The 72,089-nt window shown below is 35.0% G+C and overlaps 4 non-coding genes across 4 annotated transcripts; 2 read left to right on the top strand and 2 right to left on the bottom strand.

Annotated features, from left to right (window-relative positions):
* Positions 1-14,317: 14,317 nt before the first annotated feature.
* TRNAS-GGA (transfer RNA serine (anticodon GGA)) lies at positions 14,318-14,389 on the bottom strand. The gene has a single exon. It is a non-coding gene; the product is annotated as a tRNA-Ser (tRNA).
* A 373-nt stretch (positions 14,390-14,762) lies between these two features.
* On the top strand, positions 14,763-14,834 carry TRNAS-GGA (transfer RNA serine (anticodon GGA)). The gene has a single exon. It is a non-coding gene; the product is annotated as a tRNA-Ser (tRNA).
* A 310-nt stretch (positions 14,835-15,144) lies between these two features.
* On the top strand, positions 15,145-15,216 carry TRNAS-GGA (transfer RNA serine (anticodon GGA)). Its single transcript has one exon. It is a non-coding gene; the product is annotated as a tRNA-Ser (tRNA).
* A 10,987-nt stretch (positions 15,217-26,203) lies between these two features.
* On the bottom strand, positions 26,204-26,276 carry TRNAT-CGU (transfer RNA threonine (anticodon CGU)). The gene has a single exon. It is a non-coding gene; the product is annotated as a tRNA-Thr (tRNA).
* Positions 26,277-72,089: the final 45,813 nt, after the last annotated feature.

The following is a 72,089-nucleotide window of genomic DNA, read 5'->3' as shown; positions in this document are numbered from 1 at the left end:
GATTTTCAAGTAACTAGGATGTTTTTGCGTGTAATAAGATAACATTTTCAACACTCATTGTTCAGTCTAGGAGAAAACATAATTTAAAATTGTATATAGATTCACTTAGTAGTTTTGGAATAATTAATATGTGAATTATTCTAAATAATAATGCTTAATCAATTTGATAGATACACTTTTCAAAAAAATGTAACTAATTCTAGAGACTTGAATCTTTGGAGGTCAAGTAATAATGCTTTTGGCTATAATTTTCTACCTCTTCTAGAATGCTCACTCACTTTTTACATTATTTAAATCAATTTCATTATTTATAATTAATTTACTTAAAAACAATTAGTTCTGGAGGACTTATAATGAAACTATGAAACACGAGCGCTGCTCATTCGGTCTCAAATTTTGTTAATACTACTGTATCTTCTTTTTTATATTGATTGTATTATTTTATTTCTATTTCTCTTGTTTGTAATTATATTCTTTATTCTTTATATTTAAATTTAAATAAATAAAATCAATAAAAACAAAGAACTTACAGCAGTAAAATTTTTGGAAATATTCAACATGTTTTTCCTCCATTACTACATCTTGAAGAATAATGAAAATTGGTATGTGTAAAACACTGACCTTCTGCTATATGAAAAAAAAAAAATATTTTTACGATTTAAAAAAATTATATATATATATGTATATTTTAATTCATAATGGTGGTAGTTCACTATGCAGTGATGAAGCGTTTCCCTTATAACTCATAAACTTGTTAACGTTTTCATGTTCTCTCTCCTTATTTTATTTCTGAAACTCATGTTTACAATATCATGCTCTTTCAACTACATTCCTTAATGAACAATATTTTTTTTTATTTTGTGTTAGAAGAAAATACTGATATTTGACCATTTTTATAATGAATTTATTTTTTATCAGACAATCTATCAAAGGTTGAGAAGTGATCTTGCATCATATTATACATATAATGTGCATAAATGCATACAAAACATTTCATCACAGAATGTTGGATAGTTTTTGAGTTATATGGGAAACGCTTCATACCTCTACAGTGAACTGAATTTTGGAGAAAAAAAAATGTAAATAATTTTTTTAAACGTAAAAATATTTTTTTTTCATATAACAGAAGGACAGTGTTTTACACATACTAATTTTCATTATTGTACAAGATACAGTAATGGAGGGGAAAAAATATTGAATATTTCCAAAATGTTACTGTTGTAAGCTGTACCTAATCCCTTAAAACAGCAATTATGGTAGTAAATTATTTCTAATACAATAAAGTATTTCTCCAAATTTCAGATTGACAGCTACAATAGTTTTTGAGAAAACTGCACCTAAAGTAAATGGGTACAAAATGTAGTCTTGTGAAAAAAGTCGATAAAGTTCACATTTACTGTTACTGTAGTTTGCAATGCATTTCTGGATTGTACTTAATCACCTTTCCAAAATTGTTCCACTGCACATAATGTATATATCAATCTGTTCAGAATTGAATAAGGAATAATATTAAGTAAAAATCTAAAAATCGATATTTTGGTCAATTTTAACATACGGGTTCCTTTATTGTCTTTATCAAATAAACTGTGTTTTAGATGTTTTCACTGTATCCTAATATACAGACATCAAGCTCTTCGGAAGTGTAGGCTCCATCATTAGTGATGGCAATGAAAGCTGAAATCTGTCTTTAAGTTCCGTTACTTCTTTGTCTTCCTCAGTGATTAAGTTCATTATTTCCTGCATGTTCACAATATGCTTACATTTCTTACAATATGAAAATATGACGATGATGGTAATAATAATAATAATAATAATAATAATAATAATAATAATAATAATAATAATAATAATAATAATGGTTTTGTTAAATGGCGTTCCTATATAGATTTTGTTTTTACAACTATTCAATTAACTGAAAAAATAAAGAATTACAGCCTTCTAAAAATCCGTTCTTTCTAATCTTCATTAAATTTAGATTATGTCATGACTGAATAACAGGATAATTTTGCTACTCTATATTATATTAGGTTGATACAAAAGTTCGTAGCGTTTTTGCTCTGACAAAGGTTTTCATTTGAAATGAATAGAAAATATAAATTAATCGTGAAGTCAGCGTTTGATCACCGAGTGAAGTAAACTGGTTAACTGTGCTATGGGGTATAGATGATAGCATACACACACGGCACGTTCGATACCAGTATAGTCAGAGCAGAAGAAAATAGGAAAAGAGTACCATAGCTACATAATTAGGTGTTCATTATTATTAGTTTGATTGAAACTGTCTTTTGCCGATCTGTACATAAATTAAAGCATTCAACATCATAATCAAACCACCTCGTTTCAACTGACTCAATTACTTGTTACTAAAGTTTCACATGATTTGGTGAACGAAGGTCATGGCAATACACACATCGATTTATCACATTTTATGTATGCACCAATAATTTCTTGTGACCTTGAAATAAGTTTCCCAAAGTACGAACGTTGCTTATTTGAAAGGAGAAGATTTTCGTTTGAAAATTTTAACATGTAGTCTACGTAGTCATTCATTGTAGGTTTAATAGTTATGTAGAGGACTCCTCAATATCACAGCCGTAAAATACATCGCTTTTTGAGTTCGAACAGACGTTATAGTTTTTTATTCTTGTGAAAGTGTTCCAATGTTTTGTGTCTAACAAAAATTATAGTTTACTATACAGACCTGTTTATTTTTAAAAATAATAAATAGTCATGCATGTTGTTCTTATAATATAGACAATTAATCATTACTTCCTAAAACAATGTTTTGCAGATGACTATACGAATTTATACATGCCCAATATCAGTAGTTGTGTCCTTGCTGTATCGTTCGTTGTACAAAACGGCGGAGAGCATAAATTTGTAGTTCAATGTAACAAAACACTGGGCTCTATTAATCAGGAATATGTTCCCTCATCTTCAGAAATGGCCGAAAAAATAAATATATCACTTGAGCTCCGAGCTTACTATTTGAGACAGAACACGCCCGGTTACAATCACAACTAATCACGACGACCCAGTGGAGGACAGTAAGAAAAGGAGTCAGTCTCTGCAGAGGTAATACGCAAAAACTAAATGACAAAGCGATAGTTGTTTCACCGTTCTTGTGCGGTAGTGAATGTTGCAAGGGTCGTACTGAAAGTCGATTTCAACAATGTAACATAAACGATTATATAATCATAATCTACAGACTTTACACTAGGTAATGATAATATTGTTACATCATTAACTTCTATCATGTGACCACAGGCAATGTTTGCAAAATGGTCGACAACTATGGTTCGTCTCGACAGGGGTACTGTCATTAAATTCCTTGTTAAAGAAGAAAAATCTGCTGCTGAAATTCACCTCAGATTTCAGCGTGCATACGAGATGTGTGCATGGATGTCAGCAGTGTTAGGAGATGGATGAAACATTTGGAAGATGGGAACACGAGCATCCAAGATGAGCCTCGTAGCTATCGCCCTCGATCTGCCTCCACAGATCGCAACAAGGAAAGAGTTGATGAGTTTTGGGATGCATTTTGGTTGAATTTCTTGAATCTGGACAGACCATAAATACTGTCCGCTATATTCAGACAGTCTTGAAGCTCCGTCGTGCATTGCGCGAGATACGCCCTGGAAAGAAGATCATCCTGCAACACGATAATGCGTGGCCTTACACTGATCGTGTCACTGTGGAGAAAATCAGAATATTTGAGTGGGAAACTCTTCCGCAATCTCCCTACAGTCCCGACTTGGCACTCTCCGACTACAATCTTTTCGGTTCTGTAAAGGAGCAGCTGCGAGGCCAACGCTACGAGACGCTGGAGGACATCCGGAAAGCAGTGCGTCAGTGTTTTAGGGAAGATGAAACGGACTTCTACAGCAAGGGAATTTTCAAACTTACAGAACGGCGGGGAAAATGTTTCAAAGAAATGGAGACTATGTTGAAAAGTGACAGAAAGGTCTGTAGATTAAGATGGTGTACCTGGTTTGTCTAAAAAATATAAATTAAGATTTATAACAATGGGTTGCTCATGATTTTTATTATGACCCTCGTAAATAGGAATTCCAACAAAATAAGATATCTGCAATGAGAGTTTCTAGGCCAGCAGTCAGATAATATAGAAGACTGGACAAAAAAACTGTCTTATATCAGGGATACGCTGGCACGTAAAATAAGTCACCCAGTTTCGGGAATAAAATTACAGTTCTTTTGATTGCAATGTTTTCTTTTTTTGTTTCAGTCTATTAATGGAGAGTATGTGTCTATGATGAAGGAAGTAATTAATGAAAGGCATGTCTGTAGCTGCTATCGATTCCGAGATATTACTGAGAGAGTGCTCAGCACTGCTAATTTTATACTCAACTTTGTCGCCCTCATGCCCGCAGCTAAAGAAGGTGGAGTCTTTGGCCGTGGTCACACAAGTTACACTGGTTCATGGCCTAACATTAGCATTCGGTTGTGGTTCATAATCTTGTTAGTAAGCATTTGAAATTCTGTCATTTTTGTTTCATTATCCGGGGACGGGTGTCCATACTTGGTATGGGGAAATAAATATTCTACGTCAAATAAATTAATAAATACATTAGCATGAAGTTAAGCATATACAATCTATGGTATGTGAAAATGTAAAAGAATATCAACAAGCATACATGAATCATATCCGAATAATGCCTTATTTTCAAATTTCGAATGAAATAATGAATGAATACTGTATAAAAGGAAAAAAAAATGAAGAAACCAAAGAAATGGCGAGCCAAATTCAATCATTCCTGAGATCGGAACAAGTCAGTAGAACTAAACCTTGTTGATGGTGACTGATGATGATGGTAATAATAATAATAATAATAATAATAATAATAATAATAATAATAATAATAATAATAATAATAATAATAATAATAATAATAATATACTCTGTCATGAAAAAAAAGAGTAAGCATTCAATGAAAAGTAAATATACCATACAACAGTACACACAGTGCACGCTGTGGAGTAGCGGTTAGCACGCCTGATCGTGAAATGAGTAGGCCCGAGTTCAAATCCCTTTTGAGACAAGTTACCAAGTCGACTTTTTTCCGGGGTTTTCCCTCAACCGATTAAGAGCAAATGCTGAGTAACTTTCGGCGCTGGACCCCGGACTCATTTCGCCAGCAATATCATCTTCATATCATTCAGACTCTAGATAGCCATAACAGTTGATAAAGCGTCGTAAAATAGCCCATAAAACAGTACATATAATTTTATCGTTTCTGAATAATTGTAATTTTAGAACGATATTAACTGATTAGGAGTACGAAATGCCAAGCGAAGCTTCATATAATTATTAAATGGCTATAAGATATGTCATACTAATTATTTTATATGGCAAAATTTCTCGTGCGTGACATACGCCTATTCTTAGAAAACGTAAGCATTCTGTGAACTTAAGAACCGTGACAAGTTTATTTAAAAAGAGAGATTATGGAGTAACGCGATGTGATTTCTATTGTGAGCATACGACAAGCGCTGAATTCCGAGGCATGTTAATTACAGAATTAAGATATTCATTACCTTGAATTGTTAGAGACTGCGCTTTCAAAGTTTCAGTTCCGAGAAGTGTTGCGTAAATGACAGACGAATGTAATTAGAATAATGATGTAACATCTGCTGGGTAACATTATGTATTCTGTATGTCTGGGTATACTGTAGTCGTCTGAACCGTTCTGATTCAGATTAATTATTGTGGCTTTATTATTTTTATACATTGTCGATGTTCTCTCGTCTCAGTCTCATTTGTTGTTTTATTGTATTTCTTCTTTTTCTCTTTATAAGCTTGTTTTTGTTTCCATGGCAACAACCCTTCCATTCTCCTACTCGCATCTTTCCACCATTGTTTTGCTGATGTACGTATTGTACCTTCTCCACTTCATAGAATGCCTTCCTTTGTTCTTTGCCCTTTCAGTGGCCACTCTACAATTTTCATCTTATAGGCCTACTCGTACCTCTCCGCTAACAATTTTCATACACGTCCGAAACCCAACAGTATTATTTCGCCTTTATTTCCTTTAGAGAAAATCCTTTCTCCATTTTATTTCATCCTATGATGTTTCAAACTATTGTACATACATACATACATACATACATACATACATACATACATACATACATACATTCATTCATTCATTCATTCATTCATTCATTCATTCATGTATTATATTCCATAGATCTTACATGAGCAATGAAGCTTTAAGATGTGGAACAAGTCAAAATTTTACAATATTACAATTACAATTTTTACAAATTTTTACAATTTTTACAGTTTTACAATTTAGTAATTTTCTAAAATTTTTACAATTTTCTGCAATTTTTTACAATATTTTGGCGAGATGTGTGAGATGAGGTGAGGTCCGAGGATTCGCCACACATACATACATACATACATACATACATACATACATACATACATACATACATACATACATAGGCCTATATGAAGTCGGTTGCATGGCATTGCAAAAACCGTGGCATAATTTATTATATTAGATTCTTTTTCAGGAATTAATTTACAAAAGCCTCAGGACGTATTGTTTCTCATCTGTTTTCCTATTTTATTGAAATATAATTAGCAGTATTTTGTTTTTTTTTTTCCTGCTATTTATCAATTTATCAGATTTATGTCATGTCACGATTACTTTTCAATTTCTGTTTCAGAAATTAGGCTAAGAAGAATGAATGTTTCATGAACAGGCAATGGTCATTTCACTTCTGTCATAGAATCAAAAATATTAATCGGCTTTTATTATTATTATTATTATTTTTATTATTATTATTATTATTCGTTTCCTCTTCTTGCCTTTTAGCTTCTTCTTGCTCTTAATTTACTTTCTTTCTTTGTTTCTTTCCTACTATTCTTTAAACTCACTTTCTTCTTATGCTTTCGCTTTTTATTCTTTTGTTTTCTCTTTCTTGTTCCTTTTTTCCATTTCTTGATATTATTTTGGCTAACATACGTATTTATATACCTCCCTCCGGGAATAAGGGTCTAAGTACATAGGGAAACAATATATCGTATACCCTTATTCCGGGGGTGGGTATTCATTCGTATTTTATGCTCCAATGTTTTTTTGCCATCGTATTTTCATTTTATCCAGTTTTAAGTGCTGTTATGACGAAAGAAATATAACTTAAAAGTAGTGCTGTTGATCGATCAAAATATTTAATCGGTTAACTATTTGAATTTAATCAATTAATCGGTAGATCAATCGAGTTCTGGTCGATTTGGAAAACAAATGTTTTAATATACTGTAATACACAATTATTATTGTTAAACTTAACTTGTGTTCGGTGATAAGCATAAGTATTAAATATTGTATATCTATACATATTGTATTGTTATATTACAAAACAACTACTTTAATTATTTACTAGCATATTTATTATGAGGCTTATAATTTATTGTGTCAATTTCTCCAGGAATTTTTGAGACAAATATAAATAACAAAAAGTATGAAGACTCACCTAGTTGATACTGCTTCATCCATGATTTTAAACATGTGAGTGCATTCACATGCTCCGAATTAAGTGCCGCTCTACGTTTAGTAACAATGTTTCCTGCATCACTAAACACGAAAAAACTTTTTTTTTCTGTCAAGCACTTCTCCACGATTGTTCAATTTAAATCCAAACGTTTCACCGAGTTTACCTCTCAAATTATCACATGACATAATGGAGTTTACACTTTTCACAAACCGCAGAAAACTGATTTTTTCCTTTATCAAAATAAACACAACCTTCATGTACAAACTCAGTACAGAAACTGCAACTGCAAAAGTACATCGGTCGAAACAGAAGACCGACCTCTATTGTAATCGAATTACCAGATTTTAGAAAGAGAAGAAGGTAGTTACGCTCTCACTTGCACACATTGTAGATATGGCTATTTTATAAGGGATGAGGGGGACGAATCCCAGAAAAGTATGTATTTCATATACTAGGAAGATGAGCTGACAACAAGGTGGAAGTTTTCTTGGAAAACCATAAAACTTAAAAGAGTCGCATTGTTTCAACTTTCAATAGAGGTAGACTAGGTAACTGTCCTTATATCTCCATCTCTTTCTGAAGTTTTTGTGCGAAGATTTTTCCTACGCTACCTGGTTTGCAGTTAGAAAATAATAGTACTATTGTGCTTTTAAGTAAGCAATTTCCGAGAGAGGAATATTGTCGAAATTTTTAGTATGAGTTTATATTAACAAGATAATAATTAATATCATCTACAACCGATTAATTTTAATCGACTCGATTATTCGATTAAATATTTTTGATCGATTAATTTTAAAACAGAAATTGATCGATTAATCGATTAGTTTAATCAATTAAATGCCATAACCCTACTTGAAAGATCTTAAAATCGCAGGTCGTTAGATTCATATTTATTTTTCCTTCATTCTCGCAATTACAAGGTTAGAAGGTACGAAAGGAAATATAAATCACAATGCGTATGCAAAATTAAATGTACGAACATACACAAATTTTCAAGCTCTTCACCAAAATAAGTAAAGGTATCATTTACGAATCGATCTTCGTAATATGTTACTAAAAGCGTAGCAGTCATTAACAAATTTTAAAACACAGCAAGCATTATATTTTCTATGGCAATTGACGCAAAGCCCACTGTCTATCTCGCAGTATAAACCAGCAGTCAGCATTTCAGATGTTTGCTCCATGTGATGAGCAGTTGAAAGAGTTCACTATAGCAACAAGGTGAAGGACAAAAATGTCTTTTAAGACTGAAGGCGGAAAATTTTTCGGCGGCTTTTAAATGCGTTACAGAAGTGCAGAAGGATGACGTCGTTAAACTCGTGACTCAGAAGATGTAAATATTTTCAGTGCTGCAGAAAGCAGTTCTCTTTTCTTTAGCATAACAATAAAAAGTCGAACAGGTTTTGCAATGAATAGAGTAAATTTCCTTTCAGTTATAATATAATTGAGTAGCAACAGTACTTTAAATTAGGCAGTAGATTAGGCGCAGGGGCTTGTAAAATACACCTTAAAATTTCAGACCTAATAGAATCGACTTTGCCATCCATCATCGAATAATGTACACAGTTAACAAAGTTACCTCCCTTTCCACACGTTTTTAGCGGTATTTGGAATTCTTCAGAGATACTGAAACTGTTCTACTATATTTCTGATACGAGAACTAAGACCGGTGAAGTTCACGCACTATGTAGACATATGATAACGAAGCAGGAAATCTCAGCAAGGACATGACAGATAATTTTATTCGGAGTCCTCCTATTGACGAATAGATTTTTTTGTACGCCAACATTATACATACATACATACATACATACATACATACATACATACATACATACATGCACACATGCACACATACATACATACATACATACATACATACATACATACATACATACATACATACATACATACATACATACATACATACATACATACATTTGCTGATTGCTCTATTTCTGATCTTATCACTACTTCGCTGTGAATAGCTTCTCTAATTTCAGTCTTGGATTAAATGAAGAATAGTAATATGCGTTACAAGAGCGATATGTTGAAGTTCTCATGTTTGAGGAAAAGTTTCAAAAAGCTCAACTACGTTTCGCTTTTTCAATTTCCGAGATTTGAAATAAAACATACCGCTCGTGTATCGTACATTATTTTGTGCGAAGATCGTTTATTACCTACTTGAAAAGGAATTTCTAATTAGTTGCAATGAAATCTCCATCTTGGTTTCTGTTCAATGACGGCAAATTTGCAAAACAAAAATATCTATCTTCAACATTGTTGCTTTAAAATGTTTTCTGTGTTTACTATACTCCAGCAGGCCGTGATATACATCTGTCTTTTTCCCCCCCCCCCAGTCTATAGGCCTAAATGCGAACTTAAAACAAACGGTAAGGTTATATAATGATTTATTTTTCATTTTAACATTTTAACAATATTATTTGTATAACATATTGCAGTAATAACATCGGCAAGTTTAATTTTGCCGATCAAGGAGATGTTTAGAAATGGAAAATATCTTTGACATCTAATTCCTTAATGTTACTTGCATCACAAATGCAGTAACTTTAGTGGAGTTGTAGAGTTTACTTAATTTTTGAAAGTATTTAAAAACAATAATTAATAGTGCAATTTAGGTGAAATTGCAGTGGTAAGTTTCCAATTTATAATTATTACTATATTGAACGTCTCTAAAAATAATATGTTAAAAGCCTAAAGCAGTAAAATTAATATGTCACTTAAGCAGTAAGAAGAGGGAAATTGTTATGTGTGTTAGGTTGGGAATACTGAATGTGGAATTTTAGACTTTCCGCGGATTGGTTTTGTGCGGAAACAAGCACAATCTCGCACAAAGTACTTTTACTCCGTACCTATAATAGTTATACTCCTTGATATGCTTTGATCTCTCTCTGAAACTAAATGTACAACCGATGACACTGCTGTGACGTAACGTTGTAAGTCTCCACCTAAAAAAACGCAAAAATATCATGCCTGAAACGGGCAAAAGTCATGCTGTAGTAGGATTTGAAGCTCTGTACTCCATTCCTAACTAAATGATTACTCACCCTGTAGTTTCAAGTTCATCAGAAAGTTAAAAACAAGAGCTATGAAAAATCTAAGTGCTCCATTTACTGTGAATGGGTTTGAGGAGCCCGGATGGCTCCGAACAGACGCAGCGCATGTCTTGTCAGCTGCCTTGACAGTTCGTTTACGTTCCCAGTAAAGAAAGTCTTAAAGTTTGGAGTGTAAAGTATAATGTCTGGATGTAGGACAGCGGGAAGCAACGGCGGCCGGCGTGATCGATGGCTTGGTTATTTGTTAAATCAGGAATAAAATATAAATGCAGCACAGCGAGATTGCGCGCCGCCAGATGGTTCCTGTATCCCTCCGGACCCACTTAACCTCCCGGTTCAAGAGCACCTACTGCCCTTAAACTAAAACTGATGTGATTTTAAACTACGCAGTTTCTGCGCTGCAATAATAAAAAAAATGTAATAAATTTAAGCTTTTCGTTTTTTACCATTACTCACATCTACGATTGTAGAATTGCACATTTCCCCCGTATTCTTACGTTTTTAACTCCTTAAAATATATCTACCATAATTTGAGAGTTATCTACGTTTTTTCCAGTAACAATTATTTTCTATCTGTTAAGCCTATATGCAGAGAAAATTAATACCAGTACCCTTTAATTTTTCAAAATAGTGAATGTCAATGGAAACAAAATAACTACAGCAATGAATGTCAAATTTGTTTAATGAAAGTGGGCTATAGAAAACTTGAATTTTACAGCCAAATGCACAATAGAAAACAGAGGAGGACTTCGTACTAGGTTTATGACAATATTTTCAAACTTTTGGGTCAGAACTTTGACAAGCAGTTCAGTGGAATTGAGTTTGGACAAAAAATATCCAATATTGTGACATTGAGGTTGCTGTAGATTTCTGGCTTGCAGAATTACGTTAACTCTCATGAATGTATAAAGAATTTTGTGAATCAAAAGAACAATTTATTGTATGGTTACATGCAGAATGAAATCAGTATTGTTGGAAAGACCTTTACATTTTTCTGAATTACATGTAATAAAAGTTTCAAATAGACCTGTTGTAAAGATAATTAAGGCCCGGGGGTTTAGCCACAAGAACATTACAGCAAGTTATTGATGACGGGGTTATACGCTACCTGTATCTCGTAAACATGAGGGAGGGGGGGTTGAATCGCTTTCAGTCGCTCACGTAATACGTAAGTACTACCAAGGTCAAGGGCAAACCTAGTGAAATGACGTACACAGAGTCATAGAATAAATTTCATATTTAATCGTAAATTATACAAACCAAATATCTTTTCCAGTAATATAAACATAAATATACACAACATATGCATTAATATTAACAATGTGAACAGTAAATGAAAAGGTAGGCCTAATAAATTGATAGTGACCATATTATACATTATATGCATATGCTTTATTACAATGAATTATAATACACATTTTGAAGTTTTCAAATGAAAAAAGATCTTCTATTCTTCTTCAAACATGATCTGTATTGGAAAAAGAAAAACTTTTTTTCTACGTTGCATGACGTGATGGGGGCAAATTTAAGCTAAGAGGTGAAGCGGTCGGCCTGTCGTCATCGTCGTTGCCCACGACGCCTTTCCTTGCCCTCGGCTGCCAGCTCCGTCGTATGGAAAGTATCTCAAGGAGGCACGTCGATGTCAATAATTAACTATGTACACTGATTAATTTGGGCGCCAGCCTCCTCGAGATTACTCCGGTAGAGGATGAGGTCCCAGGTCAGCTGCAAAAACGGTCGGGACATGGGGTTTGGAAGACGTGCTCGTAGATTGAAATGACGTAGGCGCACACCAGAAGTTGTTGGTAAGAACTATGAGAACGTTTATTATTATTATTATTATTATTATTATTATTATTATTATTATTATTATTATTATTATTATTATTAAGTGTTCGTTTCAGATTAGCAGAAATGCGCGTCCAAGTGTATAATTTACTGCTCTCACTTCCTACAGGTTGGTAGACTAATTTCTGAGTTCACGTAATTATATATTTTGTATTATAAAACACCAGTAATATAACGGAGAGTTGATAACGTGATGACCATTTATTCGTAATGTAATAATAATGGTGAGAAAAGAATTCAGACTTATAATAATGATACAACACACGACTTCTTACTAAACCCACTAAAAAATTCTAAGTACGTAAATTGTTATCCTTCCGAGTTAGATTCGCCGAGAATATGTGGAGTGCGACCTCTCCGTACGCGTTGTATATGCCTTCTGTGTGTCTGCCAAATCTATCCTCTACTTTCAACCACCAAACTTACAATTTCGCCCTCCTATCTATATATCACGTGTCTCTATTAAGAATCCTGATTGGCCATGATTACACTTACGTCACTTAAGACGCGTTCTTCAAAAATTGTTCGTTAACTAGAACATCCCCTTACTTCCGGCGTCCTGACAATTCTCTGACATATACCAGATCATCTCTTTTGGAACCTGGCTTGGCGTCATCTTACTGACCACCCGCAGACAAAGTCCATACATTCCCTCATCAGTCAACTCCACGCCTGGACACATGTTTCCTGTCCGCGTAGCGTCGCTTCAGCCTTCCTGTCCACCTGTTACTTCCGTCTCACATTCTGAAACTTACTTACACGTCCGCGCTTCCTATCCATATAAGAATATTAACACGAAATACTAATCTAATGAAAATCTCCTTATCCTATACGAGGAACCGTCTCAGAGGAGGTATTAGTGTTTCCTTTATGTGGGTTAACGTTTTGGTTTCCTCTAGAACCTTCTTGTTAATCTCGAATGATATAAAGAGTAGAAAATCCTACATGTTTCTGGATGAAAGGTAAGCTATTGTGTGTGTCTGAATTGAAGTTAGACGTGGAAGGCATATTTTCTTCCCTCTCTCTGTTTATGTAATGCAACATGTTTTTATGCATCTTAGTTGCGCTATATTGTTCCATATAAAATTTATGATAGCTACCTCTTATTTTTGTTCCACACAACTTACAAACAATATTCCGACCATCAGAGGAAAAATACTCGCTGCCATAATCTGCCACAACTGTATCTGTTGTACCTGTTTTCGGACGTCCTCGCTTATGTATGATTTGATTTCACTCACAGCGTATTCCCTGCCTGCTTACCGTACCCAATGCCGCGTGACCTACAACAGACAGCGCAAGTTGTGTACTAACTCAGACAGCGTTCTATATCTTGTGCACCACTAACATGACGAATTCTTGGCTAAACTCCCAGGCCTTAGTAATTAGTTTTCTATTCAGGATACCAGGGTCGAAAGTTAGAATTTATAAAACAGTTATATTAACACCGGTTGTTCTGTATTGTTGTGAAACTTGAGAGAGGAACAGAGGTTATGGGTGTTCGAGAATAAGGTGATTAGGAAATATTTGGGGCTAAGAGGAATAGATTTATAGGAGAATGCTGTTGCAATGATACGTACAGTAAACATTAGACACTAACAAACAATAAAAATATGTAATAGATTCCAATCGGCTGTTACGGAGAGAGCATGTTATTGGTAATTCGAAAATCCACAAATGATTAATGTAAAATATCATTACCTATAAGCAATTGAAACGTAATTTCCTCATCCGGCGAATTTTTCTTTAATTGGTTATTTTACGACTTTTATTTATTTATTTTGATGTACCGAAGTACATATGATATTTCCATGCAGATATTCTGCTTTCTCAGATGATGAGAGAGAGATGGAACGGAGAAAAATTCTCTCCGGCGCCGGGATTTGAACCCGGGTTTTCAGCTCTCCGTGCTGATGCTTTAACCACTAAGCCACGCCGGATACAATCCCGACACCGTTGAGAATCGTCTCAGATTAAGCTCCATCTCTTGGGTTCCCTCTAGTGGCCGCCCTCTGCACTACGTCATAGATGTCTATGCACGCAGGACCGAAGTCCATACATGTGTAGAGGTGCACTCAGATGAGTGACTGGTTGGCCGGGGTCCGACGGTATGGGCGCCGTCTTTAAATCACAAAGTGATTTATTACGCATATCATATTTATTTTGATGTACCGAAGTACATATGATATTTCCATGCAGATATTCTGCTTTCTCAGATGATGAGAGAGAGATGGAACGGAGAAAAATTCTCTCCGGCGCCGGGATTTGAACCCGGATTAATCTGAGACGATTCTCAACGGTGTCGGGATTGTATCCGGCGTGGCTTAGTGGTTAAAGCATCAGCACGGAGAGCTGAAAACCCGGGTTCAAATCCCGGCGCCGGAGAGAATTTTTCTCCGTTCCATCTCTCTCTCATCATCTGAGAAAGCAGAATATCTGCATGGAAATATCATATGTACTTCGGTACATCAAAATAAATATGATATGCGTAATAAATCACTTTGTGATTTAAAGACGGCGCCCATACCGTCGGACCCCGGCCAACCAGTCACTCATCTGAGTGCACCTCTACACATGTATGGACTTCGGTCCTGCGTGCATAGACATCTATGACGTAGTGCAGAGGGCGGCCACTAGAGGGAACCCAAGAGATGGAGCTTAATCTGAGACTATTCTCAACGGTGTCGGGATTGTATCCGGCGTGGCTTAGTGGTTAAAGCATCAGCACGGAGAGCTGAAAACCCGGGTTCAAATCCCGGCGCCGGAGAGAATTTTTCTCCGTTCCATCTCTCTCTCATTATTTTACGACTGTTTTTCATGGCGTGTGAATGAGATGAAGGTGATAATGCCAGCGAAATGAACCCAGGGTCCAGCGCCTAAAGTTACACAGTATTTTCTCTTAATAGGTGAAGGGAAAACCCCGGGAAAAACCACAACCAGGTAACTTGTCCCAACCAGGATTTTAACAAGGGCCCGCTCGTTTCACGGTCAGATATACTAACCATTACTCCACAGCTGAGAACTATGCGAATTTCGGAACATAAATTATATATTTGTATATTATTTATTTCCTATTCATTCATTCATAGTGTTCTGCCCAAGTGTAGGTCTTTCACTGCAAATCCAGCATTCTCCAGTTTTTCCTATTTTCTGCCTTCCTCTTTGTCTCCTCATATAATCTACATATCTTAATTTCGTCTATCATCTGATATCTTTTTCTGCCCCGAACTCTTCTCCCGTTCACCATTCCTTCTAGTGCATTCTTCAGTAGGCAGTTTCTTCTCAACCAGTGACCCAACCAATTCCTTTTTCTCTTTCTGCTCAGTTTCAGCATCATTCTTTCTTCACCCACTCTTTCCAACACAATTTCATTTCTTATTCTGTTTGTCCACTTCACACGCTCCATTCTTTTCCATATCCACATTTCAAATGCGTCTATTCGTTTCTGTTTATTTCGTCGTAATGTCCATTTACTTTACTAGTCTCTTCCTTAGTTCTTTCTCCAGAGGTCCGCAGAAAATGCTCATTTTTCTATTAAAAGCTTCCTTTGCGATTGCTATCCTCCTTTTGACTTCCTGGCTGCTTATAGTACACCCCAAGTATTTGAGCTATCCACTAGCTCTACTGCCTCATTTAGAATTCGCAAGTTTACCTTCTCTACTTTTCTTCCTAGTTATATAGGCCTAATTGCTTATCTTCTTTATAAAAAATATTGAAAATATTTACGTAAGAAATTTCTGAGTTTCTACTCAATTATTTACATCGTATTGGTAAGTCGTACAATAGGAGAAAGTTAAACGAAACGAATTATTTAATTGATTAATTATAAAACGCTCTAGGCCTATATGTAGCTATTAAAATACAAAATGAAATAAATATATATATATGTATATATATATATATATATATATATATATATATATATATATATAGTTAAAAGTCGGACCTCGATATTGATGAAGTTGATGAAAGTGGTAATAATCATGGTGATCTGCATTTATATTTGTTTGGTGCGCGATAAAAAGGGCATAAGTCATAAATTGCAAGTTTTCAGGAGAGCCAAAGCAAAGTTTGAAATGAGGACAAATAGAATTATGATAGGCTGGAAACCTCACTCTCAACATCATTATGGAAAAGGATAGACATATATCCTTTATGTCATCTCAAGAACTACATTTTTTGTATTCACATGGAATTCATAACTCAAAACAACCAATTTCTGACTTACGCCGTTTTTACCGCGCATTGTAGATTTCCACACTCGGTAGTCTTAGTGCATCTAAAGTATAATACGATTATTTAGTTCTGACAGTCGCCGGAGATGTGCGCCTGGGTCAGGCGAATCCATATAGTTACGCCAAGGGGTGTTTGGGTTAGTCACTCACTTGCCTTCGGAGCGATCTGATGTCATTTGTGCGGTAGAGCGGTGTGTTTCCAGTACAGTTAAGCTGTAATGCATGCCTTTGCCGACCGCTCGCCCTTATCTCTACTCCGGAACTCTCCCCACTACTCCTATTACTTACCCTTTTTCGCGTCGCTGAGCTGTCAGGACTAAATAATCGGTCTGTACAGCTTGATTCAGGGATTTTGGGCCCTGCAAATGTAAGTAGATAGACTAAGAGCGAGTTACTCATCACTACTGGCGCGCTGTCTCACATAGGTCAGGCCGCGCAGTCATATAACACCTAACACTTCCTTCTTATCATGACGCGGTACACTTCGTCTCGAAACACAATATTCTTCCACACGTCCCGTTACTAACCACACGTCTGTAGACTAAACAATGTCATGATGACTTATATTTTCTTGACATGCGTGTCCCTCAGCTTCAAGCATAGATATTATTTTCATTCTTCCTCTTTTCTCTTCCCCTTCTGTGGACATTTGTGATTAAATATCTTTCTTATGACGCAGCACACAGCTCGCTCACTAGCCAAACAACCAAGGACAGGGGCCAATAACGCTGAATCGAGCTGTACATAATATGAAATCTATCTGAAAAGAAAACATCATTAGAAAGAGGCGCATTCTAGTTGAGATGGAAACATTATGTGACTTCCGACAAATAGGCTACGAGTACCGTAATTAGTTTCATTCGAAATGTGATCAAATGTTTATGATATCCCACGCACTTAGAAAGGATGCTGAGTTAATTGCTGAGTCTTGTATCTTCCAAGTCTGTGTATTTGTATTCTGATGCCCCTGCATTTAGATTCAAGACGTCATTCCATTACGTATAAATAAATCAGACGAGCCATCGAGTCTACACTACTCTTAATCTACACAAATACTTTCAATGCTACAGAATTAACAATTCAAGTTTATAGCACTCCAACTTAAAAATAAACACTGGATAATTCTGACCTTGTGTGGTAGAAGAGGTCACTACTTTTATATTTAACGCAACCGGATGTTTCGCTTTCAAGACAGTCCATCTCCCACGAAGAAAAATTTCGCATTATTTTTCAAGTGTGGTGATTTGCTTAGCGTTAAGAAAATCTATTACACTGCTTAAATTTCATTAGGCCTCTCTTAATTATGCGCTTACATAAACATAGTAAAGTACAGGCTTTTACCTCCGAATATAATAATAATGACAATAATAATAATAATAATAATATTATTATTATTATTATTATTATTATTATTATTGTTATTTATTAATTATTTAACTTATTTATTTATTTATTTATTTTTTATTCATTTATTCATTTATGTATTTATTTATTTGTTTGCTTATTTATTTATTCATCTACTTATTTATTCATTTCTTTATTCATTCATTTATTCATTCATTCATTTATTTATTTATTTTGCTGTACAACAGCCAGGGGCCAGTAACAGTTCAGCACATGACAGTTTCATAACAAGAACATTAATAATGATAGAAATTACAAAAAAAAAAAAATTGTATACAAATAATAAAATTATTAAAATAATGACAACTAAAAATAATTATAATTGAAAATGAAAGAATGGAATCATATAAATGAATATAATACAGGGACATCATTTTATTTTTACTAACATTTCTAATATTAACCTGGCTATACTTTGTTGAGAACCGAAAACACAGTTTGCTACCCCTTCCACGACTGGAGTTCGATGATACTGGCGTAATATACAAACAAAGCACTTTACTAGGTATAGGAGGGAAGAAAAGTAGTTCATCCATTTACGTAAACTAGGAAATATCACGCTTTTGAGTTTGATAATTTCCATTAGGTTTTTGTTTAATCAAAATAGAGTACAGTATTAACAATAAGTATTTTTACTCACGAACTGAGCTGACCATGTGGACATATTTATTATGCAATGTATAGTAATTTTCTATCATATTGGTTGAGTGGAAGAGAAGGCCGAATGGCCTTAACTCTGCCAGTTAAAATAAACCATTATTATTATTATTATTATTATTATTATTATTATTATTATTATTATTATTATTATTATTATTATTATTATACAATCTACAGCACATTAGCGTACACTAGAGAAAATGAAGTTAAATTTACAAATAATCATAATATGGATATTTAAACACATTTTTTTTTTAAATGGTGGCCGTTCATTTCAATACAGGCTTCAGTTCTTTTGTGCATATTATCGCACTATAGACTATTGTACCTAATTCCAATTACCAGTTTCGTCCTTCGTACCAGTAACTCATGTTGAAATAATTCTGTACCTACTCTATAAAAGAGTACCTTACGTATTGTAAATTCAATCTTCACTTCTGTCCGATCCGAAAAGATAAAATTACTCAGACATTCAATCTACTGTCCGTCCAAGTGGTCATGTCGCAGGGTCGTAGAAATGGGGGGGGGGAAATCACGTGACAGTTAATTACTTAACTAGGCCCTTTTATTTAAGTTATTTTAAGCAGTTTTATGGGTATAATATTACGTAGACGTCGAATTTATAACAAAAATTGATGTTCTTAGAAAAGAGTTAAGACAGCCCAGCCACTAGCCTTTACAAAGAGGCGAATAGAAGCAGGTGGGGGAAACCGGGATGCGACGTAGGCAAATGGATGACAGTACCTATGCGAAAATGATTCAATATTGAAAGCCCTTTCGTCACTGGAAAACGTGAACATATTTTTGGAACGTACTGTTTACTATGACCGTATGGCTACTATGACTGTATATGCGGTCTTGGATCTGTGTGGAGGACGGTTGAACTTCATTAGTAGAAGGGGTGGGAGCGAAGTACATCCAAAAACTCAGGTACAATAAAAATTGAAGTAAAAATAAAATGATGTCCCTGTACAAATGATATAAAAGGTAACGAGAATAATATTATAATGCATATGTAAACAAAAGACATAAATTAATAACTGATATAAAACTCCAAAAAGTATATATTAGGCCTACGCATTAAATGGATCCAAGTTCAGTCTATGCAAATTAGCATATTTTATACATCTGCAGATCGGGGAGAGAGATTTAGAATTTCTATTGTAAAAAAAAAAAATATGAAATCTTAAACCCTTAGCAGGAATACGAAGACTGACATCGCTTATGAAGAATTCACGGTCAATATCACCCTTAAATCACTTTACAAAAGAAAATAATCAAGATCTTGACGTCTGGCAAATAAACTACAGCAACTAAAATATTTGCAGTTAAACTCATATTTATAATCATCAGAATTAAGTAAAAATCTATAAGAACACAATAATAATAATAATAATAATAATAATAATAACAACAACAACAACAACAATAATAATATTTTTATCAATACTTACTTTACTATGGCTTTTAAGGAACCCGGAGGTTCATTGCCTCCCTCACATAAGACCGCCATCGGTCCTTATCTGAGCAATCATATCCCACCTCCATTAAATCCATTTTAATATTATCCTCCCATCTATGTCTCGGCCTCCCAAAAGGTCTTTTTCCCTCCGGCCAACTAACTAACACACTATATGCATTTCTGGATTCGCTCATACGTGCTACGTGCCCTTTCCATCTCTAACGTCTGGATTTAATGTTCCTAATTATGTCAGGTGAAGAATATAATGCGTGCAGTTCTGCGTTGTGTAACTTTCTCCATCAGTATTGATATAAACTTAAAATGTATACAAAAGATACATTACAATCAAATATGAATTATTAATTCCTTCATAGTTTTTTGCCCATTACAAACCCAGCAAAGTACTTTACCTTGCTTTGGATAAAAGGAAAATTCGCGCACTTTATAAACTCTTTATGTAACAGTTGTAAGACTTCCGCGTTTCCTTGAGAATTTTCATAAGAAAGAGCTCTAAGAACTTGTTTTTGTTACTGTAAAAATAAGTGATCATAGATTTGAATATAATGTTTTGGCTGATGTGCATAAAGCTTATACAAAAATAATATATTTTCTGTATTATAATTAACACATAAATACAAAGTGATCCGTAAGTAATGTCATTAATGTCAAGGGATTATTCTTTGAGATATTTGAAACAAAAACGTTAGATAGAATTTAGCTCGTTTTTGCTTCCTTTCGAGTTACAAATTATTTTATAAGAAACATTCCCAATATGCTCAATCAATTTAAGAAAGCAGTGTATTATGACAATAAGTGATTGAAAAATTTTAGTTTTGTCATTTAAATGTGCAGAAATTTTATCTGAACAAATGTAACTTTTCGTTCTGAAAAAGAATTTTAAGATGTTACATTTGTTCGTATCACACTTCTCTTCCCATCTGGTTTGTGATTGAGGAGCTGAAATGGAAGACGATGTGGTTTCATTCTTCCTACATGTTGTTTCCGTCTATTTCTTTATTGTTGTACATGTTTTTCAAACCATTAATTTAGTTTCAATTCACTTCTGATTTCATTGCTGTATTTGTAATCCATTAAAGTGTAGCCTGCTGTTGATCGAATGATTCTCATTTCAGCAGCTTCTAATTTTTTCTCTCCTTTGATTAGCGCTGTCTTAGAACCGTATGTTAATATCGGGATTGGCATTGTTTAAAAAAAAAGTGATTGCGTGTTTTGTACTTTGCCACAGAGAGATATCTTTATTGTACGAGTAATCTTTTGGAATCTGAATAATTTATTCTAAACATCTGTAAGATTTCAAATATGGAATACAACAACCTAAATAGCAAAATTAATAAACTTGTTCCAATATTTTATCTTATTTTATTATTTTTGCGTTTAGTGTCTATCACCTCTAAATCTTATTACTTTGAATAATAATAATAATAATAATAATAATAATAATAATAATAATAATAATAATAATAATGAATATGTGAAAACAAATTGAATTCAATCAGCTGAATGTATTCGTTAAAACTGAAGTTATTTTCGTCTTCTGTAAATGTAATCAATTCTCTTTGCTTTGTGACAACTTTAAATAAAAAAGAATTTTATGGCTTTGCCACTTAAAAGTCCTTTGAGAAAGATCAAAGAAATACATCATAACATTTCCATAACATCGGTCTGCAAAGAATTCTAACAGTCAGACGTTCGTTAAATGAGTGTGTGTAAACAAGCGGAGCTGCCATTAAGATTTTTCTCTGCTACGAAGTTTTTCTTTCCTTGCAGCTACTGTACATAGGCTGGTATGTTATGAAGTGGTTTTCTTATCCCTTTTAGTACTTCCACCGTGAGAAATATTGTATAAAATGTGTTTTACCTCCATCTACATATACTTTATTGTGTCTCTACTATTAATTTTCAATTGAGTCGACTATTTATTACGTTTTCTTCATTTATTTATTTTGTTGATAATGTTCTATATTTCCAATATTTATGAATAATATTCAAATGTATAATATTTATTTAAATGTCATGTTCTTGGACGGAAAGGCCTAATCTTTTGTCACAGTATAACTTTAATCTGTGGCGCGGTGTAGTATCGCAGTTAAGATGTTGTTCCGCAAGCCAAAAGGTCGAGTTTCGATTACCGATGAAAGCATGGATTTTCTCCATTGATCTAATCCTTCTGACAGCACTATGGACCTAGGGTTCACTCAGCCTCTCAACAGATATGAGTACCAGGGATTTTTCCTTGAAATTAAAGGCAGTAGCAGTTCAGTTTTAATTCGTGACACTGTTGTACACATTAGAACAGCGAATCTTCATTTATTATAAGCGTATTACGATGAAATCCTGCAAATAGTGTCGTGCTATATTTTCAGCAGTTGATAGTTTCAGCACTCATTATAAGGTATGCAAATAAAGTACGTCTGTAATGTGCCGTAATGTAGAGCCAATAGGTCGCGAGATTCTATTGCCGAAATTTGACGTGTTGAATCACCGCTGAGTGGGCTGGTACTTGCTCATGTCATTTTACGAACGGCATCGTACTAAACAAAACCTGTTTGAAAGCGTACACCCGTTAGTATTATCCTACATATTTAAAGTCTGAGCTTTCGTACATTCATATTTTACAGTTCAATTTTTTGACATTCAAATTATTTTAAGTTGAACACGCATGTCATCATTCGCACATCATTATATATATATATTCAACTCTGGATATAGTGAACTCGGTTATAGTGAACATTCGGCTATAGTGAACCTAAATCGTTAGTCCCGACCCGCATACATTAAAATGTACATTAATATTTATATTTATAGTGAACCCTCGCTTCGGTTATAGTGAACCTTAAAAGTTGAAGTTACAAGAGTCGTATACTGACAAATTCTTATTTGAAGTCAGACCTTCTTGTATAAAATTGAAAGAATGTGTTGAGAACAACATTCTAAGTTTCTTACTCCTTTAGACACAGGAGAAAGATAGGATTAGTGATTCCTAGACAATGAGCTGTACTGTAAATTCAGGCAACACGTGACGACCTTACCTCACTCCACCGCCGAAGGGTTGCCATTCTGTTCTCAGGCACACTACTCTACTTCTGTTTATAATCCTCTACCGTCAAAGGGTTGACTGTTGTTCTCAGAAATATTTCCATTATGACGGATAACATCGAAACAACGGAAAATGAAATTGCCTTCTTTTATTAAAAGGGGACGAACATTATGTCCAGAGCATAAATGAAGGTAAGATTTCGATGGCTTTCAAACTCCATCAATCCCCTTCCAGTTTCCATTAAGTGACCCGGGAAATTTCAAGGCTGTGTATGCAGTCACACCATAACAGCTTTTGTCATTTCTACCTGATCAGTCTGTTTCTAGTGTTCCAACAGTGAATGTACTGTATAAAAATGTTGAAGCGTAAAGTGTTTTCTTCGGAAGATAAGGCGTATATTCTAGGTGATGTTGAACGTGGTCTTTCGCAAGCGGACGTAGGTCGACAGCATAGTATAAGTAAATCAACTACGAGTAACTGTATACAGTATAATCCATTCCACAAAATTGACATATTTTAATTACTATATAGTATTTTATTTTCTCGTTCACAATTTCATTCATTCCTGTCATTTAAGGTTAGGGGAGAGACACTTCGGATTTAGTGAATCTGGGATATAGCGAACGAAATACAGGGACATCATTTTATTTTTACTTCAATTTTTATTGTACCTGAGTTTTTTAATGTACTTCACTCCCACTCCTACTAATGACGCTCAACCGTCCTCCACACAGATCCAAGACCGCATATACAGTCATAGTAGCCTTACAGTCATAGTAAACAGCACGTTCCAAAAGTATGTTCGCGTTTTCCAGTGACGAAAGAGCTTTCAGTATTGAATCATTTTCGCACAGGTACTGTCGTCCATTTGCTTACGTCGTATCCCGGTTTCCCCCATGAGCTTTTATTTGCCAGCTAGTGGCTGGGCTGTCTTAGCTCTTTTCTGATAACATTAATTTCTGTTAGGAATTGGACGTCTACGTAATATTATACAACTGTTTAAAATAACTTAAATAAAAGGGCCTCGTTAAGTAATTAACTGTCACGTGATTCCCCCCTTTCTACGACCCTACGACATAACCACTTGGACGGACAGTAGATAGTATGTCTGAGTAATTTTATCTTTTCGGATCGGACGGAAGTGAAGATTGAATTTACAGTGCGTAAGGTACTCTTTTATAGAGCAGGTACAGAATTATTTCAACATGAGTTACTAGTATGAAGGACGAAACTGGTAATTGGAATTATGTACAATAGTCTATAGTGCGATAATATGCACATTAGAACTGAAGCCTGTATCGAAATGAACGGTTACCATTAAAAAAAAATGTGTTTAAATATCCATATTATGATTATTTTTCAATTTCACTTCATTCTCTATATTGTACGCTAATGTGCTGTAAACAGTATAATATACACTGTATAATGACACTTCAGTTCGTGAGTAAAAACACTCATTGTTAATACTGTACTGTATTTTGATTAAAAAAAAACCTAATGAAAATTATCAAACTCAAAAGCGCAATATTTCCTAGTTTACGTAAATGAATGAACTACTTTTCTTCCATCCTATACCTAATAAAGTGATTTGTTTGTACATTACGCCAGTATCATCGAACTCCAGTCGTGGGTTTATACATTACGCCAGTATCATCGAACTCCAGTCGTGGAAGGAGGTAGCAAACGGCGTTGATCCAAATGTGTAGCCAGGTTAATATTAAAAATGTTAGTAAAAATAAAATTATGTCCCTGTATAAAAGTCCGCAGAGGTTCACTATATCCGGAGTTGACTGTGTGTATATATATATATATATATATATATATATATATATATCGGCTGCAGAATGAAACAGTTGTCACTATGGATCAGTTGTACAAAAATAAATCATATCATAAGAATTAATTAAGATTTTTGTAGTCGTTTGCCAAGTGAAGTTATACAAGTAATGTGGGACGATAAGACATCTATTACAAAATATAAACATTTGATAGACTGACATAAAGTTATTGGACGATGATGAAGTACCCCATAAGAATTTGTCTCTAGGCATATATCGAACACTCTTTAACATGCTTGTACAGTATATTTTGTAGTGATGCTTGATATTGAAATAAAAAAAAATAATTGCGGTAGTTCCCAAAGCAACATCGAAAAAAAAGTTTATACACGTTACTATGTCCTATTTTCAAACTTTCTGAGCGTCTTCACCTCCGAAGTTTGAATTGGAAATCGATCAAATCGACCGAAAAGAAAGGTACAAAAGTTTTTCAGTTCACTTCTCAGGTCCTTTCTTGTACTGTAGAGAATTTTATTCTAACGGTGTTCAAAAGAAATCTATCTGCAAACACCTTAGCGACATCTGCTTTGAGAGCACTAGTTTCTCGTCACATATATTTTTATTTCGTATTTAGTGCATCTGAAATTGTGCAGTGAGTTGTCATGAAAACGGATTTGAATAGAGCAAGAAGAAGTACTTTTAAAAGCTAGAATCACACGAGGAAAGGTATAAGAGAATCAGTGAACATAACATGTTGCTCAAAAAAAAAAAAATATATATATATATATATATATATATATATATATATATATTATGCTGAATTATAGGATGATTAAAAATAGGGTCAAGTCAATTTGATTTTAGAGAGTATACAGGAAAGACTTTTGTAATAAGGAATTGAAATTATTAATGAGAAATATTAAGAAAAAAAAAAATGGCAAATCCCCAGGAGAAGACGGACTAACCTCGGAACTCCACAGATATACTGGAGAGGAATATGACAACATACCGCTTCATTTTTTCATGAATATTATTATTCAACAAAAGAAATCCCTATAAAATGGAAAGGGAGTATTTTTATCGCAATCTATAAAATGGGTGACAAGGGTATTCTAGTTCGATTATGGTAACAATGGTTATTAGAGGAGAAAAATTCGCTCCGACGCCGGGGATCGAACCCGGACCCTTGGTTCTACGTACCAAGCGCTCTAACCACTAAGCTACGCCGAAGTTCAATCCACAACACCGGATGGAATCCCCCTCCTCTACTGGTTTTCCCTTTATGACCTTACTCCATGTTCGACATATATGTAGACATACATTAAGTCAACTGCCATTATACAAAGAGCGCACTCAATTGAGTGACTAGAACCAACAATTATTAATCTTTACATCGGTTAATTAAAATGTGTCTCAGTGAAACGTACAGCAAAGTCCGTAGAGACCAGTTTCTATGTGATTCTTTCCCAATTCACCGCGGGTTAAGGAAGGAGATGCACTATCACCTTTACTTTTTAACTTCGCTCTAGAATAGGCTATGCCATTAGGAAAGTCCAGGATAACAGAGAGGGTTTGGAATTGAACGGGTTAATTCAGCTGCTTATCTATGCGGATAACGTGAATATGTTAGGAGAAAATCCACAAACGATGAAGGAAAACGCGGGAATTTTACTTGAAGCAAGTAAAGATTTTTTTTATTTTATTAGGTTATTTTACGACGCTTTATCAACATCTCTGGTTATTTAGTGTCTGAATGAGATGAAGGTGATAATGCCGGTGAAATGAATCCGGGGTCTAACACCGAAAGTTACCCAGCATTTGCTCATATTGGGTTGAGGGAAAACCCAGGAAAACACCTCAACCAGGTAACTTGTCCCGACCGGGAATCGAACCCGGGCCACCTGGTTTCGCTGCCAGACGCGCTAACCGTTACTCCACAGGTGTGGACGCAAGTAAAGAGGTAGGTTTGAAAGTAAATCCCGAAAATACAAAGCATATGATTATGTCTCGTGACCAGAACATAGTACGAAATATAAATATAAAAATTGGAAATTTATTCGTTGAAAAGGTGGAAAAATTCAAATAACTTGGAGCAACAGTAAGAAATATAAATGACACTCGGGAGGAAATTAAATGTAGAATAAATATGGAAGATGCCTGATATTCGGTTGAGAATCTTTTGTCATCCAGTCTGCTCTCAAAAAATCTGAAAGTTAGAATTTATAAAAAGAATTATATTTCCGATTGTTCTGTATGGTTGTGAAACTTGTAGTGTCACTGAGAGAGGAACATAAGTTAAGGAGTTTGAGAATAAGGTGCTTAGGAAAATATTTGGGGCTAAGAGGGATGAAGTTACAGGAGAGTGGAGAAAGTTACACAAGCAGAACTGCACACATTGTATTCGTCACCTAACATAATTAGGAATACGATGAAAGAGTAATGGAACGGAGAAAAATTCTCTCCGGTTCCGGGATTTGAACCCGGGTTTTCAGCTCTACGTGCTGATGCTTTATCCACTAAGCCACACCGGATACCACCCCGGCGTCGGACAGAATCGTCTCAGATTAAGCTCCAACTCTTGGGTTCCCTCTAGTGGCCGCCCTCTTCATTACGTCATAGATGTCTATGAACGTAGGACCGAAGTCCACACATGTGCTGAGGTGCACTCGTTATGAGTGACTAGTTGGCCGGGATCCGACGGAATAAGCGCCGTCTTAAATCACGAAGTGATTTACGCATATCATATATATTATTTTAATGTACCGAAGTACATATGATATTTTCATGCAGATATTCTGCGTCATCATACGATGAAAGAGTAATGGAACGGAGAAAAATTCTCTCCGGTGCCGGGATTTGAACCCGGGTTTTCAGCTCTACGTGCTGATGCTTTATCCACTAAGCCACACCGGATACCACCCCGGCGTCGGACACGAGTGCACCTCAGCACATGTGTGGACTTCGGTCCTACGTTCATAGACATCTATGACGTAGTGCAGAGGGCGGCCACTAGAGGGAACCCAAGAGTTGGAGCTTAATCTGAGACGATTCTGTCCGACGCCGGGGTGGTATCCGGTGTGGCTTAGTGGATAAGGCATCAGCACGTAGAGCTGAAAACCCGGGTTCAAATCCCGGCGCCGGAGAGAATTTTTCTCCCTTTCCATTACTCTTTCATCGTATGATGACGCAGAATATCTGCATGGAAATATCATATGTACTTCGGTACATTAAAATAATATATATATATATATATATATATATATATATATATAATTAGGAATATTAAATCCAAACGTTTGAAATGGGCAGGGCATGTAGAACGTATGAGTGAATCCAGAAATTCATATAGAGTGTTAGTTGGGAGGCCGGAGGGAAAAAGACCTTTGGGGAGGCCAAGACGTAGATGAGAGGATAATATTAAAATGGATTTGAGGGAGGTGGGGTATGATGACAGAGACTGGATTAATCTTGCATAGAATAGGGAGCGATGGCGGGCTTATGTGAGAGCGGCAATGAACCTGCGGGTTCTCTAAAAGCCGTAAGCAAATATATGACAAATGAAACAACATAAGAGAGACAGGCGAGCGCTTCCGCTCCAGAACTCGATGTAATATATGGAGTGGCCTAGATTTCGAATCGACCGTTATTATTCCTATTAACCACTGAATAGTGGGGACGCCTAATACTACTGGCAGTAATGTCTTAGACCATCGTCTTTAATATTCCATTTCTTTACCCCTCTTCGCCTGGTTACTGCTAACGTTATAACAGAATCGTATCACAAATGTTTCCATAACCATGGTAACGATATTTCCAGTCTATTTGTTTAATATTCTATGTCCGTTGCCTTTTCACTTGCAGAGTCAGTGATTTTTTTCTCTACCATTCAAATGTAAATTTGCAGAGTAATCCAGCCTGCTCGAAATTCTTTCTGGCTGTCACTGTCACCCTGACCCTCCAGTGGCGGGTGCTAAGTCAACTGTTTGCATTCTGGTTGGGTCCCTTAGACCAGCGCTGCACGATTGATTTCCCCACTACAGAGCAGTCAACTTGGGAATTATAATGTCTGCCAAAGTTTGCATTTTGGCTTGAAATGAAACTGGAGGAATAAGGATATCTCTGAATAGATTTAAAAAATGAGTTGCTAACATCTTTCAGAGTTGAGCAGTCCAGTACCGAACTATCGAACTCCTACCGAAAATGATTGGATTTAGGTTCGTGTAAATTATTTGAGATTTTTGAGTAAAATTTTTCTTTCAGTGGTGTGAATATCCTCTGTTTTTAACACTGAATCCTAACTCTATTATAGTTTAATCATACCTCATAGTTCAGATAGCCTCGTAAATCGATCATTGGTTTTATGTAGATAATTCATTTCATCAATACAACATCATATCACCATCAGAGAATATCTAAATCAGGAGGAGCCGTGTATTCTAGTTCGGTTTCCTAGCAGGAGTGGAATGGAACGATAAATTGTAAAATTAGTCCGATTTACGAATACATTACAAGTTTCATTCCAAGTCTGTCATTCACTCCTGACGTCGTCAATATAGTTATTAAATAAAATTGGTGCAATAATAATTTGTTATTAGAGTCGACGGCAATTCGGAAGGCGGTAGTCTGCTAGCGTTTGCGTCGAGAGAGACAGATAGAGAAAGCAAGGCAGCGTACAACATTGCCACATCGTACTTCACGCGCACGTGCAATACAAATAGCGCAGGAGAGAATTTAAATTATCAAAAGACAATCATGACCTTAGACGTTGATTACTGTAAGCATGACACCAAAGAAACCCTATTTCTTTCACTAACAATATTCTTTGCACGGTTCTGAGTTCCACACCACATGCTTCTGCAGTCGTTTCTTGCGCGTTGGCAACGTTGCAGCGAGCATCAAGATGGCCGTCAGCGTTCTGCTCGTTAACGTTTTTAAAATAATTATGTACCTTAAATACTATTTTCCGCGCCTGCCTGTGCAGTATTTATCTTTTTACAGTCTCTTCTTCCATTTATTTATCTTACACACACAGATTAAATGTTAGTTTTACTTATTCAATGTATTGAAACACTCACACGTGAACAAACGAACTCGGTAAGTACTTGTTATAGAATGATTCCGATTGGTTCTACTGTACAAACTTGTACCAGCCCAACTAAACAGAGGAGATCGAAATTCGAACTGGGACAAAATATACAGGTGATGGACAGTCTGTTCAATCAGCAGTCGTGGTAGATCATAACAAGATCGTTGACCAGATACGTAAAGACGACGGAGAATTTGCTGAATTTCAAAATAAACATTTCGTGCAGGAGGAAGCGAGACAGAACTGAAATCAAGAATACATAAGAAGAAAACGTATTATGTGAAGAAATCAGATAAGAGCGGCTTAAGTACCACAAGTGCAATGAAGTTTAGTCACACGAGTAAAAATTCAAGTGATTCAGAAAGTGAATTAATTAGCTTAGTGGGAAGGAAGGTCAGTGCTGAGAGGGGAAGTGAAAGTGTTTCTGTGAATGCAAGGGCTGAAATGGGGAGAGGTGAAGAGAAGATGACAGAAGTGGGTGAAGTGAATGTGTCTGGTCCAGTGATGATTGAGGATGTAGTAAGTAGATTAAATAATACATTTGAGAAGTTAAGTAGGAAGATAAGTGAGAAGATAGAGGTAATGAAAATAGGCGAGGAGGATAGTGGCGGAGGCTAGCCAGGATAATGAAGCATAGCATGAAGAAAATAAGTGAGATACAGAAGGTGTTGCATTTAAGAAATAGGCATAATAACGTTCCGATTGGGTAATGACGTAGTAAGGATTAGCAACAATTATTATTAGAAACAGAATGTGATCGATGTAAGTAAACTGGAATTCAAGAAAGGAGATGTAAAAGTCTCAATTTTGAATTATCTAAACTAAGTCGTTAGATTTTAAAGGTGGGAATAATGATCACTTTAGATAGGGACAAAAATAAGAGATTATAGTTAATAGTGAGTGAGTGTAAGGGAAAGAGGAGGATATAATAATGAGGGAATGTAAGTAAGAGGCACGAATCTAAATTAGAAGAGCTTCTACAAAAGATATATCTGTAATGAATGTAATCGTGGCACCGGATACAAAATTGTGAGGTCCACATTACATGGATGTAAATGTTGATATCAATATATCTTATCGTAATAATGATGATGATGATAATAATAATAATAATAATAATAATAATAATAATAATAATAATAATAATAATAAGCATGATATTTTAAGACGTAATACAATTATTAAAAGGTGAAACAGAGAGAAGCAATGATATTATAATAATGTTATTGGTATATAGGGCTTTTCTTCCAATTTTTAATCCTTCCTTTGTTGACGCTTCGATGGACAACAAGGGGTTACGTATTGCAATGGAGAGCACGTCGCATCTATAGCCTAGTGTAATCACGTCTCTATCCCTATGTTGAAGACTGGGTTGCACGGTACAGCCTGCCTAACCCCTTAATAATCAGCTCCCAGTACTCAACATTAAATTCATCAAACGAGGCCCTGGGACGTGAAACCTGCTTTATGATCAGCGCCCTCCTTACAGTTGGGCGGGCGCCCGTTGCTGCCGCCATCTTTTGATCAGCGTTTCGGAAAACACGCGTCATTCATTGCATAATATTAACAAATGCGTCGTACAACCATCTGTGCGTTTCTAACAGCGGGGTCTGCCACAACTTGTGGAGAATGGTGTCTGCCCTGAAAAGCAGGCGACTGATTTGGCCCTAACTCAGTGGGTTGGCTGCTGGTTTCTTGTAAATTGGAGGGAGTCTCTACCGCCGCTCTCTCATGAAGCGTGAGATTATCATTTATGTTCCTGACGTTAGATATAGCCTAATTGAAAAGTCGTGGTTTTTCTCATTTTTTATAAACTCCATGAATAAGCCTATCATCCTATCATCATTCCCTCTGCAAAGATCCTGTCAACGTATAGTAAGAGATAGGGATTGAAAATGTGTATCACTTAAACCGACGACAGTAGGAAAGAACCAACGATTTAGTTGTGAAATTTTAGACATTAGTAGAGCCCGGATTTTATGTAATTACATAATTCTGTTCCTATATATGCAGCTTAAGAAAAGCTTAAATGTCGGCGAATCACACCAAAATTTTAAGTTACATATTTTTATATATTTCGGTGGATAATAAAAATTTAGTCTTACTATTAATTCCATAATTTGGGACATCTTGCCGACATCTACAACTGACCACTAGGATCCAGAATGCAAAGCAGAGGTTAACTTAAAAATATAATACAATATGATTTGCAGAGAGAATACAGATCAGTGCTAAATTTAAAAATAAAGTACAATTTGATTTCGGAGAAACATGAGATGAAAGTACAATGAAGAATAATAAAATGAAGTAAAAAATATATATATATTACATAGTGTTATACAAGTGATTGTGTAAAATGGATAATGAATCTCTCAATACCACTAGACAAATTTTGTTAATATCCCTATTAGAAAATTTAAGAGAAAGGAGAATGGTTTTGGTTAACTTAAATGAAGTTCCCCTAGCGTCACAAAGAAGTCCTTTCACTTCTCATGTATTAATATTCATTCATGAACTATTAAAAAAATACACAATCTTCCGTGAGTCCCCTTCAGCCTAAAATATTCCCTGAAGATCAGTGATTTTTCATGAGCAGCCACATGTCGGATTGTTTTATATTGCTGTCATGAAATGAAAAATAAATAAAATCAGATTAACATTACATGTTTAAATCAGTTGATTTTTATATATAAAAAATTTTGAACTGTATTATAGCACGAACTTACCAATGCAAAGCAATAAACCGTTTTGTGTCCCTTTTCACATTTCTGGCTTCATTACAGATGCGTGTCGCGATCTTCGGTAGACATTGAACACAGCAAACTTGGAGTTTGAGCGCCGAGATGTAGACAGAATGTTAATGTGTATCGCGAGAAAAATAAGTAAACAAGTCATGATCTTTAGGGAGAAAAAATAGGTCACCTAATACTCGACCCAATCGATGCTGGAAAGCGTTGATTTGTAACAAAGACTCTGTTCTGCGATGTTATAATTTAAATAGGGACGCTTTGGATTCTGTGTGCATTTACACAGTATATGATCTAGGTTATGTTTGATTAGAACTTTGATCAATTCTAGCTTATTTCATACATTATAATTATTGGCGCAATTTTACAGTATGTGAAGTACCACTCAACTCCTGACACTTAATTGTTACAGTACAGAATAAAATGTATACACACTTTGAAAGGTTAATATCACACATACAGGGTGTTAAAAATTATCCAATATTTTAAGAGGTGATAGTACGCATCAAAACAAGAAAATGTCTAATAAATATGGGTCCTACAACACGTAATTTCTGAGATCTGAACACTTGTTCATAGGAGGTGCTCAATGTGACGTCCATTCATGGAAATGCATTCCTCTGCCCTTCGGCGTAAGGAATCACGCAGTCTTTGAAATTTGTTTTAATATGTTAATAAGAAAGTCCTGATGACGATCCCCAGTTGATCTCTGTGGTAGCACGTATGGCCCTATTAATCTATCACCAAGAACGCCTGCCCATAAGTTGATTGAGAATCGGTGCTGATGCCTTGTTTCTTCAACTGCATGGGGATTTTCATCAGCCCACACATGCTGATTACGAAAATTCACAACACCATCTCTACTGAACCCCGTTCATATCTATCATCAAGAACGCCTGCCCATAAGTTGATTGAGAATCGGTGCTGATGCCCTGTTTCTTCAACTGCATGGGGATTTTCATCAGCCTACACGTGCTGATTACGAAAATTCACAACACCATCTCTACTGAACCCCGTTCATATCTATCATCAAGAACGCCTGCCCATAAGTTGATTGAGAATCGGTGCTGATGCCCTGTTTCTTCAACTGCATGGGGATTTTCATCAGCCTACACGTGCTGATTACGAAAATTCACAACACCATCTCTACTGAACCACGTTCATATCTATCATCAAGAACGCCTGCCCATAAGTTTATTGAGAATCGGTGCTGATGCCTTGTTTCTTGAACTACATGGGAATTTTCATCAGCCCACACATGCTGATTACGAAAATTCACAACACCATCTCTACTGAATCCCGTTCATATCTATCATCAAGAACGCCTGCCCATAAGTTGATTGAGAATCGGTGCTGATGCCTTGTTTCTTTAACTGCATGGGGATTTTCATCAGCCCACACATGCTGATTACGAAAATTCGCAACACCATCTCTACTGAACCCCGTTCATATCCGCAACCAGACGTTTGTTTTCAGTATTCCTTGCGTCGTATCAGTATTCCATGCCAGGGGTGTCAACTACAGTATGATTATCTGGTAGTTTGCTGTATTGTAAGGCAGAAAAATGCATTGCCGTAAATGGACGTTACATTGAGCACCTCCTATGAACAAGTGTTCAGATCTCAGAAAGTATGTGTCGTAGGACCCATGTTTGTTAGATATTATTTTTTTTTTGCTTTGATGCATACTATCACCTCCAAAAATATTGGATACTTTTTTTTAACACTCTGTATAAGTAAAGACAAAATTATAAAAAAAACAATACTAGATGGCAGTACGATACCTGTATTTTAACCGTTTAGCTGTGGTAAACTCCGCTAGATAACACTAACGATAGTGTAAATGAAAATTGCGGAGTCGCATTATCAATTGAACATCGTAAGTAGATTCTTAAGAGTTACTAGGAAACGGAAAGTGTGAATTAGCTTCAAAGACAATTTATCAGATGTATGGGCAAAATTTTGGAGTCTTAAATTTATTCTTTTGGACAAAAGTTGCAGCATTAGAATCAAAAGAGATATAATAAATTACAAATACATACTTCCAGTCCTTTTATATGGAGCCCAAATCTCGTCCTTAGAAAGCGAAATGCTCAGGATGTATCAGAGAAGGATGGAGCGAAAAAATACTGGGGGTCGGATTACAAGACAGAGTCAAGAACGAATAAATCAGGGAAAAGACAGGAATTAAAGATGTGTGGAGTATCCAGCTCAATCACTCGACAACACTAGTGGACTCTGTTGGGGACTCTTGAAAACATCATGTACAGTAGTGACAAAAAAACCGGACCGACCCTTGTAGCTGATTTCAGAGCCTTGTTCACTCCATAGCACGATAGACTGGTAACTAAGACTTTCGTGGTTCGAATCCTGCTTGGGAAGGAAACTTTTTGTGTTCCTTATTCAAATTTATTCCCAATAATTTTCGAGTGCTGGTAAAATTCATGTTCTGGGAATAATAAGTTAATTAAGTAGTAAAATATCGCTGCAATGGAGAAGTATTGGGAATAAATTTGAATAAGGAACAAAAAAAGTTTCCTTTCCAGGCAGGATTCGAACCATGAAAGTCTTAGTTACCAGTCTATCGTGCTCTGCAGTGAACAAGACTCTGGAATTAGCTACAAGGGTCGGTCCGGTTATTTTTTCCACTACTGTACCGTATGTTAAAGATCAGGAACACTGCAGGATCTGAAATAAGAAACTAATATTGTCTGTGCTGGTATTTCACCAGAGACAATACAGCACGCATGTTGCTCTCTTGCATGTCGTTAACGGTATATTAGTGGTGATTGTGATCATTTTAAATATTTGTAATTCTAAATCAGGAACCAACACAAGAATGATGTTTATTGTCTTTACATTTTGTGTAATAGGATATATCAATATAAATGTTTAGGAGGAGGGGATTTAAGCCGTTTTCACAACTTCACAAATTTGTATGAAACATTTTAATATGTTAGCTGCTCCTGCTGTCCTGTAGGGTTTAGATTGTTAAGTTTTGGATGGAGAAACTAATTACAGAATCTTAAATATGAAGAACGAAATATTATAAATGAAATAATTATCGCGACATGTATAACGCTCCAAAATTACTAAATTCTGCAACAAACACAAGAATGGGTTAACGTCTGTTGACTTCACTTGTTAAAATAAATGACAATAAAATGTGTATGAATTCTATTGATATACACTATATGTGGAAAATCATTAGAAATATCCTACGTTGAGTAGGCTTGAGCCGTTTTCATAACTTTACAAAGTGTATGAAAACTTTTCATGTTTTAGATGCTTTTGATGTCTTGTGGGGTTTAGGTTGTTAGGTACTGGATAAGAAACTAATTACAGAATCTTGAGTATGAAGAACAAAATACATTATAAATGAAATCAAGACATGCGCCAAAGTTCCAAAATTACTGAATTTTAAGTCACTCTATAAAACAAGGCATCTTCTCAAAACCACATGTGATCGTAGTCAAACATCTGATATTGGAAATGGAATGGAATGGAGTTTCAGGAGGGGGATACTATGACCCAGTACTGCGACCTTCCAAGATCTATAGCTCTAACACTCAAGCTAGGCGCATTCTCAAACCCACAAGTCTGCTGCAAAGAGGTGATACAGTGAAACCTCTCCTTACGGACACCTCCAAGATACGGACACTCCTCATATATGGACAGATTTTTACGTCCCAATTGAAATAATATAAAAATAACGATAAATTTAACTCTCGTTTACGGACACTCTCAGACACGGACACGGACAGCTGTTTCACAGTCCTAAAGCTTGCTTTACCTCATGACTGCGGACAGAAGTTGGATTTCAAGACCTAATGTGTCACAAAAATGGAAAATTGAGTTTTGAGAACTGTACAGAAATTCTTAACATGAAAGATGACAATAAGGATCCCGTAGGCTACCACTAGCCCAGCCGACTACCCTTTGTTAGTTGGAGGCGGGTGGATAAACAAAATCATAAAATTTAACCCGTCCGTGGATCCAAGGTTTCCGCGATCGTGAAATTGTATTCGACACATGATAGGGTTAGTACGGTAGGATTATTCTCTTCACTTCAATCAGTTGTTCTGTTTCGAGAGACATGGCACCTGAACGTAAAATTTAAGGTGAAAACTGTAAACTACAGTACTGTATAATTGTAGACCTGGAATAAAATTTCATGGCACAATACTATATTTTCCTTTTTCGGTCTTATCTACTGTAGTTCAAAGTTGTAAAGAATTTACTGTACTACAGTTAAGTAGACTGTATTTAAAATTAAACTACAGTAATACATTTCGTTTAAAGCGTGAAGGGATACATAATGCATATTATAAATTTACTGTTCGATTGGGGAGCCTCCCTCTCAATAAAGGACACCTCCCAGATGCGGACAGATTGTTACGTCCCTTCAATGTCCTTAAATAAGAGGTTTCACTGTATACAAAAAAAAAAAAAAATACAAAAAATTGCATCTTCCTCCAACCTACATATTCTAATATCCTACAGTAAAAAAAATATATGATTTGATTTTAAATAAACATTTTAAGCTTAATTCTTGAATGAAAATTATGACTATGAATACTCGTGATAATTGATAACCTCTCCGGAATAAGCATGTAACCAACAAATCTGTAATTCATGTTTCGGAAGAAAGAAAAATAATTTCAGGGACATTTTTAGTTAGGCCTATATTTACTAGCAGAACCAATTGACTAATCAAGGATACAAGTTTATTCAGCTATTGGGTGCGATAATTTATTGTTATAAATGAATGCTGCAAAATTATTTTTTTCCATCTAAGTTATACAGGGTGATCCGTTTGAGTATGGATGAAATAAAAAAATGTTAAACATTTACTACTGGACTTTATTCGTTGAAACTTTGTGTATACAGCATTGAAAGATGGGAGATTTCTTAGAACTCTACATGACTCTCATTGCGCACTCTGCACAACTCATAACGGTGATGTAATTCAGCCCTTGCCCATTGTGACAGCAGAGGGGTGCTTTATTGGAAAGCTTGAGTAATTTTTACTCTTATATCCTTGGTTTCTGTGAATAGGCAGAGTCTTTAACAAAACCTCACATGAAGAAGTTAGGTGGGGTTAGATCTGGGGAGTTCGGGGGTCAAGTAATTGGTCCATCACGACCACACCACATACGATTGAAAATGACGAAGCTCCCATGCCCAGTGAGGGGTGCACAATCTTGCTGGAATATAATGTTCACATTGTTGTCTTCCTCGAGTTGTGGCAACAGAAACAATTGCAACATATCCAAGTAAGGTCCATAGCGTATTGTGTTTTCTGCAAAGAAGAATGGTTCATACACATTATTGCGACTCACTTCGCACCATACGTTAAATTTGGACTTGACCTTCGAAGCTAGTAGAAGACATATAGATTTTCAATAAATAAATAAACTTCAGAAAGGTCTTAAGTAATTGTATGTGTTTACTTGCTAAAAGAAAAGGCAAGTTAACAATGGTAAATGGATTTCGCCCGTGTCCTTCCTGCATGTTTTTTTTAAACACAGAATCTGTTTCTACAAATGTTCGATACCACGATATGAATTCGTATTTAGGTACATTACGCACACCATACCGACGTCGAAATTCTCTTTGAACTCGTTTAACATTCTCAAATTTAGTATACCAAAAACACATTGTAGCCATTTAAATCTACGATTTTCATTTCACATTATGCATCGTTGATTTTCATTCTTGTCATGTATGAAAACTTCCATCTTTTAAGTACAGAGTGATTTATATACGGGTAGAACTGACACATTTCTTTCTTTAATTATTCCGTTGGAAATTCATTCAATGACCCAATTTTAGCACCAAATTAAGCAGAATGTTCTGGAGTTTCGATTCCTTGTCACTAGATGCGCAGATGTTTATGTTTTATTCCTATTGTTGGCAGCACTGACCCAATTTTAGCACCAAATTAAGCAGAATGTTCTGGAGTTTCGATTCCTTGTCACTAGATGCGCAGATGTTTATGTTTTATTCCTATTGTTTGCAGCACTAGATGCGCAGATGTTTATGTTTTATTCCTATTGTTGGCAGCTGTTTTCGACATTTTGTGTCACCGTGAAAATGCAGTACAGATTAAATCAACGACTCTTCCTTGTGAAGCAATACTGGATTACGAATTCAATTACAGCTACTCAAAGGGCATACAAGAGAGAATTTGGTGTTCGCAATCCTCCCAAAAGAAACACTGTACTGGGACTGGTAAACAAATTGGAAACAACTGGATCTCTGGTGAGTGAAAAGGGCAAGCATCGTTCATCTAGGCTTCCCACGGTTGTTGTTGACGTAAGAGCACGACTGGAGCAGTCACACAAAAAATCATTAAGACGTTTGTCGCAGGAGACAGGGTACGCCTACTCAATGTGTCAGAGCGCCTAAAGCCATATAGGGTTACGGTTGTTCATCAGCTACAGGAACCAGATAAAGATAAAAGATTGAATTATTTTCGTTGGGTTCAGACGTTCATTGTGCAAAATCCTGCCATATTGTCCATCACATGGTTCACAGATGAAGCATGGTTCCATTTATCCGGTTATGTGACGACCGAATAATTTCCAGGAACCTGTGGCCACCGAGATCTCCGGATTTGACAACGCCGGACTTCTTTCTATGGGGTTACTTAAAAGACAGGGTTTACGCCACACGTCCCCAGACATTGGACGATCTGAAGCACATCACACAGGAGATTCAAGCTATTGACAACAGAGTCCTCCAACGAGTGGCCAGTAACATGGAACGACGTGTTGAGTTGTGCCTTATGCAGGATGGAGGACATTTTCAACATTTGCTATAGAGGTAAATAATCTCCCAAAATTCCTCTACATTTTAGGTATAATAAGTTGTCGCTAGCACAATTCGTTTTGAAACAATTAATGAAAGAAATGTGTCAGTTCTATATAAATCACTCTGTATAATATTACCAGCAATCATAATTAATATATAATAATAAATTAATGTTATCCATACTCAAACGGATCAGCCTGTATATTTCATTAATTTGATGTTAGATGTACAGTAGTGACAAAAAAAAACCGGACCTACCTTTGTAACTGATTTCAGAGCCCTTTTCACAGTAGTGGTAAAAAAAATCGGACCGACCCTTGTAGCTGATTTCAGAGCCTTATTCACAGTGATGCACGATAGACTGGTAACTAAGACTTTCGTGGTTCGAATCCTGCCTGGGAAGAAAACTTTTTTGTGTTCCTTATTCAAATTTATTCCCAATACTTTTCGATTGCAGCGATATTTTACTATTTAAATAACTTATTATTCCCAGAACATGAATTTTACCAGCTTATTTTCTAATGGCTTTCGAAATGGGCTACGTCAGCAGCCGAAACTACAACAATTTCAATAGATTACTCGCTATCTTGTAAATGCGGACGTGGCATGCTCAGTGGCTCATTTCGGGGACTTTGATTATTCCGTCGGTCTGGTTTTTTTGCGACTACAGTACATCCTTTTTCCGGGGAGGTCTTTAATTGTGCAAGAATGGAATAATAACAGCAAAGGAAATCGAAATACGTTCCTCATCCTCTTTATACACTACCAATCTCATAGAAACCGCCCAGGATTCGCCCCCCCCCCTCAATCAGTAACACATATGTTCCCTAGAAAGGAATACAAAGTCTGCTGCTGTATCCTTAGGGAGTAGGGGTTGAAATTACACTTCAATTATAGATTATAGGTGTGTCTGAATTGAACCTGAAACGACTTGATGAATAAGCAAGGACCCCTCCAGAAATCTAATTCCGGTCATTGAAGTTTTAGCCGATGGCTTGGTTTTATAACAAGAATAAATGGCTAACCCAACGTCACTCACGTGTCAGTCTTCAAAGAGTAAAGGCGTCAAGTAGGTTCTAGGAACCCATTATGCTTTTGCAGCTGTAAATCCGGTTTATTTTCAGACTCGGTGTTCATGGGTATTGATTAAGAAAGAGAACAATATAACGAATTGCGGTAGAGCTCCAGCAAATAAAGAAAATAAGACGGATGTACTTACAATTTTATGGAGCTTCTCTCATCCAAGCGTTAGATGTAGTGGGTTGGCTTTATAGCTGTAGTCATTAATTTTCTGAGCTTATTAATAGATTTTACGATCTGTTGAGATACAAATGTTATTGTTATGTAAAAAATAAAATGTAAGCAAAATAGATTTGGTTTACCATGTTTAAATCTTGTTTAGTTTAAGTATCCAGGTTAGAATTTGCGGTAGACATATGCAAATGGGTATTGGAGGAGGTTTTCTTGGCGTAACTATGGAGGGTAAAAATTTAGAACAAGTACATGACTTTATGCTCGACCATGCCGAAATGTAGTAATTATACACCTGGTAGCAGCCCTTTAATGGACCTCATTAAAGTACACCTATTCATTAAAGTTCAGGTGTTCCACCAATCAGAAAACACCATTGTAGCAATATGAAAGCGCAAGTATCGATTATTCTCGGATATGCAATCGAAAGACAACTAGCGAAACGTCACGGAGGCTGGAAATCCAATACTGTCGCAGAAAGTTATGTTCTGTTACTATAATAATTAGCGTTAATTGTAAATAATATTCAAATAAATTCAATTTGTCATCTCGTTTTTCAATGTCTAAATCAATTTCAAGGTTATATCAAGATTTATGTTATTTTACTTTCTAGATTATATCGAAGTCAATGACATTCGTTTCTCGGAAAAAATCAATACTTTCGCGTCTGCGCACATTTCACGATTTACGAGATATTGCACAAGGACAGTTCCGCTCCCCAGTCAGATAAGAATAATATGAATACTTATGAATAATTTCAAGTTAGAAATATGGTCGAGCATAAAAAGTCGTTTGAAACTGGCCTGTAATGGCAATTAAGACGCTCGTATGAAAATTATGAAACTCGCTTGCGCTCGTTTCATAAACATACTCGCGTCTTAATTACTACCATTATAGGCTCGTTGCATAGTGTACTATTAAGTACTTAGGTGTTAAGATTAATAGTGATGAAAGAATTGATGAAGAACTTAATACCAGAATAAGGAATACCAATAACCTCTATTATGATATGAATAGAGGATTTTTAGGTAAAAAGGAAGTAAGTGAAAGAACAAAAATGGCTGTATACAAATCAGCCTACATCCCAACACTTTTGTATGGAAGTGAATCTTGGGTATTGGGGGAAAAAGTCAAGAGAAATGTACAAACTATGGAAATGAAGTACTTAAGAAGAGTAATTGGGAAAACAAGGAAAGACAAAATTAGGAATCAAACTATAAGGATGTCTCTGAATGTTAAATCCCTCCAACACGAAGTAGAACAAGTACAGCTTAGATGGTTTGGACACTTAAACAGAATGAGTGATGAAAGAATACCTAAACAAATATGGGAAGCCGGAGCTATTGGGTTGGGAAGAAAGAGACCGAGAGGAAGACCAAGAAAGACCTGGAACAATAGCGTAGAGGAGATCTTAGCAAGACAAGGAGTATCCTTAGAACGAGTTAAAAAGATTGCAGTAGATCGCAAACAGTGGCGAGCTCTTTGCAAAATCTCAATACCAAAAGGTAGAAGAGGATCGGAATAAAAGTAAGTTTATTGGCGTAAACCTATTGTTATTTCTCTGCGACCATTTAATGGAAACTCCAACGCCACCTCATTATCACCAAAAAGTGCCCGAACTTCTCAACTCTAGCTAAAAAATACAAGAAAAAGACATACACCATATAAATATCAGCATTTATGTTTAATGAGTGCTGCCATTCTGTGAAAGTCTTATGAAGTTGATACATCATAGCACACTGTAACCTCAATTTTTATATTTTGATGACTTACAACCTTATAATACTGAGCCAACGATATTTATTAAAAGAGATGATACATATTATAAAGTAATACAAAAGCGTTTCAGCGATAAGTACCAGTTTATTCTTCGGCCGATTGAAAGACCGCCCGCAACCGAACCCTTAAACTCACGGCGCTTCACCGAATTAAAACTTGCATGCTTACTTACTAACCATAATATGTTGTACCGTATTTAATATTAATTATTATATGTTATATGCTACACGTCTCAGAGACTTTTCAGGTGTGTTTCCAAAGCAGCTCCAACTTCGTCAATTTTTTCTTCTGTAATTACACGAGATTTTGGTTGTTTGTTTCTGTCAATTACACAACCTGTTTCAATAAACTTTTTCACCAATTGTTTTATTTCCCTTCTGGTCGGAACTGGGCGGCCTGGAAAACGATTTCTAAATTTTTGCCTTGTTTTGCCACACGATTTTTTTTTCTTATAAGTTTTCACAACATATGTACGTTGAAGCTCAGAATATCTCACCATTACGCAATCTCCACGTTGTAACTAAATGAGCGGCACGACACGACACAAGACGATTCCTCTCTACGTATTCCAATCCCAGACTGACTAGTCATTGAAACGCTATGTGAGGTATTGACCGCCGAGAGAGGGGCAGCTGGCCGCCCGGGAGTTGCTCAACCACTGCCGCAGACGAGAAAGCCGGTATCGGTACTTATCGTTGGAACGCTCTGTAGTACTACAGTAGTTTCATATCTGACCGCTCATTTAAGTTGAAACAGTAAGGAGAGAAGAAGAGGAAAATAAAAAATCTCTGTTATAATAATGACCCGTAAATTTTCATATTAAATTTAATAAATTATACAAAAAGCCAATTCTTCATTCTGTCGCAGTGATATTCCAAGTTGCGACTTATTATTTTTTTTAATTGTAAGTTAAAGTACATAACTATGTAAATGAAATTTCGTACCGTACTTTTCAATAAAGTAGGACTGATAAGGTGAACATTTCATACAGGGTGAAAGGCGTGTAGGCTAACTGCATTAATTTTTAGAAAGGAATCTGTAGGTTATAAGCGACCAAAAAGTGAAATGCCATTCTGGTATTTTAATAACGGTTTAGCCGAAAAAAAATATATATATATACAGACGTGGACAAATTATTAGACTGAAACTTTTTCTTGGAAACGTAATATAATTCGTCATATGAACTATCAGTGTAATTCACAGAGTCTCTATTGTTGTAAATATAATTGTTTACATCTTCTGGTATATTTTTCCAATGGTTAAGTATATTTTTTTCTGGCTATGTTGGTACTATTGGTGTTTTAATTATATACTGCAGAAGATATTCTCCCATGGCCTGCAAGAAGACCGGACATGAACGAAATTGAAAATCTGTGATCTATACTGAAGAAGGAAGTGAATAAAAAGAGGCTTACAACAAAACATGGACTCATTTAAGCATTGTCTGATATCTGGCTAAATGATGCTGATATTCAAAGAAAGTGTCAAACTTTGGTTTCCAGCATCCCTGACAAAATCAACGTGTTAATAAAAAGTAAGGGAATGTTCACAAAATATTAATAACCTCAATTCTCAATTTTCTCTTCATTATATCTGTGCAAAATTCATTTTTGTTCATTATTTCTACCGATAAATATAGCTTCGTTTCACATACAATTAATTTAGTCTAATAATTTGTCCACGTCTGTATAGTCTATATCTGAAGTTTGAATCTCATTTATGGTAAAAACCATTGGGTATTGAGATGTATGTGGTAAGTTATCAACGCGAAGAACAAGCTGAAAAAATATTCCTTTGTCATTTCTTCGGAAAACGCTTCATTTATGTAATAATATACAAAATTAACTGATTAAAAAGGCATCTGCAATTTGACGGAACCTTCAGGGAAATCTGGCATCGCTGCACTTAAGGGTTGCTCGGCAAGTGTAAGTACACTATCTGCGTTCTTACGTTGTACCTCAGCAATAGCGGGTTTTATGCCAGACTATTCGTAAAATTCTGAAGGTGAAGTCAATTAAGGACAATGCAAAAATTTACTAATAGTGAGTATCTAGATATGCGTTTGATTCATAGGGAATCAAGCATTTCTCTGTTGAGAAGTATCCATTTCCAATCTCTCAATAAAAACTCAATTTGTTTCCATTATATATACCTGAAAATGTTGATGATACTAGTTATTTATGATAGAAGTTCGTAAGATAACGATAGAATGTGTATCATACAATGTTTACCATAGCACAAATTTATATTAAATAAATATTTCAAGTTTGAGACGTTATAAGATCACCATTTCACGGCCTCCTAAACTCAGAACCATTAAGAAATGTGTCCATGGAATTACAGCCTGCTTTATTCATGATCACAATTTCATGGTCATCTAAACTGACCATTTTGTATTCAAGAAAGCGGTTAGACTGCTATATCTTGTTGCAATGAGTAGGCCTACTACAGATGTATCTAACTTCAGAATAATTACTTATGGCTTTTAGAGAACCCGGAGATTCATTGCCGCCCTCACATAAGCCCGCCATAGGTCCCTATCCTGAGCAAGATTAATCCAGTCTCTATCATCATATCCCGCTTCCCTCAAATCCATTTCAATATTATCCTCCCATCTACGTCTCGACATCTCCAAAGGTTTTTTCCCTCCGGCCTCCCAACTAACACTCTATACCTATGCATTTCTGGATTCGCCCAAACGTGCTACATGTCCTGCCAATCTCAAACGTCTGGATTTAATGTTTTAATGTGGAGAATACAATGTGCGCAGTTCAGCGGTGTGTAACTTTCTCAATTCTCCTCTAACTTCGTCCCTCTTAGCCCCAAATATTTTCCTAAGCATCTTATTCTCAGATACCCTTAACCAATGTTTATCTCTCAAACTTCAGAATAATACAGTCTTAAATGTAAATATGTACATTAAATTTGTTACTTATCAAGGTAATGCATTCATTTCTTATTGAATGAAGTTTGTACAGCTGTCAAAAGAAAAAGTGGCCGCTCTCCTCAAACAAAGTTCCCTTCGGGTATCTTCGCTACAATTCGGAGCCAGGCGATGTTACATGTTGTTGGACCACGTTGCCTGATATCTACAGTTATAATTGAAGTATACTGTGTGTTATTCGATAGCATAATGGTAGCGTTCAGGTCTCTTATTCATGAGGTCCTGCGTTCGACTACAACCTAGTGCTTTTTATGTCCTTTTTTGTTCTGTTTTTGAGAGAGACAAACTAGACATAATGGTTCCTTTCTCTTTTATGATTATTTTAGTAATTAACATCAGGTTCATTAATATATTATACCATGACTTTATCATTATCATTATGATATTGTGGCTGCAAATGGAAAGAAAAAAGATGTTATTCTCAATAAAATATCTTTCGTGGCATAAACATAACAAATTTACTGGCGTCGGCCTTAAAACATTAAAAAAATTAAGCGTTCAAAAAACAAAACAAAAAGCCACAATTCAATATTTAGTCTATCTTCCTCTTATCTCGATCATCTTGCAGTCGAGTGGGCATGGAATTGACTAGTCTTTGCAAATAGCGACTGTTCTTAGACACGATATTCCAGGCATTCTGAACATACACACATAAATGTTCTGTCCATGGGCAAGTCTTTCATTGCAAACCAAGCAATCTCCAATCTTTCCTATTTTCTGCCTTCCTCTTAGTCTCCGCATATGATCCACGTATCCTAATGTCGTCTATTATTCTTTTCAACCAGAGACCCAACCAATTCCTTTTTCTTTTTCTAATCAGTTTCTGCATCATTCTTTCTTCACTCACTTTTTCAAACACAATTTTATTTCTTATTCTGTCTGTCCACTTTAGACGCACCGTTCTTCTCCACATCCACATTTCAAATGCTTCAATTCGTTTCTCTTCATTTCGTCGTAATGTCCATGTTCCTTCCCCATACAATGCCACACTCCACACAAAGCACTTCACTAGTCTCTTCCTTAGTTCTTTTTCCAGAGGTCCGCAGAAGATCCTTCTTCTTCTATTAAAAGCTTCCTTTGTTCATGTTTGCAGTTTTCTTGGGAAGGATAGGCCTAAATGCGGTAACATCCCGTTGCTTTCCGCACACCACTATCTCTTTCGCATCTTATTAAATTCCAGGGGGCCCAAGCGTGGAGATGAGGAGAGTGGATTTGACTAATTGGGCCTTCCGGACTTCACCGAAAGTCACGGCAAGGGTTAAATATTAATTCTATCAGAATGTTTGACACGGTCAGAGACCGGGAAATCTCAATTAGCCTTTGTCCCCCGCATCCTGAACTAGCTTCTACGAATCATCATAAAATCTTAGAGTGTGATTGGGCCAATTTTTCCGAAAATGTTTCCACACTTTTGCTCTCGTAGCTCAGCGGACGAACGTCGGAATTTAGATGTCAACGTCTCAGGTTCAATTCCTCGCTACTCCTTTTCATTTTATTGTGGTTCAAGATAGTATAATGTAATAATACAAAAAGAAAAACTAATACCAGTATTATGCAACTGGATTTTTCCAAACCTAATATTAAATTTATGTTATTTATATCGCTAAAGAACGATTACAATATAAATAACTTGAATATTATTTATACAGTATCACTAAAGAACGATAACAGAATATAAATGATAAATATCGGTTTGTTTAATTAATATATTGCGAAAGAACAATAACAATAGAAATAACTTGAATATTGTTTTATAATGCTAATGAAGGAAAACAATATAAATGATAACTTGAATATTATTTAAATCGCTAAAGAACGATAACAATATAAAAAACGTGAATATTATTCATATCGGAATTTCACAGATTTATTACAGATATATTTAAGAAATTGTAGAAGAATAGTAATTAGTAACAGTGTCCTATTTATTCTTCTTGGAGCCAAATTTGTAACTTTTAAAAGTGTGGTTACTATGTTGAAGTGTATGTGTTGTAACGGATACTTGATTTGTTATGTATGTGAGTCAGTTATGGGATGCTTGATGTCGTCGCAATGTCGTAATTATAGTTTTATTGTGTTTGTGTGACTATTGTGTATTAATTTATGATGTATGGTACGGAAAGCTGCATATTTGTGTTATAGAAGTGTTACGTATGTGTGTTGTTAATGTTTTTGTATGTTTCAAATTGATACCTGATATTTGTTTTGCAATCGCAATGCCTAATTTACGGATTGTTTATGTTTTGTTTACATCGCGTAAGCTAATTTAATTTAATTTTCCATTTCTCTTTATGCTTATCTTTTTTGTGTATAAAACTATAGCCCTAACATACATATGTAAAATAGGATTAACCCCCATTGGAGATACAATAATAATTATTATTTATATCGTTATAATACGGTAACAGAATACAAATGATGACCTGAATTTTATTCATATCTCTAAAGAACGATAACAAAATATAAATAACGTGATATCCGTAAAGAACGATAACTGGATGTAAATGGTAATTTGAATATCATTTACATCGCTAAAGAACGATTAAAAAATAAAATGAAAACTTGAAGAAGGCCCGAACCCACGACCTTTGAATCATTAAACAAGCATTCTACCGCTGGTCTACGAGGCGCAGATATGGAACACTTTGATAGTTCCGGAACTGCTTGTACAAGCACATGCATCGTGTAACATCGCCGCGACCCGAAGTGGACTTTGAAAATATTCGCTGTTCACGAGTGCGGCCACATTTTTTTTTTTTTGACAGCTGTACATTGAATATTGCATTTTCTTTGGCAGTGCATAAAATGAAGAGCAGTGTTTAAGGTGATTACATTTAGAGGCTCACTTTACGCACTGGTAACAGTAGGGAATAGTAATATACGTTACAAGAGCGGTATGTTGACGGTTTCATGTTCGAGGAAAAGATTGAAAAAGCGAAACGTAGTTGAGCTTTTTTAATTTCCGAGAACATGAAAACAAACATACCGCTCGTGTATCGTACATTATTTTGTGCGAAGATCGTTTATTACATACCTGAAAGACGAATTTCTAATTAGTTGCAATGAAATCTCCATCTTGGTTTCTGTTTAATGACGGCAACTTTAGAAAACAAAAATATCTATACTCCAGCAGGCCGTAATATACGTCTGTCTTTTTTTTCCCCCAGTCTATAAATGCGAACTTAAAACAAACGGTAAGGTTATGTAATGATTTATTTTTCATTTTAATATTTTAACAATATTATTTATATAACATATTGCAGTAATAACATCGGCATCTGGAGTCTTGTTGATTTTTTCACGGCTTCCTTAATGTTACTTGTATCAGGAATACAATAGTTTTCGTGGAGTAGTAGACTTTACTTAATTTTTGAAAATATTTAAAAACAATAATTATTAACAGTGCAATTTAGGTGAAATTGCAGTGGTAAGTTTCCAATTTATAATTATTACTATGTTAAAGGTCTCTAAAAATAATATGTTAAAAGCCTAAAGCAGTAAAATGAATGTCGCGCTTAAGCGTTAAGAAGAGGGAAATTGTTATGTGTGTTACGTTGGGAATACTGAATGTGGTATTTCACACTTACCGCGTATTGGTTCTGTGCGGAAAACAAGCAAATACGCACGATCTCGCACAAAATGCAATTTTACCCACTATCGTAGGAAAAAAAGAATATATCACTTCTATAGAACTCATTTTGTGTTTCTGATTCGTTAGCTACTTCATAAATGTATTTATATTTTAACATGTTTTATCTAGGTGTAATTTTTTTAGTTAAAACTCGAAAATACTTTCACTTATAACAAAGATTATTTATCTCATCATGCGAAATAGAGAAGCGCGTTGATTGCAGCGAGAACGGCGGCGATCAACTTGTGGTCTAAATGACAAATGTTTCTATACACGGTTTTTACATTTGGCGCAAGCAGTTATGCCCAAATTTATATTCATTGATTATAAAGAATTATCTTCTGGCATTGTCTGCACCATTCTGACAGCTTGCTGACACTGCCTGAATAATTACAGCGTACTCTGCCATTGTTTCATTTGTTGAAAATGTCGGATTGACGGGACCGAATATTTAGTAATTATTGTCGTAGCAATAAATCGTTACTGTCCATTAAAACATAACATTGACTCAGCTATATATTTGAACTGGAACTGGTGAGCTTAAATTAACCAAAATTGGGAGGTTATTTTGTTCCAAGTTCATTTTAATACTCTAAATAAGAGCGAAAATTGAATTTTACATTTCTTGTATTGCAAAATATGATCGTCTGTAGGCCTAAAATATGATCTAACCAGAATTTTACTGAAGCGTTATGATTAACATTAACATGAATTTTAAATCCAGTTGGCTAGAAGATTTAAAAAACAAGTTAAGTAGATTAGGTCTAAAATCGTTATGGGATGAAATCGGGATAATGAATTTAAATGTAATTTATAAAATCGTAAAAGAAAGGTGCAACGAAATTACGAGACAAGAGTTATATCAAAATCTCAAAGGAATAAGAACATTCAGTAATTTTAAGGACATTAAAAGTCATGGAAACAAGAAGAATATGTAAGAATAAATTGGAGAAGCACCTTTGCGGCAGTTTTTTAGAAACGTAATCTTTTTGCGTCAAAAGGCAACCCCTTTTGCAGCATGGTTTTGCTAGTTTCAAGGGCATATTTGCGGCAAGACTCAGCAACACGTGGTGACTGAATTAGGGGTATGTAAATTCTTGTTATAACACATGGCCACATTTTCCTTCCCATTTCTCACAGGCTTAGACTTGGTTAAAAATATGGCTATACTTCAGTGACAATAATGCCACCTCATTTGATATTCATAAAAATCTACAACTCTGTTGCATGGGATTTCATTCACAACACTTTAATGTACTGCAAGAGTCCAAAATCTCCATTCTGATATTCCTCCCAAAGAGAAACGATGAAATTAATTTTGTCGGTCGTACTTTTTTTTTCCTCGTGTGATATTGTCCGGAATTTACAGAGTTTATCTCGGTGCGAGCAAGTGTTTGCATTTCCAGTAGAACATCGATGGTCTTGTAAATGTTGGGATGTGGCGAATAAAATTGAGAATTGTAGAATTAATGAAAGGATTCAGGCCCATTTATTGTTCGTGGGCCATCAGATGGTTCCGCCGCCCAGAGAGGAGGAGGAAACAGAGCGTCTCCATCTACATAGGGGAGAGTCGGGTAGTATCGGACATCGGGTAGTATCGGACAGTGCGTTTTTTTCATCTACCACCATATGGTAGTACCTGAATGACATGGTTACGTTTCTCTATGCGACATCACAGAAACGTAACCATGTCAATCAGGTACTATCATCGTATGGTAGATGAAAGAAACTCACTGTCCGATATTACCCGATGTCCGATACTACCCGACTCTCCCCTATGTGTTCAACATATAGTCTGCAAACTCCATGTCATTAGTGGGGGCGATTGACATAAGTTCTGCGAAAGCATCACCTACTTCTGAAGATGGAAGGAAACAATTTGTATGTCAATGTCGCTGTAGAAAACGTTCGTGTGTATATGTAGGTAATGAAGCAGACAAATGAGCATTACGATATCAGTGGTGCCAACTTTAATTTATAAGCTTAGTTCAGAAATATCAACATTCTTTTTTTTTTATCGATAGTTTGTGTTATTTTTTGCGTTAAGCGAACATTACGATATCGGTGGTGCTGTTACTTTTTGGACACCCTTTCAACTTAAAAGATGCTTTTCGATATACCGCAAACGGGGCCTCCAAAACCAACGCAAACTGGCTGTGATTTAATCCTCCTAATTAGCCGTCCTGCCGCAAACATGCTGTCTCCGAATAAATAATAGTGAAATGAGGTGGGCTTCGTGGAGGCTAGGAATATGGAAATTGAAAAACAGAAGAGGATACCCCTTTGCGGTATGGGAGAAGACGTCTTCCATATAGTATTACTGGAATGTCAAGAAGCAGATAATACAAGGAAAAGTTGTTAGATAAAAAATTTTTGTGTATGAATAGATATGTACTAATATAAGAGAGTTAAAAAAATTAGGCAAATTTTTAATGATAGTGAAACTGAAATGAGAAGAGAAAGTTAAAATTAACGGTGTATTACATTGATCTTGTGTATGTATGTGTGTGTGTTTTTTTTTCCTGCTTAGAGAATAGAGGGTGTGGTATGTGGATATGTTTTATTAGAGTGGTTGTGTTTAGATAGTGGCTAATTAAATGTGTTATGTTTAAAAAAAAGTATATTGGACTACTTTTAGGGTAATGTAAGACTAGGCATAGGTTAATAAAATTGTAAATTAAGGCAGATCTAGAGTAATATAGATTGTTCCGAGTGTTATATCTAAGTAAGTGAACATTGACTTTCTACTAAATCGACGGAGCAGTGTATGTTTCGGAAAACGTATTATTTGTCTTTCTTGTGTTAATTTTTTTTATACTACTTTGTTAACATGCTTCAGCTTGCTATTGGCCATCATCAGAACTGGTTGTTGCTGGTCTTGGCGCCTTTTGTTGATGGCCAACAGCAGGTTGAAACATGTTAACAAGGCAATATAAAAATTTAACACAAGAAAGACAAATAACACGTTTTCCGAAGTGATATAGTGTTAAAAGTTGTGTAATCAAGATGTATACTTTTATGTATTTTAATTATGGAGCAGGTATAAGGTTAATGAAAATGTACTTTTTCAAATTAATGTTTTAAAGTTTGAAGTAATTTAAGTATTTTACAAGCTTCTCGTAATTCAATTGAGTACACTCACAAACATTAATTTGACTATGAATTATTCTGGACGACTTTTTAGATTTTAGGAAGAAAGGGAACCCAGTAAAGATCTAGGTCTACTTCTTAGGACGAACTTACACAATACAAATTCTAACGGTATCCTGTCACCCCAGATGAAAGCGTGTTGACCCACGTGTAAAAAATAAATGACACGTTTTGTGGAGGAAGGGGGCGCGTCCATTGAAGGGCTCAGCGCGCTTTGACAAGTCGCCATTGATTTGCTTAATGGGCACTTTCAAGCGCTCAGCGTAAACAATTATTGCAAGAGGCGGCGACTTTCCGGCGATGTGAAGCCAGGCCAGGAGAGCGAGAGTGCTGTGCACAGATTAAGAGATTTATTGGAGCTGTCAAAGGCTCGAGGGAAGAGGAACAGCTGGAGTGTCTACGAGCCTTCAGTTCCAGTAGGGAAACGTCGGAAGACCTGGACACCATGGGAGGAAAACTTTTTTGCCTGTTCATTATAACGACTTATACAATCAATGCAAAGGATTTTCGATTACTATTAATCATAAACATCATTTCTCATATTTAAATCTTTAGACCTATTATTATTATTATTATTATTATTATTATTATTATTATTATTATTATTATTATTATTATCATCATCATCATCATCATAATACCATCATTGTGATCACCGTCTTCGTCGTCGTCAACAAGAACTATGTTGAAGAGTTATTTCTTATCAATAGTAGATTTTAATTAGGCCTAGTTCTATCCTATGCTAACAGTCCTCCTTTGGTTTCTCAGACTTCAGATTCATATGTATAATGTTATTGAAAAGTCTCGAAAGATTTCGAAGTCCCGTAATGTTAAATGCAAGTTTATAACAATATTGTTTTATCTTATCCTGCTACTGTTTATGGAACTGTCTGAAACTGTCAAAAATAGTTCATTACTTCACATGTGAAATAATGCTTTATTAGATACCATTACTTTTACCCGTGAAATAATTTATTGATTAGAAATAAATAGTTTACATCTGACAGATAATTTAGCAACAAAGGAATTTTTACATCGTGCTAGGACTTTAATAATACCTATAGGCTATCGTATTGTTGTTTTGCAACAAGCTTATAATGGTAGTAATTAGGACGCATGTACGTATGTTTATGAAACGAGCGTCTTAATTACCATTATAGGCAAGACGCATACGACTGTTTTTGTTCGACCATAATTAATGTCTAAGTTTTGGGGTTTTACAAATATCTTACCTTGTTACTTTACTGATAATGAAACGGTGACCATGAGTGTATTTTCGACTATTGCAACAGATGGCAGGCACGGACCATGAGTGTATTTTCAGCTAGTTCCCATTCTTTTCCTCATATTCTTCTCTTATTTTTCACCTTTCTCTTTTGTTCCTCTTTATCTTCTTCACTTTCCCATTTCTTCCTCATCTCTTCTCTACCTCTTTTCTCTCCCGCCTTTTACTCTTTAACCTACTCTTTTTCCTTCTTTTATTCTTCATCTTCCTTTTTTCCCTTTTTCTCGTCTTATTTTTATTTTTTCTTTCTCTCCATCTGCTCCTTCTCATTTGTCCTCCCTTTTCCTCATGTTTTACTTATCTTTCTCATCTTCTCTTCCTTTTTCTGTTCTTTATATCATTTTCTTTTCCCTTCATGTTCGTCTATTTTTCAATGTATTTCCCGTGTTCCCACTTTATCTCTTTTTTTTCATTCCCGTTTATTTTGTTTCCTTCTTTTCGTAATGATTTTCTCTTCCTGCCCCTCTTTTCCTTCCTTACTCTTCTCGCTTTTCTTTTCTTTCCTTTTTCTTATCTTTTTTCTTTTCTTATATTTTCCTTTATTTCCTTTTATTTCTTTCCTGTTATTTTTCTCTTCTTTTGTTTCCTTTCTTTTCTTTTCTTTCATTTTTCTCTTATCTCCTTTTCTTTTATTTCCTCTTCTTTTGTTTCCTCTCTTTTTTCTTTCATTTCTTTCTCTTATCCTCTTTCCTTTATTTCCCCTTTTTTGTTTCCTTTCTTTTCTTTTCTTTCATTTCTTTCTGTTATCTTCCTTAATCTTTTCTTCTTTTCTTTTCATTTCTTTTCTTTTCATTTCTTTTCCTTTCTTTCTTTTTTCCTTTCTTTCCTTTCATATTTTTGTTGTATTTCTTTTCTTTTTCTTTCTCTCCTATCCTTTTTTATTTCTTATCTTTATTTTCTTGTTTTTCCTTCCTTTTAATTTCTTTTCTTTTTCTTTATTTGTCTTTCTTTCTTTTTTTCTCTTTCTCTCTTTTCTTTTTCTTTCTTTTCTTGACTTTCCTTCCTTTTTCTTTCTTTTCTTTCTGTTTTTCTTAATTTATTTTCCTTTCCTTTTCCTTTCTTTTTTCTTTTCTTTTTTCCATTTTTTCTCTTATTCCCTTTTCTTTTCATGTCTTTTCTTTTCTTTCCTTTCTTTTCCTTTCTTGCTTTTCTTATTTTATTTTCCTTTCTTTTCTATTTTCCTTTTGTTTTTCTTTCTTTCCTGTTTTTCTTTTTTTCTTTCTGCTACTTATCTGTTCATTTTCTGTTCTTCCCTATGTCTTCAAACTTTATGACCACCTCGCAGGAAAGAAAAATAGAAATTATCAAATATCTCTCAAACGAGTGGGAAAATTCAGCTGATTTGGAATAATAGGTTTGGAAAATAAAATTATACGGAGAGTAGTAGGGCCTAACAGAAGAGAAGTAAAAAATAATTGAGACGTAAGAAATGTAAATATTTTAGCAAACGCCAATTTCTCTCATTTCCAAGGCAGCTTATTCTCCTTGAATCACACACACGGTTCGTGCAGCCAACAATAATAATTCGAGGAACAGCCTCGACTGTGCTCTGTGCGAGAACAGTGTGTGAGTGTTGCCGAACACGTGAACAGCATCGCCAGATTTACAGCTCGCCGTCGTCATGTCTTGAGGATCACTAATTGCGTTCCTCGGAAAGAAACAATTTTCTTGTAACGAAGCAGTAATAGCCAGGCCTGGGAGTTCCTCTCAGCTCAGTCTCCCCAGAATCTGAGATACTCGCAACAGAAGCTATTACTTCCGATCAAATGAAAATTCCAGGTAGAGGAAGTAAGACCAGTGGAAGGCAGGCGCTTATTAGTAGGACAGGTGGGACTACTCGCTGGCAAATTCTTAGCTTCCAATCAAGATTTCCTACTTTCAGTAGGCTGACTTTACAGCTGCTAATGCCTCCAATAGAAACTGCAGGGTCTAGCCTCGTTTCGTTCTTATAAGTTAGGTTCTTGTTGACTGTTTTCCGAAATATTGAGAAAAGGAAATAATGAGTTTCGTCACGCGACTCCCCGTTTGCCTGTGTTTGAGAGACACTTTTCCTAAGACGACACTGACTGGACTGCAAAATAATTAGATTAAATTGGACAGGATTATATTATTGTGTTAAAGTACATTTGGCTACATTAGATAGGATTGTATTTTATTAGTTACATTAGACTTATTTTAATTGTTTCGAATTAGATTACATTGAAGTAGACTGTATTAGATTACATTAGAATGATTTGAAATGGATTAGATTACATTAGATTCGATTGCCATAGATTCAATTAGCTTATAATATAGAACATTACATTTAATAAACTACATTACATTCTAGTTCACTAATATATTATTTTATGTTATATTATATTACATTATATTTTTTATATTATATTACATTATATTATATTATATTATATTATATTATATTATATTATATATTATATTATATTACATTACATTATATTATATTACATTACATTACATTATATTACATTATATTAAATTATATTATATAATATATTATATTACATTATATTACATTATATTATATTATATTACATTATATTGCATTATATTATATTACATTATATTATATTATATTACATTAATTATATTATATTACATTACATTATATTATATTACATTATATTAAATTATATTATATTACATTATATTATATTATATTATATTATATTATATTATATTATATTATATTATATTATATTGTATCGTCACCTGAATGCAATAATTAGGTAACTTGATTTTTCCTATTTTGTGACATTGCCTATTTACTTATTTATTGCACTGAGGAATATGTCTTGTTTTCTTTTACCTATTTGTTATATTGGAAAATAGATGTCGCTGGTATCATTTGATCAGTTACCTAGTTCTTGCATTACATTTTGTGCGATTTTTGCTATGCTATAAAAGAGGTAACTAAAAAACGCAAATTTCGAGTTACCTAGTTCTTGCATTCACATGACGATATTATAGTATATTATATTATTATTCATTTATTTCTATTAACTTTTGCCTGCAATAATACAAAGCCTACTCAAATTGATGTACTGAAGCATTAACATTTTCCTTTGTTCAGTACACATACATTGTCATCAAAAGAGGTAATTTTTACAAAACAATAGTTTATAAATGGCAAGAAAATATATATGAGTTTGTACTTACTGAGGCATGAAGAATCTAAAAATGGGAAAATAACTACATGGTGCCATTTAAAAAAAGCAGACTCATTGGTACATCCTTTATAAATGAAAAGCACAGTATTTGAAACCCCTGTTTTTTAATGAGCAAGACATTGGACATGATTTGAATAAATGAACATTAAGTTTATTATTGCATTAGAATATTTATATATTACATATGCAAACAGAATAAAACATTAAATAGCGGCAGCACAATTGTTACATTTTACTGCCACCATTTCAGTTAAATAATTAATATTCAAATTAAAAAAAAAAACCTTGTATGCCTGTCGTATTTATTTTTAAATTGGAGTAGCTCCTATTTGTTTGCTGATATTAGACTTTTTCTTGTGTGTTGCAGGTAAGAGAAGCTAACCTTGCAGTTACATCAGTAGCAAGTAGCAGTCTTCAGTCCACAGTAAGCATACATATATGGTATCGTAATAATACATGTGTAACATCATAAGCTTTTGATGTGCAGAAGAAACGGTGTTGGATAGTCATAGTTTGTCCGTAAGGGCTGTAGTCCTTCTAGTAATTTTGGAGGAATATTAAACTAAGCTCGCCCACAGAATTTTCTTACTAGTTGAGGCGTACGTTCTTCTTCACAGCCAAATGAGACCAAAAGCGTTTGAGTATTAATTATTCTTATGTGAGACTCTACATTTCTTAACAATTTTATAAATACCTATTATAAAGAACAATGCCCACCGTGTCGTATGCCTTCATAATTTTTTTTGTGGAATGTTTATTCAATTGTAGAAGAATAATTACTCTTAGAATTTGGTCTCTACAAGTGTCATAATATTAATTATTTTTAACACCTCATTTCATATTTAGAGACTATCAGATGAAGTGACAAATGAAAGCTATTTAACGCTAATTTTCATTATTCTTATGTAATAACTTAATTTTTTTGTGGGACAGTTACTCTCACAATTCGTATCCTGCCACATATGATAAAGTTAATTCTTTGTTCAATGTCCCTTTCTGAATTCAGAGGCTAATCGGAAACGATGAGATATTGATACGATGATAATATTGACATCGAAAACATACCCCACAACTTCATTCTTCACACTGAATCTCAAAACCTCTTCCCACAATCTAAACTCGAATATTCTTGTTGAAAAGTTGTCAATTAACTAAGCTGTGGATAAATTGAGTAATTTCAAAGAAAAATTGTTCCAAGGCCGGGTATCGATCCCGGGACCCTTCGCTTAGCGCACGAATGCTCTACCGACTGAGCTACCCCAGGAACTATATACGACACCGTCACAATTTTTCTTTATATCGACACAACTTAAATTGGGCTGACAAGACGCCAGAACCCAACTTTGAGTGTACACAAATCCTGTGTGACTTAAATTGTGGCTTCCTGTTAGCGTACCTCCAGTAACGAATATATTAGGCAAATCTGGCTTTCAGGTAGTAGCTCTCTGTAAAGCAGGTTTGAATAATTTCAATAATTTTCCTTGAAATTATTCAAACCTGCTTTACAGGGAGCTACTACCTGAAAGCCAGATTTGTGAATAAATTGTTTTACGATACTAGGAGTAGGAACATCATAAAAAAAACTCCCTTAATGTGTTATTTTATTCTTGTCGCTGCTTCAGTGTATGCAAGCGACTGGAATTTTACTCGATGGCTTTATCGATCGTGGGACGAGGGATTTTCCTCCTAGTCACCATTTTCAGAATGATTTTTAAATGAGTGACCCAGATACCTAATAAAAGTGCATTTTATGACATTTTCTGGGACATCACAGGCAGCTTTATTTTCACTCAGTAATGTACTTCTTTTATTAGATGTTGCATTAGTATATGGCAACTGACTGACGAGACTCTTTTGCTCGACATTATAAGCCCTGCGTATAAACTTTATTTAATTTCAAATAATGTATGGCACCATAAGAAGAACATTGAGACAAAAGACGATGATAAGTACCCAACTAAGATGCTATAAAGTGATGACATTACCTGTGTTTGTTTATGGACGTAGGAAATGGACCTTAAAAAAAGTAAATGAATGGTGAATTTGCAAAACAATTTAATTCCCTAGAAGTAGTTTTGAGAAAATTAAAGAAAACTGTTTTTGGCCTCGCTGAACCATATATTGTTACATTATAATTTTTTATTTGTAAGAGATATGTAAGAGAAATAGTTTTAGTATACAAATTTATACTTTTGTATTCTTCTTCAGGTCGTAAAAATTAATTATTTTCAGGACTTAAGTTGTTCTGCAAATTAACTTCAATCCCACATCATAATTATTAGGTTACTAACACATAAACATGTTTAACAAAATGTATTTATACCAAAATCATAAAATAACCTTATTGCAATTGTTGAACAACATTATTTTGAACAATTTGTTAATCACAAGACCACAGACCTTTGATGGAGAAAAGTATGATGTTGAAGAAATGTTTCTGAGCAATTATTGCCATTAATAATTTGATTAGTGTGTTGTTCTTATTTTGTCTCGGACAACTGTCGCAAAACAACCAGAGTTCTTTAATATACTGGATGGGACACAGTTATTGAAGTAGTGTGCAGGAGAAAATTACATACCTCATTAAGACTTTTCTTGGCCTGTCCCTCATGTTAGACACAAAAGGACATTTCACTAGTTTTCATGTTGTGCACAGAGAAAGTTGGGACGGTAAGCTGGCGATAAGTAATACATATCCTGACATACATTTCTCATGTAGTCAAATGTGACAGCAAGAAAATCCTCTCTCTGTGCTTAACTTAACTCCATTTTGAAATAGTTTTTACTTCAGCTACAAGTTTAGCGCGATTACTGAGCATATTGCTTTTCATTTTCATGCTCTTTTCTTCAAACGTAATAAATTGTCTCATCTAAAGAATTACCAATGACAACAGACAAAAAACATTTCGTCAGCTGATTGTATTATTAAAATGACATATTATGTAAGTTTCTTCAGTACTTTACAGGCAAAATAACTTAAGTCCAAGACTAAAGTCGTTTTACTCCTTAATTAAACATTCTGCTGCTAAGAAAAACTATACAAAAGTCGTGGATTAAAGACATTCTGATACTAAACGATGCCCCTTTGCACACAGTAACATAATCATGATCTCAGCTCGAAACCTCCAAAATGTGGACTTAAGTCGTTTTGCAAATTCACCATTCAAATAAAGCAAGGACTTCAGTTGGCACAAATTTTTGAGAACTTGGTTATGATTCCTTACAAGAAGAGAATTCCCAATTTTAGTAGTTGTATTTTTCCTGCTTGAAGTTATACTTAATCTGCTTATTTTAAGTCCGTTTCACAGAGAATCGGAACTTTGCTAAATTACAGTGTCGCATAGCCGATAAAGGGAGAAAAGGCGATTGGGCTTGCAATCTATAGAGAAGCCAGATCTCAGACCTCAAACCGCGGGCAGGAAACTGTAGTCTACAAGGAAATGGGATAGGTTTAGTGGTCTCCTGACCCAGACAGTGCACACCTAAACCAAGTGGGACCTCCCAGCTTTGACATACTCGAAACAGTCGCTATCGACTGGCTGCGACGGCTCACTGACCCTCTTCATATCCAATCTGTGTGTGTTTTTTATTGTCAAGACTTCAACTTGTATGCGTTGCAAAGGAATCTATAACCATATCCAGATATTTACGACCTAAAAATTTATAAGATTATTTTGTAAGTGATCATAAATTCGTTTTTTTAATGAAGAAATTGGCGCTTAAAATTTAATGGGGGAGGTACACCATAGACTTACCAAAAATTTAGTGAAATTCATTTTTTTTATATCTCAGCTACTATAAAAGCTAAATGAACAAAACCTTTCATGCATAATATACATACATTACACTTTATAAAACACTATTCAGAATATTAAAATGGCTAATAATTACATGTAAAAATTATATGATATTTGCATAACTATTTTTACAACCGTAAAGCATTTACGTAATAACATATACAATTAATTAAATATCTGCATGATTCTTTTACAGATCTATGTAGTCTGATCTTGGTAGAGCATGAAAGTCGAGGAATATTATGGACAGGAAAACATCGATCATACGAGAATGGGAATTTAAGAGTTGTTAATTCATTATAAAAAGTGAATCTGATACAACGCTAATACAAATTAATTTTATTCCCTAGAATACCGGTTTATATATTTATAAGATACAGTAATAAATAAATAAATACATAGATGACTAAATAAATAAATTAATGAATAACTAAATGAATCCCTAAATATTTATATAAATATATATATATACTGTATATATATATATATTAAAGTAAATAGATAAGTAAATATGAAGTAGATAAATAAGTAAATAAATAAAAAATAATAAGCAAGCAAGCTAAGCAAATAATAATAATAATAATAATAATAATAATAATAATAATAATAATAATAATAATTTATTGCCGAACAAAAACATGTTTCTTTTTATATGAAACACTCTAAATAAATAGTTTAATACATAAGTTAGTTATTAAGTAAATAAGTAAATACATACGTAAGTAAATAAATAATAAAATAAGTAAATGTGTAAGTAAATAAATAACTAATAAATAAATAAATAAATAGACAGACAAATAAATAATGGGTATTTAAGAGTGTTGTTAATCCATTATAAAAAGTGAATCTGATACAACGCTAATGCAAATTAATTTTATTTCCTAGAATACCGGTATATATATTTATAAGATACAGTAATAAATAAATAAACAAATAAATAGATTACTAAATAAATTAATTAATGAATAACTAAATGAATCCCTAAATATTTACATAATTATATATAATAAAGTAAATAAATAAGTAAATATGAAGTAGATAAATAAGTAAATAAATAATAAGCAAGCAAGCTAAGCAAATAATAATAATAATAATAATAATAATAATAATAATAATAATAATAGTCATCATCATCATATTTTATTACCAGAACAAAGATATATATTTCTTTTTATATAAAACACTCTAAATAAATAATTTAATACATAAGTAAGTTAATAAGTAAATAAGTAAATACATACATAAGTAAATGAATAATAAAATAAGTAAATGAGTATGTAAATAAATAACTAATTAATAAATAAATAGACAGACAAATAAATAAATAAATGAATAAATAAATAAATAAATATTAGCTTAAACTCTCCAATAATATCTTTAATATTTGCGCCGTTTTATACTTTACTTTGTCGACATTCGATGTTCGCTCTGCATAAGAAGGCCTGTCGTGTTTGTTTCACCTTTGTTATAAAAATATTCGCTGTCCGACTCGGCTAGTTTAGTTTACATGCTTGTCTTCCACATACTGTTGTAATATCTGTGGAGTAGGGCGACGTTTGTAGTACAGTATCTTAATATCTCCTCTCATGTTCGAACATTGCACGACACTAGCACAGAAGGCCAGCACTCTACCGACTGCGCCACCCAGACCGACGTTATGTTCTACGACAACTGGTTACATTAATAAATATCTATATCTATATGGCCACGAAATAGCTCCCTCATTGTTGAAGTGGTCCCTCACACGGCCACGAATTTTATTTGATAGTTTGGTGGTTCTTGTAGCACAATGTCTCTCCGAACTCCTTAGTGCTGCTATCTCAGATCTCCATTGACCCAGCGTGATTTCTCCAGTATCAGTATTTTCTTCATCAACAGAACCGTACTTCATATAAGTTGTTGGTATATGTTATACGCAATCATGCGTAAAGAGCACAGGTAGGAAAGACGAGTCTGTTGACTGTAGACCCCTTCAAATATGTTTTCTTGTCAAATACACGAAATCTACTGACTAAAATTCAGAAGGCATTTTTCACAATTCTCCCCGCCCGGCTAAGACGGTAGTTAAAAGCTTTTTGTAACTCTACTAACGAAAACTAGGCCTTATGATTGGAGCTTGCAGAACTATTTCTGGTTTCTTTTTCCAAACCTGGCAACGTTTCGGCCTACAGAGGAAGACAACTGATGACATTGTTCTTGCAGCTCTGAGGGGATCCATATTTCTACTCGAAATCATCTTTACGGTCAACAATGATCTTCAAACAACTAATTAATAATTATTTATTCATTGTTGTGTGACTCCTAAACTTGAACATAACTTAATGTTGTTTTTACTTTCTGCTCTGTCTTTCTGTCAGCCTGTTACTGGGAGCTGTTATCGAATCGATAAATAAATAAATAGTAATCATTACATTTATTATCATCATTGTAATTGCCATTATGTTTTTGACTCATGTTGTAGTTTATTCGGTTTACGAATTTTTCCGAATGGTTCACGTTCAACCGTTGAAATTAAAGAAATAATTCACATCAGTTCTCTCTCAATCATGTTAGCAGCCGTCCGTGATTTACCAGTTTCTGGTTGACGTTGTCGGTTAATCGACTCATTACTAGTTAGTAACTTTATTAGTCAATTACTACAGAATTACTTGAATAGGTAATCGTGTCATAAGCTCGCTTTATTAGCCAATATTCAACGTATTCGACTAATCAAATATGTTATTGGTAACTTCATTATTTCACTATTTGACAGCCAACCAGTGTATTTATAGAATAGGATTTTCATTGATCCTTGCAGTGTCGTAGTACTGAATCCCCATTATGTGTATTTATTTATTCATTCATTTATTGATTTATTAATCCATCCTTTATTTATTTATTTGTATTTGACAGATATTTTTCCCGACTCTCTAGTTCGGGATGGAGATTGGAATATGTTGTTATCTGGAGATTTCTCGTCTTAAAACGAACACGCGGTGTTTTTCTAAATACACGTTTGATTTCTGAGCAGTTAATGAGGATTATTTTAATATCACGGAATTAGGATATCACTCACGGAATTAGGAAACCACTATCACGGAATTTGGATCTCTGTCACGGTTTTAGGAGCCACTGTATAACAATGAAGAATCATATATATCAAACTTGTGAAACTGTTGACACTGAATGTTGTAAAAATTGTAGCTAAAGGTCAAAATAACGTCATTTAGGTGTTATCTGAAAATTGTTAGTACAATCTTGGCATAAATATAGACTTCATTAAATATGTCACGGAATTAGGCAAACTTACCCTACTTATTGTTATCAAATATAAACAAAATTCATCCAGTGGTTTAAGAGAAATCATTGCACACAGACGGATAGGCAGATAGACATACTGCATGGTGAAAACCACTTTTCCACATCAGGAATGCTAAAAATGTGTATTTACATAAGAATTTCAAAATCAAAATTTTACAGTACAAAAATACATTCTCTTTACGCCTCGTATATTGAGAAAGTTATACTTTTAATTAATTCTGACATTTTTTAAATTTTGTTCATATGAAAGAACTCTATAGGTCACAATGACAATGACTTTCCAGTACATACTGGGTGTTCATTTCAAAGTGTGTCATGACGTCACTGTTGTGAGTCAGCGATTTGAAGCGAGTTTCAGCTTTTATGCCAGAGAAGTTGCCTATTATTCAAGGCGTTCAATCTGAACTTGAGAACGTGTACGCTATAGCAATAGATGGCGGTCTGTATGGTCTGTGTGCTACCATAACCTCTTTCGAACTGTGTATTGCGCGGGCAAATCGTACGCAGGGTATTTGTTATTCATCGGTAACGGCAACATTCCACAACACAAATCAAATGCTCCTTGTCCATGTTGACTGTCGAAGTTAATGTCGTCCACACCTGTGGAGTAACGGCTAGCACGTCTGGCCGCGAAACCAGGTGGCCCGGGTTCGATTCCCGGTCGGGGCAAGTAACCTGGTTGAGGTTTTTTCCGGGGTTTTCCCTCAACCCAATATGAGCAAATGCTGGGTAACTTTCGGTGCTGGACTCCGGACTCATTTCACCGTCATTATCACCTTCATATCATTCAGACGCTAAATAACCTGAGATGTTGATACAGCGTCGTAAAATAACCTACATAAAAAAGTTAATGTCAACAAATACGTAAGTAATCGTCTTAACCCTCTCGTAGTTCCATTGCAGTGAGTGAGTTGACAGCGAAATGAGTGTAATTTGAAAGGTACTTGTGCAGATACAGTATGAACATATCATACTCGTGGGTTTTAGTTCGATCTTAGTTTTAAGATACAAATTAGATTTATTTCAAATGTTATTTTAAGTGATCGTTTCATTTAATTTAGTATATTCCCTGTTGTTGTTGTTGTTATTATTATTATTATTATTATTATTATTATTAATATTATTAATTATTGTTAGTATTAATTATTAGTATTATTATTAATTGTATTTTTAATTAATAAGTTTATTATTGTCATTATTGAGTGTAATTAGTTACCACTGCCACCGGGTATATACCCACTGCAGTGTGAATACATACATACATACATACATACATACATACATACATACATAAAGAAAACAAACTCACCTCAGTACGTGTTTCCAAACAGTTCACATTCCTGCCACTACCGGCGTTACCGTACATATCGGTAAGTACCTTTCAGAATGAACGCCGTACTTGCTAGGCAACTTCTCTGGCACATAGGTAATACGCCTTTGCGGAAGTGTAGGAAGAATGAATTCTCTAGGCTCATCGGCTAGCCACATGACGGCATACAGCGAGCCGTGACACACTTTGAACTGAACACGCAGTACTCTTATCATTTCGATGTCCATGCTGTGGCGCTGCAGCCGCCGACGCAGTTGCGATGATGATGATGATGATGATGATGATGATGATGATGATGATGATGATGATGATGATGATGATGACATACGGAAATAAATCGGGGGCTTCTCACGAGTAACCCATTATTGTCTTGCGCAGGGGGGTTGAGTTATTGTGTCGCAGACAGCAGAATCCCTTCCCTCCCGCGTCACAATTGCCCCTCGGGGTATAGCTGGCATCAGCATTTTTGGCGTGTGTCCTAGAGTATAGTACCCAGTTTGTGAGCATGTTGCTAGTGCAGCTGAGAATGGTACCACTTCCTATACACGTCACATCAGTCATTTTCCAAACACAGTTGTCAAATTAACTACGGTAAAGGTAAGACACTAGCATTTAACGTTCCCATTACTTATTTCACACGCCAAAACGGTGACGCGGACTGTACCGGCGCTTAGACATGAAAAGAGGGTTAATGAGGGTGGCGGAACGGGGGCGGAATTCGATCCCCGCGTGTTTTATTGCTTCGTAGACTTTGACTTCCAGTCAATGTTGCGGTATCGCTTTCAGGCCAGGTGTGAATTTATAGTTCTGTTTGTTTCGGCATTGTTTTGGATTCACATGCCACAATTATTCAACCACATCCACTTCAATTTACACGGAGTCTAATCCTCGTGCAGTCCGGCTCCCTCGCTAAGCGGATTCGCTTTCAAGTCTAATTTATAAAACTAATACACAAATGTTTACTTTGTGCGCTCCGTACCATCACACAATTATAACCCATACTATTAACTTGGCATACGACTGACCAACTAACATATACTGGCTTTCATTAGTTTTTACATTTACCATTCAAACGCTAGGCTTGGCATACGCACGACTTAAATGCTGAATGACAGCCACAATTACTGTCAATTTAACTCTCATCCACTGCTTAAGGGATTTGTCTATTCTTATCAATGTGATATTCTGTATTAACTGTAGTAACTTTCGAGGAATATCACTTTTGTTGACGTCCTACAAAATTTTGTCGAGCATCCTTTTGAGAAGATTAACTCCATATGTAGATGAAATTATTGGGGGTCACCAGTGTGGTTTTAGGCGTAATAGATCGACTATTGATCAGATCTTTTGTATTCGACAGATATTGGAGAAAAGATAGGAGTATAAGGATACAGTATATGAGTTATTCATAGGTTTCAAAAAGGCATATGATTCGGTTAAGAGGCAAGTTTTACATAAAATTCTTATTGAATTTGGTATTCCCAAGAAACTAGTTCGATTAATTAAATAATTAATTAATTAAAATGTGTCTTAGTGAAACTTACAGTAGAGTCCGTATAGGCCTGTTTCTATCTGATGCTTTTCCAATTCACTACGGGCTAAAGCAAGGAGATGCACTATCATCTTTACTTTTTAACTTTGCTCTAGAATATGCCATTAGGAAAGTTCAGGATGACAGAGAGGGTTTGGAATTGAACGGTTTACATCAGCTTCTTGTCTACGCGGATGACGTGAATATGTTAGGAGAAAAACCACAAACGATTGGGGAAAACACGGGAATTTTACTTGAAACAAGTAAAGAAATAAGTTTGGAAGTAAATCCTTAAAGACAAAGTATATGATTATGTCTCGTGACCAGAATATTGTACGAAATTGAAACATAAAAATTGGAGATTTATCCTTCGGAGAGGTGGAAAAATTCAAATATCTTGGAGCAACAGTAACAAATATAAATGGCACTCGGGAGGAAATTAAACGCAGAATAAATATGGGAAATGCGTGTAATTAAAGGTTGAGAAGCTTTTGTCATCTAGTCTGCTGTCAAAAAATGTGAAAGTTAAAATTTATAAAACATTTATATTACCGGTTGTTCTGTATGGTTGTGAAACTTGGACTCTCACTTTGCTAGAGGAACAGAGATTAAGGGTGTTTGAGAATAAGGTTCATAGGAAAATATTTGGGGCTAAGAGGGATGAAGTTACAGGAGAATGGAGAAAGTTACACAACGCAGAAATGCACGCATTATATTCTTCACCTGACATAATTAGAAACATTAAATCCAGACATTTGAGATGGGCATGGCATGTAGCACGTATGGGCGAATCCAGAAATGCATATAGAGTGTTAATTGGGAGACCGGAGGGTAAAAGACCTTTGGGGAGGCCGAGACGTAGATGGGAGGATAATATTAAAATGGATTTGAGGGAGGTGGGATATGATGATAGAGAGTGGATTAATCTTGCACAGGATAGGGACCGATGGCGGGCTTATGTGAGGACGGCAATGAACCTGCAAAATGCCATTTGTAAGTAAGTATTCTCCCGGTTACAGTCGAATAATACATTTAGTCTTGCACAACCCTTGTGCTTGTAAATTTTTAAACAAGAGTTCATTGAAGGATTAAAATTACGTTCACTTGTGATAAAAACAACTCAAGAAAAAACAGCCCTCATACTCTGTAGATTTCGAGTTAATGAAGCCATCTCGCTAAATAAAATGTGAAGTTTTAAAACTGAACATTGCCTGCACAGAGACTATCTCTACTTGTTGTCTGCTACATCCCGAGTATCCCACAAGAGATCCACTGCTTTGATGGTAATTATTTGTGTGCAACTTCGCATGATGTTATCACACAACACTTTTATAGCCTCTATCTCCCTCCGTGTGGAAAAATGTCTCCCCCCACATGTCTTATCAACCTTACTCTGTCATTTGCACACCTTCCTTCCTCGTTCATTCTTATCTCTGTGATTTACTACTATCTCCCATACATTGCTTTCTCAACCCCCTAACGGATTTTGCACTCCTTCTATCTCACGTTTAATAACAAATTATGTTTCACGTTCTTCTTTCCTCTTCTACATCTTTCTTTCTTTCCGTTCCGCTTTAAACAACTTCTTTATTCTTCCATCGGATTTTGTGTTCTCTTTTTATACTAATACTGAGAACTCGTGCCTTTCATGTTTCTCTTTTATTCTCCAGGTATTTGTTTCTCCGCACCTTTATGTCTGTCGTATTCATTGGCAGTTGAGGTTCATTAATACACACAACATATCAGAAGTTCTACGTCTTCTATAAAAGTCTTTGTTTGCTGTTGTTTGATATTTACTTCAGTCTGAATGGAATAAAGCCCCGTGAAATTGACTCCTGGAACTCTGGGATACAAAACAAGGATAGCAAAACTCTGTGCTCGTCAAAGTCTTCCACTTTAATCTTAACCTTGAAGGGAGAAAGAACTACAACCAAGACACACTTCAACTCCTATTATATTGTAATAAATTTATATAATTTTTATTGTGTCTAAATCATATCGTGGCTCTTGTCCTATAAATTAGGTAAATGCAAAGATAATGGCTGGTATGCATAAAGTTGAAGTAAATTCTATTGCTAAGGTTTTCGTAATATATACTATGGCCTTTATGTATAAAAAACTTTAGTAAATTCTTTCCTGCGTAACAAAAAGTTGATCTGGAAAGCCGTATTTAGTTTATTTCAGAATTCGTAGTATAAACTACTATTTATATACTTCTAAGTGTAAACTGAGACAAATCTTATTCTGCCCTGTTTGAGACTTCATTAGCTCAGCATAAGCATTTGTACGGTTTAAAATGACAGAATTTAAGCAAATTCGCGTAGAAAATTCTACAAGGAAAGACGAGAACCATCAGAAGGCGAATATAAGAAGTTATATTTATATTTTACAAATAAAAAATGTTATATGATTAATTTTTGTAATATACTATTCAAATGTTGATTCTGAGATAACTGGAATTCTGTTAGTTGATTTTTGTTATTGTTATTTAAAATAATATATGTTAGGGTAATTATTCTATGATGTGTTTATAATACATTTAATTTATCTCAAAAAATTACCGTGTGCGTACAATATTTTAGGTTACATGTAAATTTAATGACTAACATTTTGGGCCCGTCTGATTTATGTCTTATTTTGACTTTACTTTACATTTCATGTTATTTATTTTCTTAATAATTTTGCTTTTCGTCAATTTTTTTCCCGCTGTAAACTTCCACCTTAGTTTTCATAGCCTGGATGCCTTTTTCTTTATCACTTCTTGAGGCAGGAGTTTGCGACTTGTTTGATAATGCTGGATTTTTTTAGTAGGCTAACAAACACCAGTTGTTCTCATTCTCTCTCCTGTACACTTCCCACTTCGTCGTAATTGTCCATTTTCTTGTTAAACTAAGCACATTTTGAGGACAACAACCAATTTTCCCACCAAGAAATTCACATAAATGCATTGAAGCTTCTCAACCGAATAATAACAGGCATTTCCCTTATTTATTCTGCGTTGAATTTTCTCTCGAGTGTCATTTATATTTGTTACTGTTGCTCCAAGATATTTTAATTTTTCCACCTCTTCAAAGGATAAATCTCCAAGTAGTGCATCTCACTTGACGATATGTATCAGAAAGAGAATAATTGTTTGTATGCATCTGAAGTACGATTATGTAATATGTAGCTAATTGGCGATGTATGTAATGGAGGAGGGAAAGTAACTGGCCCTTCTACCACATTATCGCCTGGCCTAGTTTCCTCATAAGTGGTACCTTTTTGATATCACTTGTGAGGTTCAAACCTGTCTTCAGAAATTTAACTAAACAACATCATGGTTATATTTGAGTCCTGTATCATATTTCAAGCGTGTTTTCTTCCAAAGCACCGCCAATACTTGTCTAAAAGTTTGTGTTATTTTGCATGTCACTTGAAAACTCAACCCGTAGAACAGTGGATAAAAAAAACTAGCCCAGTCCTTTCATAAAAATGGACTGAACCCGTTTTGGAATCACACTCTTCAATTGATGGTGGATGAACAAGGTGTTTGGTAGGTTTCACTACCGACATTCCATTATTGCTCTATTAATCATCATCATCATCATCATCATCATCATCATCATCATCATCATGCGGAAACCAGGATGCGAAGTAACGGGTGGGATGGGGGGGGCTATTTCCTCCCTGTTGGAAAGTTATCCTCCTCTCATGAATTCATATTAACACCCCTGCCAGGGATAACGTCATCATAGTTATGTCCTCATCAGAAATCTTAATTCGGACCCTGGCGAGGCACTACGACGGCAAAATATCTGAAGTTTCGGTTTGTCATTCCTGTAATGCAGCCGTGGGGAAAATGTAACTCGCGAGAACATTGTGGCTCGCAATGATAGCTATGCATTTCCTTGCTTCCTACGTCCCACAACCCCCACCCTCACTCACTGGAGTCAAAATCCGTTCCATTTGTATTTGTCTCTGACCTGCGAGTGGCGTATCGTCGCAATGTCTCTCTCGAAACCATGTACCTCTACAAAAACGAAAGTTTCAAGTAAGATGGGAGGACGCATTTTTTTGCTGTCAATATGATGAGAATATTAAATGTATGATTTGTTCACAAGTATTATGAGAAACGGTTGTATAACATAAAACGGCTTTATACTACATGTCACTCATGAAACATTAAAAGGTTAAGTGTTGTTATTATTATTATTATTATTATTATTATTATTATTATCTTGTATGTCGATCCTTCTTCAGCATATGTACGAATAATGCGGTTATCTCTTCAGTTTAACTTACAGATTTACAGTGTGATGTTAAATAGATGCTAGATGTAAGGACTTGACAAATGTTGAACTTTTCAAATCTTTGCCAAAAAATAAATATCCGAAGCTTCGTTCTTTCGCTTGCTCTGTTGAAGCCATGTTCGCTACAACTTACGTTTGAGGAAAACTATTTTCAACAATGAAAATAGTAAAAACCAAATTTAGATCACGACTGACAGACAAATACCTTCATGATCAACTGTGACTGGCAGTAAGTGACATAATTCCTGATTTTGAAACTCTGACGCAGAGACATTCTGAAGACAATTAATTTTAGGTTGTGACAACATGTCCTATGTTTTCTTATTAATTTATTTCTTCGTTTCACGTACTACACGTTAGTTTGTAACCGTGTACTGTATAAAATTATATTTAAGTGCATGACGTGAGGAAAATGGAAATCCGTTAATAAGTCAGCAGTTGCTTCACTTCCCCTTCGAGTGTCCGCCTCCCTCCAAAGGTGCTATGCAGGTTACACAGTGGCTCTGCGCACAATCACATTTTTGCGACGGCTACTGTAATGGAATACTTGGTTGAATGACGCACAGTCAAGTATCTACCACTGGATGAAAAAAATATACATAATATTACCGAATTTTATACCCAGAAAAGAGTAACTTAACTTACTAGTTGAAACTATTGTATATTGAGATGTTTTATTCAGTCCAGAGTAGGTATGAAATAAATAACATTCAAAATCCAGCTACTCGTATGAAGTAAGATGAGAATAAATACTGTATAGTATCTGAAAATACTCAATCAAGAAACTTAAAATTACAGTAACGATATAATAAAATGCATTCTGAACCATGCTATAATGAAATATCATATAAAATAATTATATTAGTTAAGCTGGAACAGGCTAATGAGTTTAATCCTTATAATGAAGAAGGCAAAAATGT

The sequence above is a fragment of the Periplaneta americana genome, chromosome 16 (genome assembly GCF_040183065.1).
Source record: "Periplaneta americana isolate PAMFEO1 chromosome 16, P.americana_PAMFEO1_priV1, whole genome shotgun sequence".
In the NCBI taxonomy this organism is placed as follows: domain Eukaryota; kingdom Metazoa; phylum Arthropoda; class Insecta; order Blattodea; family Blattidae; genus Periplaneta; species Periplaneta americana.
The sequence above is the reverse complement of the archived record's forward strand: the minus strand, read 5'-3'. Positions and strand labels throughout refer to the sequence as shown.